This window comes from Clavelina lepadiformis, chromosome 5, assembly GCF_947623445.1.
Source record: "Clavelina lepadiformis chromosome 5, kaClaLepa1.1, whole genome shotgun sequence".
NCBI classification, from domain to species: Eukaryota; Metazoa; Chordata; class Ascidiacea; order Aplousobranchia; family Clavelinidae; genus Clavelina; species Clavelina lepadiformis.
Window position 1 is genome coordinate 9,594,983 of NC_135244.1, and position 66,438 is coordinate 9,661,420.

Below are 66,438 nucleotides of genomic sequence, written 5' to 3' on the forward strand. Positions count from 1 at the left end.
GAACAAACACGTTGTGGCGTTTTGCTTTATAACATGCTTCGAATTACATGCTCTGATTTGTGTAAGCAATAAATAACAAATTCTTTTTCGAAGTATTATAGAAAAAGGACGTGAAGCACGAAAGTTTCATATCAAACATACACTGTAACTGTATAGTATCGTATACTGTAAAAGTATATTAAGGATATTTTCGCTGTGTGTCACGTATATTATATGTTGCAAGTAAGGTTTTTATTCAATTTAAAAACGTCTTGCGTGGATTCTTGAATGCGAGTGCGTTCTGCATGACAGTAGGAAACAGCTTCAGACAACAAATAAGGAATAACCAACACTAAAGACAAACCAGCATTACGTGGACATTACACATTTTCGGACATTATGCTATTGCAAGAAAACGCTCGCGCTCTCGTTTGGTATAGTGATTAACTAAATATAATAACCGAACAATTGCTTAATGTCGTTATATATCAAACCGCGAGCAAGACCAACCCCTTTTGGAAGGTAAATATGGACAAAGGGCGACGCATATAGCACATGGTGCAAAAAGGTTGCCTGTACTATTTTCATATATGTTGCCACATGCCACTATTTTACAAAGAAAACTCGTTCGTTTAAAGCTGTTTTTCATGGTTTCTTGTTAACTTAACAGAAATATTACAACATAGTAACCTAAACCTAGCCTAAGTCTTCCTTCTAATCAGTATTGTAATGACTCAAGTCACTTTTTTAAATTACTTGACTTGACTCAAATCAATGCTTGAAATGACTTGACTTGACTCGAGTCTCGGAAACTTGACGCAAGTCATTACGCTAAATTTTAGTTGTGAATTTATTGACCAACTGAATTACAGACGTTTGATTTCGTTGCGAACCTTCGGTTAAACGTATAGCCAATGACATGACTTGATTTAACTTGCATTATATTTTAACTTAGCTTGACTTTACTTGATCCAATTAGTGACTCGACTTGACTTAAGTCAACTTCCCAAATGACTAGCCTCGAGTCTTAAAAAATGACTTGATTGCAGCACTGCTTCTAATGTAAATTTTTAACTTCAATTAAACCTTTATTAGCGTAAATCGACTTTTTTCGTACCAATTTTCCTCACCTATAACCATGCACCTATATCTTTAACAACAAGCTGCCTGACCTTTACTTACGCTGAAATAGTCACTTTGTATCCTACACACTATACAGTAACAGACCGAATAGTGTATCTCATTAAATTTTCTATACGTTAGCAATGCTGATTTAACACGTTTGCCAAATACTCTCAAAGATCCTGAAAAGATGTAATAAAAATAAATATGCTTTCAAAATTAAACACCAAGACAAAATAATTTTCATTTTGTAGCAACTTTTTCGTACTGCACACGTTGTTATCAATCAGTGGTAATGTGTATAATACCAACCAACCAACCAACCAACCAACCAACCAACCAACCAACCAACCAACCAACCAACCAACCAACCAACCAGCTGGATTTTTTTATTACTGCTTCATTCCAACACATCAGCTTGTATCCTGCGCGGGAACCAATCATGCAGTTGGTATTGAGTTGTCCAATAGGTTTAATTTCATGTTTGGAATGACAATCTTATTAGTGATTTTTACTTAAGTAAAATATTTATTTGTTTTTCTTCCTTTATTATTTGCTGCAGGAATAATACAAGTTGTAGAATTCTTTGCTGACAAAAACGTTTCACTTTTGTCATTAATGTACAGTATACAAGTGTATATATAATGCTTAAAAAGCTCTATATTTCATTTCACTATTGCGCTGTTGTGTAGGAATCAAAGAAATATTTCAAACTGTAATAATAATAATGTGTAGTTCAAAAAATAGTATGAATTTTACAACTTTCTAGACAGTTTGTGATCATACGTTTCAAATGGTTTTTCCCGAAGTTATTTTCCATTGTGTTTTAGACTGAATTAAGTCTTGGAAAAGGTCACTTTGGATTTGAGAAGTCATCTTTAACAGACATGTTTTGCACTGAATATAGTTAACCGCAGGCTGCGATAGCTAAAGTTAATGAGTGGGTAGTTGATATATAGTTAAGTGCACACGGTTTTCTTTGATGAATCATACTTTTGGATCATGAATGCAAACAGGTATGACTACCAGATTAATCTGGTTCGAATAGCCAGTGTATGATACAGTACTTCAAAAACTTTTAATTCAGTTTAATAAGAAAAGTTCTTATGAGTCTATACATGTTTTGATTACTGGACGCTATATATTGTAGGTCTATACATTTCCACTTTTCCTAACGTGAAGTGTATAACTTATTGAAATTAAGATCAGCCATTACATATAGCTCTACTCAAATTAAGGATACGCTTCAAAAGCGACTGTGAAAAAATAATAAAAGTTATATGTACAGCAATGTAATCAGGACCATAACGGAAAAACAAAAATTACTTTTACCTATAGAATTGCAATCATTATAGGCTTTCATGGAAAAAATGGTTACGTATACGTATAAACTGTGCTTTTAATTTCCTAAAAATGGCCTAGTTTTGTTTACATTTTTTGCATGTTGCGAATTTTGCTGCAATGTTTATTTTAATATATTTTTATAAATTCTCGAAAGCGCTTGAACTAGCTGGACATTTTTAAGAATTAACTTGTGCTTTTATTTTCCAAACTATGTGTCAAAGAAGTGGCGTCACGGCACGCAAAATGGCGGCTATTTTGGTAGGTTTGGTTGTACATCTTGAAAAATGCTGGTTATCGTCTATGACTCTATATGTTTCCTGGACTTTTATTAAAAGTTTTCACTGTTTACGTTGTTTTTTCAGTTGAGTATATTTCGACGCTGTAAATTACTTTTGTAGCGGATTTCTTTAAGGTTAAAGTTTATTCAAGTTATCCAGCTATAAAGAAAGATACGGTAGTCTATAAATGTTGTACAAGATTTTCATCCATACCAAAGCAATTTGCTGCAGTTTTTCACTTTTATTTGTTGGTACAAGTATAAGCCAATAGCAAGAAATATAGCATATGACACACTGATCAACAGTGCTGGATAAATACGATATTTCGTCATAGATACCACACTGTGGCCTTAAAACAGAAAAAAAACAAAAATGAAATAATTTCTCATCCATAATTTCGGGGCATTAATCAAAGAGCAGCAACTTTAAATTTACCACAGTTCTTTATAACGCAACGAGCAGCAGGTCACCACACATCAATATTACATATTTAATGTGCAGTCATTATAATGGAACGCTTAAAAATGAGCACAAAGAAAAGACGATAGTAGACTATACTGTATATAATAAAATGGAACTCATTACATTAACAAACCAAAAAATCTCAGCGAAAACAGTGGCACATATTATCATTAGCCTGAGATACATAACATCTATAACCATATTGCGATATCAACACAAGAACATTATTATAGTAGAACTCCTCTGTTTATTTGGTAAAACAATGGATATAGCAGGTTGAATCATTAACATATATAGAAATAGATAATTTAAAAAGTAGAATAAATCAACAACTTTTCGAATGCTCAAATTCACCTTGTGTATACTATTTTCAGTATTTTGTATTTTACATCTTTTAGTATTGAAAGCAGTGACTTGTCTGTCCTTCAGACATGGGGAAGTATGCATGGTGAGGAGTCAAAGTAGCAGTCTCATTGAGCATACCAGTCGGCATGTACGATGCTGTAATGTGATGAAGTCGCTCACTAGCTGTCCCGGCTTCGATTTTTGGACGAGGCAATTTCTTGGCTTGCGCATTGCTACCGACCTTTTTCACTTTAACCTTGTCGTGAATTTTCTTGTGACGTTTACACTCGTCGCTTCTGGCAAATTTTTTTGGGCAGATTGTGCAGGGGTAAGGCTTTTCCCCGGTGTGAGTCCTCATATGGGTTCGTAAGTGATCGCTTCGTGAAAATCGTCGTTGGCATTGCTTGCAAATGAATGGTTTTACCCCTGAAAAGATTAGCAATTTTTTTTACAAAAAGTTGTATTCGAAGGTTTTTCCCGTATTATTATAGACAGAAAGATGAGATGCTACAGAAATTACTATGTAAGTTGTATAGCCTATTTAAAAACGTGTTTAAAGCAAAAAACTTCAAGCTTACCAGTATGAATGCGTGTGTGACGGTTGAGCTCATCCGTTCGTGAAAACTTCTTCTCACAACCGGGTAATGGGCAAGCATACGGACGATCTTGTGCTGACTTTGCAGATTTTTTGCTCCCTGAAGAACTGGTTTTCTGGCTGCTAACTAGTGCACGTGACTTGCTGGATGTGGGTTGCCTTAATGCAAGATCATATGGATGCATCCGGTTTGATTTTTCAAGCATTGACGAATTTGCAGCAGCTGAAGTGTTAGTAGACGGCAGGTAGAAGTTTTCCATGGTTGATCCAAATGACGCGGTTTGTTCGGAGTAGTCATCGAAACGACCGTGATTGGAACCCGGGTAATAGGGCGGTGGTGGTCGACATGCTGTACCAGGAAGAATTGTGGTTTTTTGTGTAAAGCTTGTTTCTACCGTGAATACCGGCTCGGGCTGGAACTGGACATTGGTTTTAGAATCATAATCTTGGTTCATATGTGAAAACGGGTTTGCTGGAAAACGAAGACTGGCGTCATCTCCCATGGGGGCAGTTTCGTAGTGAATTCGGTCAGCGGTAGAGAACGGCGCAATGTATGGATAATTTTCTTGACTTGAAGGAATTACACCAGACGAAGAATGCTCCTGATACACATTTTCAGGGCTACTTTGCTGATAATTGCACAGAGGGCTGTGTTGGTAATGTGTGGCAAACTTGCGGTATTCAATCTCTGGCTGTGTTAATGCTTGGTTATTTTGAAGAACCGGTGAGTTGTGATTTAAGTAACTATGGCCTGAGGACACCGGACTGGTGCTGTGGTAATCTACGGGAATGTTTTGAGGGGGCGACATTGTTTCCGTCTTGATGCTTCTGAGTGGCGGCTGGAGATCAATTGTGTTGAAACTGCTAATTTGGTGCTGATTCGTCTGACTTTCAACAAAGTTAGTCGAATTGTCGTGAGGGTAGAAATTAAAGCTCCCCGAAGAAGACAAACATGTTGCGTTGTTAAGAGATTCTTCTGTACACGAAGAAGAAATAACATCCCTTTGAGGCGATGGACCGCTTTCAGTTGTTCGGATCGCTTGTGAGAAGGGCGACAATGAGCTCGGTCCTTCAAACTGGGTTGTCGAAAAAGAACGTGAAATAAAGCCATCATGTGTAGGGCTGGCCGATTCTTGTCTCCCTGTTGCGCTTGGTGCTGAGTAGGTCAGCTGCAGCCCAGTGTGTCCTCTCGGCGATTCCACGTTAATGTTTCCATTAGGACTGTTGACCGATGAATGAGGCGAAAGTTCATATCTCGCCGTTGAATAGTCAACCGTAGATGAATTGAAATTTTCTGGACTCGTTTGTAGTTGATCTTGCACGTGTACTAATCCAGACAATGTAGGAGAAGTCACCTCTATAATATTAGCGGCTGCAGTTAAGCCTTTGTCCGTAAGGGCAGGTGGGCCAAAAGTCTGGCTGGGAAACATATATTGTAAGGAGTGCATTTCTGAATCTGCAAAATAAAGAATAAAATGCGTTAAAATCTCTGTTAAGTGCAAAAGTAGATCAGATAAATTATTATCAACTCAGGCAGAAACACATCCTATATAAGACCCAACTCGCAACCATATTCACCTAGAACTGATGTTAGATTAGTATAAGGCCGCCTTCATATACAGTATGTTGAGCTCAGAAAAAAATGCCTAATTACGTTAAATATTTACCTTTAACAAAGTGTTCCAATAACCGAAGACACGCATCGAAAACTCTTAATTGCAAACTTAATGACAGATAATATTCCGATTATGACGCAGTGATTTCAATTAATAAAACTGAAGCTATAGACATTATGTCATTACTAAAGCGTCTTATGTATTTTTCACCTAATTTGGTGTTTTGCTCTATGATGAAATATGATACGAAATGGTCGCTCATAAGTTCCTTAGCTTTCTAAAGATTAAAAATTATATGCTTTGCTATTAAAAACTTTCCCCATCTCGGTACACCGCATAAGCGATAATTGTCACGTCGTGATATGATCCACTCCCGCAAACTCTTGTGCTAAATAATAATTAAACTTGTCGCATAATTAATTGTTTATTTACTACTATACGTGATCCGGTTGTTGGGTCCTATGTATATTTTTTATCAGACCAACTGGCGCTAACGACAATTAACATAAGTTATATCGAGAATTATTTTGATGGCCCATATGGAACATCGCGTATTAAATCTAATTTTAGCGCGGTAGCGTGTTCCTAAACAAATACTTTTAGTGCAAGTAAATCATATGCCATACGGCAATGACAACGCAAGAATGTTTATAAGCATTCCGCAAGTTGAAAACCCTTATTTTTTTTAAAAAAAATCTTCCTATCACATTAAACACCAGCATACCAGATAAGTTACTAACATTATCGAACATAACTTTAAGAGAACCAACCTGCCGATTGATTATTTTTGCTCTGCGGCTGCTTATGCTCGCCCTCTGCCGCCGAAATAACACCTCGTTCGGAAGAGCAAAAATGGCGGTGTCCGCTTGGAGACTTCAGTTGTTCCGATGTGCAATTCTCGTAAGCAGATGAAATGGACAATGGTTCACTGCTGCTTACAGAGGACCTTAGATGTCTTTGCCTGCAGATGCTTGAAAGTCCGTGGAAACTTACTGCCTTGGTTTTATCAGTGTTATTGCTTGAGTCCAATAAAGCGTCTAACGGTTCAGACGCAAAAGTTATCTCGTTGCAGTCAGTTTCCGTTTGAGTTATTCCAGTCTCTTGGAATAATGCGTCAGTCTGAGAAACGATTGAAGCAACTGTAGGTGGATGGTTTGAAGATAAAGATGTAAAAATATCCAGCCCACCTACGTTTTTATCTATTGCTATTTCGTATCTTGCTTCCGTATTTATTGAGAGCGGAGGCGTAGCAACATTTTGATTGGATATTTCTGCTGGATTCGAGTTAGTAAGCTTGGGTTTAACTTCTTGATTGCTTAGTGCTGCTTCTTCAAAGATGATGTCGACGTCTTGCCAACTTTCCAAGTTTTCAGATAACATTAAATTGTTATCGTTGGTTCGATCACACCTATTATCTGTTTTGCTTTCTATATTTGCTTCGTATTCAAAGGATGCTGTCGAGCTTGGTGAATAAGATTGGAAAACTTCCCAGGTTTTCCAGACATCCAACTCTGTAATCTTTGTCTGCCCTGCCAGCGTGTCTGCAATTTGTGCCAACATAAGGGAAGACAAGTGACTATAATACTCCGAGAAAAAATATGTCCTTGAATACTTTTTCACCTTTTGTGATGAGTCATCAAAATATCAACACTGATTCACTGTAACTCAAGTAGAATGATAACTACCTCAATGCTAACAAGTTTGCATCAGAATGGTTTAATCGTATTCAGAAACTATACCAATAGTAGTTGCTTTGGCGAAAGCGTATTGAGAATGAGTACCGAGATTACGCGAGATCGTCCTTATGAACAAGCGTCTGACGATTTTAGTCGCGGTTTGTGACGTCACGCTTACGCAAATCAACCAGTTTTCTTCAAAATTTAGTCATTTATGCAAAAGTAAATGTTAGAAATTTGATATGTATTGAAAGCTTAAGTAAAGATGCATTTGCTGGTATATACAATAATCTTCGAAAATCAGTAATTAAAGTATAATTTTTGAAAAATGCGATTTTGATAAAATTCTCCCAACCGGTACGTTAAATATAGATACCCATATTTGGCAAACTATAGTTACGTTTCGTCAATTCTCCTTCACTTACGTCGCTACGGCAAAGACTGTTTCAGGTCTCGGTTTACCTTATATGGATAGGCCTTATCTCCATAACGTTTTTACAGTGGTACAGATGTGTGCTTGATATTTCAGTTATGCTTTGTTGTTGAGAAGGGGTCCAAGCCGATGCCGAACAAAAGGCGGGACTTCCCAGCAACATTGGCCTACTTTTGATAAGAGGTGCTCGTTACGGTTGGTTGATCAAAGGAGCATTGCATTGCAAGTTTGAAGCATTTCCAATGAGTATTTTGAATATTAAATTTGATCATGGTGTGCATTCTCAGTTAAAGATTTTGATCGATCTTGTCAGAGTTTATATTATATATGACCTGGAATACAGGTGAAGTTATGTTAAACGGGATATTATAGTATTTTATTATATTACAGTATTATCAAAAATTCGCTTAGAATGTAAAACCGAGAAGTGAGTTAAGAAAGGAATAGCGAATACAAGGTGACCTCAAGCAAACAGCCTGTAGCTTATAGCAATGACAATGACTGGGTGACTACGATGTCCACACTCTTGCGCAATCCACGTGATAGTATGCTATACACGTGCTTCGTAGCTTAACTTAGTGCTCAGTGTTATTTTGTTGCTTTGGCAATGTTGATACAGTGGATATTTTTGCTTGTTTTATTGATACTGTTTTACTTAAAGACGATTTATCTGTATGTCAAGGGTAACATGGTCTACTGACCATTAATTTTTGTGTGTGTATGTATATAGCCTAGCATACATGCATGTGTGTAGGACGTAGGCAGTAGGAAAAAAGTGCATTATGTTGAATTCTATTTTTCTTACCATTACTCTGTATTTTGTTGTTCAACTTCAGCTGTAAATATTTTAATACGTTTTTTATTGTATTTAACATAATTTGTAGGCTAAGTTCTAATACATTTTACCTAAGTCTGAAAACTGTTTTTGTACACTATGGGTTGTCACTAGTCAACAAAAAAATAATACAAATCATCGTAAGAATGATTGAAGCAAAATCAACCTTTTGGCTATCCATTCGGGTCTAGTACAAAAGTGCTTAATCAAATGACGCCACAATTTGTGAAGCAGGGGTCTAGCATACAAATGCATCATGACAAATTGGAAAGTTTGCTGTTTTTGGAGGTGAAATCCTCCGCACATTTAGCAAACTTTCCAATCTGGGTATCACATGGTTTTGCGCTTCGTAACTAGACCCCTTTTACCAAATTTAGCTGCCTATATTTAACTATGGGCTACATGACCTACTTCTGGTGAAATAGTCATTTTCTATATTATTATTATTACCTTTTCAACACTACCTGGCTCGATTATGTTGCTGTTTCAAATAAGTATGCCAATAACTGAAATAATTAATAAATTAAATTAAGATAAATTTGAAGTGCTGACCTGAAAACCATGGAACAGAGGGTGCAGGAATCCCTGCAAAGGATTGATAATGAAGCAAGCAATATGCAAAGGGACATTGAAAAAAGCTATATAAGGAAGCTACAGGTAGCATAAATAATACTGCTTACCCTAATTTCGTTATAAAATTACTATAATATAATATACTATAATACATACGCTGTATAGTGGCAGCAGTCATATGTTTTCTAACAAACTCTAAGTTTAATTTTAGCATGTACACAGTACACCTATCGTTGTAATGTAAACGTTGTGTTGACTTAGGTTTTGAAACCACTTAGGATTAAAAATAAAAAACTACTTTCTATTAAGGGACAATCGATGCGCAAGGGAGCAGAATGTTGTGACAACATGGTAGCATCTGCAGAAGAAGTGCAGAACTGCATCAAACAAAGTCAGCAGCCTTCAGTGAAAGTCCAAGCACTTATGAAGCACGGTAAGTAGTACCATCATCTCAGAGCTGTCTATGTGGGTAATTGCTGGGGTTAATACATTTAAAAAAATGCAAACTGTTACCATCCCTTTGTTGAAAGAGTAGTATCTGCAATTCTTGTTTGTTCTCACTTCTAGATAAATGTCAGTATCAGAATAACATGACCAGTAGATTTATGTGGGATTGATCAATTATTCTATTCTTCGTCAAAAGTGCAATTGGGTCGAAAAATCAAGCTAGTTGTTATTAGCATGTGTTAGTGAACAGGAAAAAGTGAATAAAAACCAAAAAGGCTTAAAATGTGATTGTAAATAACTAAGATGCTAACTGCTAGTAACAACTAGCACAGCAAATAAACCCACAATTGGACAGAATCTGGCGTATTTGGCAATTTTATAAATAACTTCTTAGTACGATGATGCCCCAGCATTAGTACAGTTTATAACCATGTCTCTTCTAAGGTTAACCTCAAATTTGCAATTATTGTTTTAGAGACTTGACTTATGTTTGAGCAAAATTCCTAGCATTATGGACTACATACCACAATTTTGAACAAATTTAGATACAGTGTAGCTAAGACCATTGGAATATGAAAAAAATTTTATTGTCGGGTTTTTGTGAGAATACATAATGCAGTAGTTACAGTATTTTTTACATGTAAACTGCCAACGAAAAGTTTTAACAACCAAACCCATCCCTGTGTATGACAACGGTTTTGCTACTGAAATTTGATAGTTTACGTTTGTCCCATGTTGAAAGATGTTTTGTATGATATTGAATTCCCCATTAGAGCATCTTTTTCAAGTCCTAGCTATTAAATCACTGAGTTTACTCAGTATGTTTTGTTTGTCTTAAATGTAACTTCTGATCATATGTTTCGGCTATCAGTGTCTTCCTTTCACGCTCCGTTAGGCACAAAATGAATCATTCCACAAATCTACTTACTACTATCGGCACTTTGTAATGTGAACATGATACTGATTGCGTGAGAACACATTTAAGACTAGTACCAGCTTTGAGCCTACATTTTAATAGTAGGCTAAGAATTGTAAAAACTCTTCCTAAAAATAGTAACTGACATCATCATTTAAGTTAACCCACTACATTAGTTGTTTGTAAACGGGATGATGATTAATACAAGGTACTTGTCTGCAAGGGCGAAACTTGGGTTTCCCAAATCATCTCAAGTTTTAGGTCTGCTTATAGTGTACATCACTAAAGTGCTATTGTTTTCAAATAGTGTATCTCACTAAACCTTGATCTTTTACATACCCCTTTTTTTCCAACGCTAAGAATTAAATACAGGTATATTATTTCGAACCACTTGATTATTTGCACTTATATTTGGATGACTTTCAGAGTTGGAAGATTTTCAACAGAGGCTACATCGCTGCATGTTGTCATGCCAAGACAAAGCGAAAGATTCCATGACAACGTCGGGTTCAATGCAAATGGAGCCAAAAATTGAAAAGATGTTTGGAGACTGCATGTGCGCATGCGCCGATGAACACTTAAAACTGTTACCATTAATGAAGCAACGTTTGATTACATCTATGCCAAAAATTTGACCAATCTATGCATTACTTGGTTGAAATCCGTTTTGTTTTGATGTGACTACGCTTGAAAAAGGCATAATAAATTTCCACTGCAATGTATGCCTGCAAGATATGTTTTATTTCGTTAAAGCAATAATGAATGTGCTATGACTGCTTCAATTCATATTGCGCGAAGTTTCAATTTCTATGTAATCCAGTGCCTTTTGTTTGGCATCAGCGATGGTGGATTCGCTTCCATATTTCGATTCGAACTCCACGAAACGTTTAAAAAAAGACCTCATTTTCTTGCTGGAAAAATTGATGTTGATGATACGACCGAACACTTCCCTGAAATATACACAAAATAATAAATACAAAAGTAGAGATAAAATTAGATGATGCAGTTATTTCTGGCAGTTGCATAAAGCATTCGGTGGTGGTACAAGGGACCTATGACACTGCGACTGAGTTTCTATAACGGGATACTTGCCTTGTGTCTTCGAGACGTTTCGCTTTAATAAGAGTGTCAATATAAATTGACCAAACATCGGTGCGCTTTGGGTAACTACTCAGCGCATTCTCGAATATAGTTCGTCCGCGTTCTATCTCTCCCAAAGAAAACTCCATTTGTGCAAACTTGCATATGACCTCTAAATCTGAAAAATAAAAATAATATAGCAAGTTGAAACCAACCGTGAATTCGGCCATTGCCTCCTGAATTCTGACGTTGATGGAATTGGCATACTGAAAAAACTAAGTACAGTTAACTCTACCCACAGGTTAACGACCTTGATTTAACCGAGCAGGGAAGGCGTACTAGCACCAAATTCTAAATGTCATTTAAAGTATAATACGATTTTTACGCCCGGTCAAAGCCTATTTACAAGCCGCAAGATTCTAAAAGTAAAACATTTGATGCGGAAATTATGTATCGGCACCTATCTATATACATACAAGCTTAACGTGTTTTACGGACAGTGAAACACCTACGCTGTTTCTGTTCCAACATTTTTAGACTTCTCTTCATAACCTCATGCGCTTCTTGTGGTTTATTTTCCACCATCAAGTGCCGCATGTACGCCAGCCAAACCTCTTTCTTCCATCTATACTTTTTTATCAGGTTTTGGTGAATTTCTTGTGCTTTCTGTGTTAAAAATATATGTGAGTAACGTTAAACGATAAACAAAGTATCAAAGCCTTTGGGTCACGAATACAGTGACGTCCCATAACCACTACATGATTGTTTGAGCAGAAGTCACCGAATTATTTCATTCCACAATACTGCGTATATAAAAACTAAGTCCTTTTTAGAAAACGATCTAACGTAAAAAGCAATAAATACAGTACAATAAACCTCCACAACTTATCGGTAACGTCAATCGAAGTGTATTTTTAGTACAAAAAACAACGTTAGTTAATAAAGATTCTACAGCTAACAAAATGACGTTCAGTCACACATACATATACGATAAACGTGTTCCTGAAAATTGAAACAACGTATTACAGTTGCAAGGTACGTCAGATTACGGCATCTTTTCTCCCACATACCTCACGCTTGCCCGACGTAATGTAGATATTTATCAGGTGATTAAGCACTTTCAGTTGATCGTTTTGCTCAAGGGCACGCTCTAGTGTGCGTTCCAACGAAATGTCGGACCCGTACAAATTTTCAAGATTGAGAAGGGAAACCCAGATGTTCAGTTTTTCCTTTTCCTCCCTGTATAAAACAGAAATAAAAGACGAATAAGAAAAATACGCTGGATCGGACAAAGCTATGAGGAAGAACTTGCTTGAATAACGTTATTATACGGACTTACACACGTGCACAAAACCTGCTGATATTTACTACTTTAAAATTTTAATTTATAATGATCTAACTGTTTAAAGATCACTTGAGTGGACCGGCGGGATAACCGTGTAATTAATTTACTTTCTACAGGGTATTTGAGATTAGAAATTTCTATAAAGGAAACCCATTTGAAATGCGGTTATATCTTTGCGATTGTCGCAAGACCGCAAACTTTGTTTGACGTCATAAGTGACATAAATTCTATAGGGCTAACAGTTGCGGTTTACCTCAACCAACCTTGCAGAAAAGAAGTCTAATGAATGCGTTAATGTCTCACGGTAAGCGTTGCAATAATCCGTTATTCTATTTCGATTTAGCAAACGCCAATTTTACAGCTCGAAAGCACAGTACTTTGTTGTCAACAATACCTTCCTAAACACAGCAATAATGATAAACTTTGTTGGCACGTTTCAATATAGATAACGCACAAATGCAAATATGCAAAGATGTTTCCCTGGCATTTATTCATTATTTTCCAGAGGAGAGGTTACTGGTATACCTGTTGATACTTTGAAACTGGTCCACTTAAAATTCCAAGCAGTACATTTGAGGAAAAAATGGGCGATTACCCCATTATTTCGACTGTACTACATTAATTAAACTTGCGGAGTGCGTTCGCATACACTATAACTAAGTATAACGGTACAAACTAAAACGTCAATAGCAAATTGCAAAATACTGGTTAAAAGCAAACTGACACTTACCATAACCATCTATATCAAAAAAAATAATATGAAAAAGGCTTACCTAAAGTTAATTGTTTTTAAGGCTTTCTCGGCAACCGCCCTTGCTTTCTCAATTTCGGCAGCGTGGAGATGAAACGCCATGTATCTAACCCACATCTAAAACCATAAACTAAGACGTTACACTTTGCTACGAACACATTACAACTTATGAGGCTTACTTACATGCAACTGTACCAATACTTATTTTGTATTTTATTTCTATACAAAATAGGCGTAAACAAATATTAAAACAAGGATTACAACCACAGAAGTAAAATATTACTTTCACTTTCGTCACAGTGCTTTCACACCATGAAAATTAACTTGCTTCCAAGAGTCCAAGCCACACAAACATTTCGGCGGGATCGGGGTTTAGCATTGAACCACACAAATACCACCCGGAAAACAACGTAATGCAGTTCATGTATTGCGCGATCAACTACAACCGGACTAACCATTGAATTGTCAGAATTGGATGCCATCAGCCTCTCCCATTCATCGACACTATGAGGAAGTCTGGTTTCATCCATGAGCTCCAACTCCCTTTTTCTCAGGTCTTCTTCTTCCAGGACCAACATTTCTTCCTTCTGTTTTTTCGTCAGTTTTACAGAAATCTGGAAGCGGATTCAGATTGTCAGGTTGGTCAAAACGAAAATAAGCAAGTGATTAATTAAACAATTGCTGACAATCTTTTCCAGAAAGCACAACCATCATATTACCTGTTTGTCTTCGATCCCGCTATCTTCATCATCATCACCCTGGTTAGTGACATCATCATCAACTTTCATGTCATTCTCCCACACAAACCCAGGTTCTTCTGTGGCGTCATTTGTGATCTCAGCGTTGCTGACAGAAATGGAATTTACCTGGGAATTTAACAAAATTTTTAACTATTTTAAAATTATTTTTTGTACTATATTTAATTTATGCTGTTTTTTCATTATCTTTCCTCGGAAAAACTTGGAGAATACTCATAAAAAGTATTCATACACGGTAACATTTATAACGTGGGTGAAACTACAAAGCCGGTTTTAAATTAAAAAACATTGAATCAAAGTACGTTAATTTACACACTAATCAGGTTTTTCAGAAACCGCAAATATCCTTGTTGGAAATTGGCACTGAAGTATGTAAAATCCTACTGACTTTTATTTCAGTATCTATCTTTTTCACAGTGAAATAAAAAGATGATATTTTATCCTTCAAAATTTCATATATATTTTGCTAGCTTATTACATGTCAAAGTCAAACTGTCTTCGTTTTCCGCCAATTCACACTTATTAAAGTATTTTTAGAAAATAATAAAGGCAGGAAATTATTGAGCATCAATCCGCGTGAAGTAAGAATTCGAGAAACGACCCAATTGTCTGTTAGTAGGCTAACTTCTAAGGCTGGGGTTTGTTTATATGGAGCTATTTTTATTTTTTTGACGATTGTTTTCGTCGTTTGTCTCCCACGCGATGCTGCCGTTTGGCCAACAATGGATTATTTCAAATCGATTAAATATTCGCACAATCCCTGCATCGGCAAGCAGGATATGATCAGGTTAAAACAGAAATGACATTTGAGATATCTTAAAATCAAATTTCCTTCGTTTCTGATCGGAAAAAACTTTCTAAACGATTTTTTACAGATCTGCAGATGTATCAAATATCTATCCCAATACAATAGCGCAAGGCGTTGCAAAAACTAAAACTATGTGATTAATTGAGCATGCGCAGAGTTTTCAGGGATGATAGGGTTACAGAGTAGCGCTGATTCGCACGAAAACCTCATTAAGAAACGATACGACCAAATACGACAACAGATTGAGGATAAACAACAGTCAGCCGAACAACAACAAAGCTCTTTCGAACGCACCGTAAATTACACTGATTTCCGTGTAATTGAAAGTCTGCGGGGAATGATGGATCGATTTCGATTCTGTATTTAAATTAGGTGTTATACTTAACGACCGAACGAGTCGTTTGAAAACATAAGCGACTCGGATGAACTCAATTATTTGTTACGTATAGAATGGTGTTTATATCAGTAACACAGCCGTGAATCTCGGATGTTTACAAATAACTTAGCAGTGAAATATTTGTGGCCATACAATATTTTGTGATGTGAAAGTTTACCACGTGTTGCGTAACTGCATAAGAGCACGATGTGCTTGCAACTATACCTCGATTGTATTTTTGATTATGCTTTCTTTGATTAGTTTCTTGACAGCCGCTTTGCTTTCGCGTTTTGCTTTTCGCATTTTCTTCTTCCTGGAAAAATAGAAAAAGTTTAGGTACAATTTGTTTTCCAACTGCTATTAACTCGTCGTTAAAGGCAGATTATAACTGATGCATAGGACAGCAGTGCGTGAACCCGATTAAGCCGATTAACGATCTCAGAACAACTAGTAGTAAAACATGTTGTTACAATCAAAGCAGGCAACATACTGAACAGGCGATGATTCGTCTTTTTCGCTTATCTTTCGCTTGCGTAGTGGCAAGCCGAGTGATTGTGGAATTAAATCTTTTTCGCCAACATCGTCTTCTAATAAAGACAATTCGATCTTGCCATCTAGCGATGATAAGCTGAAAAACAAAGAATCAAGACACAAATCACAATTTTCATTTTTAAAACTTGATAGCTCATATGCAGTGGTGGCAAATCTGTATTTCCTTAACTTATAAAAATATAAGTTGAAACTGAAAATAAACACTAACATGGATGCCGAGACCCTTCAGTTGCCGCTTTTTAAGACATATACACCGTATAGAATAGTTAATCTCCGGTGTTACAGAAGTATTTTCTAGAATCTAGATCAACCCATAATTTTGTTATATATTTAGTTCACACACTATATTGTGCATTTCAACGCTCTAATCACTTCGTTTCTGCACTAAATGCTATACAGTCGAAACGTTTGCAACCAAAAAGTCTCATTGGGACTGTGGTATAGGCTAAAGTCGCGCTACCATGCGTAGCTCACTTTTATATGTATTTTCCGTAAGCAAAAATGGATATGCGAATCTTTGTAAATCAAACTAAGCGATGGTGCTCAATAATCGAAAAATAAACGTTTAAAATTAACATTTTTAAGTGAGTGACAGACACGTACTTAATAAAAGTACGGTAGTATAATGCTTTGGTACCAGAAATATTGTCAGATCGCGTTCATAACTTATAAGTAGAAAGCTGCTACAGCTAAAGTATAACTAAGTATATTTCTGTAATCATATTTCTATGAGATGTTTTTTAGCGGGGTCGCAAAAGAGTAAATGCAAGCCTACTTACTAGACTTGGAGAGAAAGACGGTGCCAAACGATAATAATCAAATACAACGCATTTAAAGTTTTACAAAAAACTACTTAAATAAAACATTTGCTACAATCGCCCATTAAGCGATTTCAAGACAGAGTAGTATTAATAAGCTTTCCAAACCGATGTAAGAAAAGAAGTGTAATAAACAAACGTTAGCAATATCTTACACAAGTTGCCATAACGTGCAACTGTATGGCGACAGTTGCAATTGTTGCCTTGGACGATATGGTTATAAATTAATTAATTGCACTGCAACATATAGAATTTTATAATAGACGGAAGACAGAGTTTCGAAAACAGCAAAACAAAAAAAATTCTACTTTCTAAACTGGCCAGGGTGAAGAAGAAATACTTGGACGCATTTACAATAAAGCAATTCGAAGATTATCTCAGAGAATCGATTTGAAATAGTGAAGTCGAGCATAAAATCCAGATTGAAAGCAGGGAGAAATGGTCATGTGACATCACGAACTATTTTTAACTTTACGTATTTTGTCGTTAAGCTAATCTCCTAGCTTCACTCACATAGTTCGCGTTGAACCTTGACATGCCGCGAATTTCTAAAGATCCAACTTACCTCAAAATGCAGCATTTCACTAATCTTCCCGGGCGAAATACGTCACTCGCGGTCGTTTCGTCACAAAAATATTTTGACGCATGATCAAAAGTTACTCGACCGTGAAGTTGGCGGGAAAGAGCCACAAAAATGCCAGCCTGAAAAAAGGTCTACGTTAAACAGAAAAACAAGAAATTGCACAAAGCGCCTGTTGGCTACAACGAGCAATTCATCAAGCAATAGTAGCTAATTCCCAGTAATGGCGATTCACACACAGCTATCCCCGGTCAAATGCAACTGGATAAGCATTAGCTTAAGAACCACGTTTAAAAACACGTGAAATTTGGTAGACTGAAGGTAATCCGTAACCTATCCTATCCTATTTGAAAGGATGAAGGTTGAGGTAGAAAGTTGGGCAAAAGCTAATGAAATATACCAAATTTTGAATTGGTGTAAAATGTCACTAAAATATTCTAAAAAGATTGTAACTATTGATAACTATTTGTAGAAAACCAAAATTCACCTTGCAACAAGATTTCACGTATCCCTGCATAACTTGATTCGGTTTTAAATCCGCTATTTGCCTCGGTAGCGAAAGATGATCACGTGACTGTTGATCGTTCGTTAAAACGTCACGCACAAGCGAGTTGCAAAGTGACAATATCATCTGATCTCGACGCCGGCATTCCAACACACGACACCTGACATGTAGATTATAGAGCATGTCGTGTGATATTTAAAACTTTTATGTGGCTGACTGCCTAGCTGGCTTGAATAAAAAACCCTACTACGTCATTACGACAAAAATGATTTGCTTTAAATCTATGAACGAGATAAATGTAGAAACAAAAAACTTGCTTTAGTCGAAACTAAATAGAATAAAGTTCCTACTTTCATATAGCTTCTAACTTTTTACACAATACACTTAGCAACAGTAACCTGACGATATCTCCTTCTCTGTATTGTTGCAAAGGTTGGTCAATGAAATCATCGAACAAGTCGGTGATGAAAGCTTTTCCTTGAGCTTGAAGTCCAGTTCTAATGAGCAATCCATTTTCTACAATCTTCCTTACCTCTCCGTTCAAAATACATCCTTCTGATACATCGATTACGTCATTTCCGTCGTTTGTCAACGCGCCTGTTAACAATAATCACTTGTAGATAACAACCGGCAAGCAAAGCATGCGACGTTGTATAAAATTTGTGCCAAAATTTCGTTTTGTTAGCTGTACCTTTAGCACTCAGGACCAATTTGTGGCCTTCAAGTCGCACAAGTGTGCAATGAAGCGCTTTGCCAGGACGAAATTTTGAAACGTATTTTTCAACTGATTCCGGATCACCTGAAACCAACAGCCTTGGAATATAACCAGCTATGCCTGGCTCCAACTCCACGTTGAGGCTGCGATGTTTCTTGTCCAACTTTATAAGAATATTTACAGGTTAGAAAAAGTAGCTGCAAAGTACATTTTTGCATATTCTTACAAAACATAAACATATTTTTTTAACAAATTGAACAATTTTATCGATACTTATGCAATCGTACAATCAACAAAATTATAAACACTCTAGGCCAACTACTGTATCTTCCAAGTACATATAACCGATGGTCATTCCATACTCACCGATTTGACGTAAGCTACGACAGCTTTGCCAACAGGAAATCTATCGCCAAATTCGTCGTCGTTACTTCCGCGTCCAGGGGCGTCACGACATATGCTAAGCTCCAGCACGCCCCTGGTGGCTTTTCTGTTCGTGATTTCGAGAAATTTGTGAGTTCTCACATCACGACAGCCGATCACACGACACGTAATGCTTTCGCCAACTTTTATTCTAAAAACCAACAATAAATTTAACAGAGGATGACGTTGGATTTTTGAAATGTAAAACGAAAAATAGTTAAACACACTGTAACATAACATATAAAATAGATGACACTACCCACTTGCGCAAGGGAACAGTGTTGTGCGCGACATCATCCTTCACTTCAGACGCATGAAGTCTGCCCACGAGAGGGCGACCGTCAGCACCCGAGCGTTCGCTTATGTTGACAATGGCACAAGTTGCACGAATCGAGCGAACAGTTCCTTGAAGCTGTGGACAATAAACCCTTTTTACGTGTGAAGCAATTATCGATGACGAGGCGCTACGAAATTGTTAAAGATGTGAAGATCACTGACGAGGCGTCAGAAATTTCACAATTTCGCAGGGAAATTTCAAACTGCTTAATTAATGAACAGCTTTAACCTTAGTCGAAAAAGTCAGCTTACCTCTTCGCCCACTTTGACGTCGCTAACATTTTGCGCAAAGTCCCCGACCGATGAATCTGACATTTCCGAATCCTGTCGAATTCTCTTTGTCAAATCGTGCTTCAGTTTCAATGCACCAAGTAAAATGCCGTTCGAACACCTTTATTCAATTGAAAACAGTTATTGAACACATTTGTTTTGGATTACTTTCCTGAGAGTCCAATTGAAAAATATAATTAGTAAAATTGGACACGTGTGGAAGAACTGAAGAAAGCTCAACGTGAAACGGCTTGTTGCCTTTACCACATTTTTCTTGAATCCGCCTAAAATATTCCCATGAAACATTCATACACTTGATGCACTATGAGTAGTTAATGTGCTACTTAATGCCCCACAAATACCTAGGGTTGTCAATAGGACAATTTCTGACCCAACCCATGAGAGTTTTATGTTTTATTAAATCTAAGTACATAGCTTTTTGTCTCACGTCAAGTCTTAAGGTCAAACAACAACATTTACGGGCCTATGACGATTTAAAATTCAGAATATTGCTCAACTTTTTTTTACCTAACACTAAGAGTCAGGTAATTTTTCATGGGACTATAATACTAACCATTCTTACATGTGAAGCAAAAAAATGAAATAATCATAACAAAAATTTCTATTTAAAATTTTCTATATATCTAACTTTTATAATCTTATCAGAAGCTAAAAAAACACAGTCCAAGAGACGTGGGCAAATTTAATGTCCATTTTTTAACCGTATCACATCACATGTGAGTAACCCCGATCCCATTCCTATCGTTAACCCTACAAATACTCAATGTGCAAATACGGTAATGTGCATAGTTCATAAGCAATTGGGCATATACTATTATTATTATTCAGTAAAAGCGAAATATTCGCACAAATTTCTGCACTCACCGTTTAATGACGCGGGCTTGAAGCATTTGACCAACCTTGTGTAGATGCATGGCTGGGTCAGAGCTATCGTTCCAATGCGTTTTACTTGTGATAAAGATTAAGCAACCTCGCGATGAACCGTGACTGGTTACATAAGCAACCGTGACGTCAACGTTGACGTATAACGCATGACAGTAGACCGGGGTGTTGGGAGATATCTTTAGGTAAAGATTGCGTGAATCATAAGTCACATCGAGCAATAAAAATGTGGGATTATGGTGAACTCGTTCGTGTGTTGTAAGAAAACATCTTCTATTAATGAAGTTTACCTCATCTGACTTAACAGCGGTGTAAAATTTAACAACAGTCTTCTGATTAGAAAGATGAACGAGATGATGCACAAAATCGACATGCATGACCACTGCTTGGCACGGAATGTTAGAAGGATCTAAACAACATAAAATGCAGAAGCATGTTTTGTCCCGACAAAGCGAAATTATGACGTTGCATAGCTGATTTTCAAACAGTAATGTCCGCAGGATAACAGTCTCATGGCGTTTTCATTTCTATGTGACAGTTAAACATGAAAAATTACCATTGTCGTCTACAAAGACACACGTGAACGAATCATTGTCAGCTTCATCCAAAATAAATTTTCCCGAGGAAGCACCGTCCGATGTAGACCTGTTCACTCGGACCACATCACCAGACTTGATAGAAAGACCAAGTAAAGTAGCAGCTGAAATTACATCCTTTTATTATTTTTAAAAACAAAACATTTAGTGTTGGCTGTTGAAATTAAACCACGTGAAGTAACACGTTTTCAGAAATGAACGTTTCATAATTCGCACATGAAGAGTGTTTTCATATTGGTATGTTTCGTAGCAAGTACTACACCTTAAACTCCTTATAATGTAAATTTACATATATATTTTGTGCTGTATAAAATTCCGTGACAAAAATTCAAAGTTTCACCTCGTGCTTGAAGATCGCAGGCTTCCTGATAATATCGAGATATTCTATTTTCCGATTCATCAATCTTTGCTTCAGAAGGGCGTAAACTTACTGAAAAGCTAAACAATTTGGATATTTACACATTCTTACTTAGGACAAAGTGAGGTTTAACATCATTAACGCATGTAACAATTCAGCCGAGAAGCTCGCACAAGATGATCTAGAAGTGAAGCGTCATATATTTAAAATGCGACAAAGCGCTTTCATAAACTTTTCAACAAAATCTCACACAAACAATTGGTTATGAAACAAGCATACCGCTTTTTTTCTTCATCAACGCTGGTCACGTTGGCGACAACAGACTGGCCAAGAAAGAAGTGGTCATCGGAGGAGGCGAGGTAATGGTCAGCCATTGCCTACAAGCAATGACAATAATACATTAACGCAGAACAAATGTTTCTGTCGTTTTAATTTTCCTGCTGTTCAGTTAATTGTATACAGAAGTTTTATAACGTGATATGCGGAAAGAAATCTGTGTTAATAATGCGCGTGCCAATTGAAATGACTTCATTACGTTTACGTCATTGAAGGAAATCGATGAAGCTAATTGATTAATTAACGCTTGTACATCACGACAACCGTTAAGATAGAAGTTCTTCTCCGACTTTAGTAATACTCAGCAGAGCTTTGTTTACTGTGACTTGCATTGTTTGGTGTTGGCTGAACAAATTTCGTCACAAATTCCATGTTGAGAAAAACATGGTCTTGGTTGGCCTTTTGAAAAAATGCAAGACGCAGCGCTTTTCTCGAGGACTCAAGTCCTGGTGGTGACGGGTCATCGTAGCAAAACCGCACACGCAGTACAAAAAGGGCGCGGGTGCCAACATGCACGCGCGAGCATGACTCACACCCAAGCCAACAATAATTTGAATGATTAATTGCCGCTAAACGTATTGGCTGTCTGTTTTTTCATCTGTGTGCTGCAGAAGTATACAGTATAATATAGTGATATTCGAGAGAACTAAAATAAAGTTTTGAATCTCATTTTATACGTAAAACCTCCTAGAAAATAAGGAACTGACTGGATTTGCATTAGATTTAGTGTTTAAGCGACCAGAAGTAATTAAATCTCAGAACTGTCAAACGACTTCCCGAGTCCATAGCCAGGTCGAAGTACAATAGTTTACGAATTACAGGAAATAATAGAACATTTGAATCAGGGAGGTTCAACGAGAAAGCTTGTGCAAGCGTCCAAAGAATTAGCGCCAAGAAAAACAATGAATGACTAACACACTATAGGCCCTTTCATTCTTTGGCTTGAAAGTTGAAGTTGGACAGAGTGTACCAAGCAGCACAAAGCTATCCGCAAATCTGGCGGCCTAGCATAAGGAAGTTAGCGTTTCACAAAGTCAGTTTTGTTCGTTTTTAGTTAGTTTAGTTGTTAACTGAGACAGTTAAATCTTTTTTAAATATCATGAAGTAGCAATGGATAAAACATGTTTATTTACATGATTGCTAACTAGTTTGAGAAAATATTCAAATAATTGTTCTTCAGAGCGAAGGTCAAAATAATGAAAGTAAATTTGTCAAGTCTAAAGAACTGCGCCGTTTACGTGATGCAATTCAAAACGTTTGTGTGTTTTTTTCCACGTACTGTGTATATATTCAGGACCTAGCAGACTGAGTTGTTCGTTTAAACTTTTGCTACAAAAATGAAAATTGGAAACGGAACTAGATTCACCAGCGATGGTAAAGACGAAGTATCAGCGCCTGTACTTATCGTATGTGGATTCGTGGGCGGGATCTTGATCACGATATTCTTGTTTTGTCTCATGTTTTTCAAGTTGAAGCTACACAGAATAGTGCAAGCTAAGCCAAGCCCAAGTACATCTGCCGAACCGAATGAAAAAGAAGAAACACACCAGCCAAAACGAAGTATCTGTTACACGCGGAGCAACGTATCCGAACTGCAGGTCGACATTGGAAAATGGCGGGCAGGGTACGGCTGTAGGGGTGGTGCAGTTAAAGATACGGACGCCGCCACCTCTATTAGCGATGACATGTCAGATCAACTCACCAACGCGTTACCGATTGCAGGAAGCACAATTTTATTGTCTCCAGTGAAAGGGAACGTACCTAACAAGTCTGCAGCTTTGATTCAAACAGGAAATAAAGCTGAAACAGAGACGGAGCAATTAAACAAAGCAGGCGCTCAATCGACTTGCAACAACGATACGAACAAAGACCAGATTACTGCTTCACGTAGCGTTAGTACAAGCAAACGTAACTTGTTTGCTTCGGCCTTCCACACAATCAAAAACAACATTACCAGCAAAAAAGTTAAAAAAGAATCGGATGATTCGGCGTACGCTTTCATGAAATCACTTTCAGTTGGCAACAATCTTTCAGAATTTAACGAACAGAATAAGATTCAAACACTGCCGGGAAATTTTCGAATAAGATCTGAAAATTCGAATCTTAAAGTGAAAATGCGCCGTGACGAGGCACCAACAAACTCTTCAGCCTACGTCCCACTGAGCCAACAATCTTCCTTATCATCTTGTACGAGGTCAACGCTCTCGATGGAGAACTCTCAATCCCAGGAATATGAAGACATGAAACAAGTTAATTTGGGGAACTGTAGGGATTTCTATTCGGCGGATGAAGATATAAATAGGAGCGAAAACAAAGAGAATGAAGACGTCGATATCTACACAGAGCGGGTATGTCCGGCAAGACACTCAATGAGTATCCTGGAAACTTCTAACTGGAACCACAACACCATCTACACGGATGAGGTGGGCTATTTACAACGAAGGATGGCGGTACCTTCCAGTGATAACCCCGAAGTGAATCAAACTGCAAAATATTATGAAATTGACGAAACTGGGCGCCAAAGAGAGGAAAGAACACTCCACGAAAAAGACAACGATGCCGACAGCGTCGTGTATGGGGAGATTATAGGCACCTTCACCGACGACCAACTCACAACGTTTAAAGAGAAATGTGATAACGGTGTTGTCTACAGTACTGTCACGAAACCAAACGCTTAGATCTTGTAGGTCTTCATCTGTTTGAGTTATAAATATTGGTTAAATAAATTTTATCACATTAAAAAGGCTTCCAACAATAATGCTATATAGTGTTTGTCATGTCATAGGGGTGCGTTCCGATTTTGTCATTATGGGTAACATACCTATAATTGATGCCTGTTAGGTTGCCACGTATGCTGTAGGCTACGCTTTCACCAACAAACATGCCAGTATTGGCAAAACCAGAATGAAAGATGAATCAGCACATGAATGAAACGTCTTTCGTTGCAAATAGGAAATAAACACAAATAGCTCAGACACATGGCTTTATATAATATTGCTATTTACTACGAAGTGACGCACTTTTGGTTATTTACAGTGCATGTTTAACATGTGCGCATAAGTAACTGTACAAAGTTTGCACTGCATGTGTAACATACTGTACTTATTTTAAGCGCAAGTCTCACACTAACAACAAAGTAGCAATTGTTTGACTAAGTGCCGCCACAAAGTCCCCATATATAAAAAGATATCTTTCAAGGAACAAGAAGCAAAATTCCAAATACGCGATGCGAAAGAGCAAATTTAGAACTAACACCGGCACACACACAACAGTCTGCATCGTTGCAGCTAGTCTAGTCTACAATAATGCTCGACTTCGTACGGTTTTCGAAGAAAATGCATCCACAAGCTTAAATTATTTATTCAACTTAATCAATGTTGGGCACATTTTTCGAAAGAACTACATAAACAATTCTTGGAATAAAGCTAAGCCATAGATGCGAAACCTACCGATTTTGGACAAAGACCAACAAGACCATTTGGTAGACCAACAAACACGCCGTAATCCACGACATTGTGCACATACGCAGGTAAAATGAGACCACCTTGGAGATCAGCAAATACAAGAGGAGACTCTTCGTTCTTCTTCACGTATTCTATTAAGGACCTCTTCATGGTAACTGCAGCAAGTAAAATCTTTATGATATGAAGCCAACGCTTGATAAGCAAGTATTGAATAATGTAATTAACGAAAACGCAAATGCGTGTGCAAACAGTTACTGGTTTTTAAGAAACTTGACAAGGACCGATTTCGGGCTTAGGGCGCTAAATCGGTGAATTAATTATTATTATCATTTGTTGTTTTTTAATGTCACGGAGGAAATGACAACGTGTTGTGAGGTATTCTACGCACAGTTGCCTGCTGCTTACTCTAAAAACGTGCAAAAATAAAAATTCGAAAAGAACGTGAAGCAATTGACATTTATTTCAGTAACACGGCGCAAAACGTCTAAGGTACAATTGTGTCGGATAAAGCCCTTCTGGCGGAATGCGTAAGTCCGATGTAAAAATACACTAAAAGCCATAGAAAAAACCCTAACTACAAAAGTGTTGCATTTTTAGTATTTTATATAATACTAAGCCCCAAACTCTCAAATTATAAAAACATTGTCGGAATACGTTCGGTGTACTTTAGTTTTAGTGTTGTTATCTCTCGCGTAGTGCGGGATTATTCAGGTGTAGATATGTTTATGTGTTCTAGGCAGCTTCATCACGGTTCGTGCCATGTGTAAGCAACTGATATCCTGGAACTGTATTTCCAGAAGTGAAAAACAACTTACAAACGTAGACAAGACAAAAGTCCCACATATCTAGGCCATTTACCTTTCAGTGGCTTCGTCGAGATTACAAGGCAATTATTTAAAATTGACCCCACACGCAGCTCTGTAAATCTATTATCCGATATAGTCTTAAAATCGGATAGGTGCATGGCATGCAGATGTCCTATCACTGGCTTGTCCTTGGAAGTCTTTTGATGGATAACCTCGATCTCGACGGAGTTATCGTTCTTTTTAGTAACTTTTCCATCAATCACCTGTAACATAGAAACAACAGACCGGCTACTTATGAATAAACCGTGGTTTAATGCGAAGTGATGGGCTGTTGCCTGAGAGCTTCGATTACTATGAAATCAGGGTTATCGAAACAGAAATCGCATTGTGTATACCAAATGACGGATTGCTGTGGATATAGACGCAGCAATATAGCCTATATCTAGCTTAAACGTACATACTTGGCCCAGTTTCAGCTGTGTGTCGTTACTTTTTAAATTTTCTTTATCTCGAGACAGAATCCGGAATGAAAGTCTCAGTTGTTGACATTGTGGGTCGACACTTATAACTCTGGAGCGCACGACCTACGCATAACGGAAATTTTCTGGTTCATGAAAAGCTTAAGCGGTACAGAGTTCAGGACAAGGTATACTTGACTAAAACATACAAGCATATCCACGACGAAACGACGTAAACGTAAATGTTAAAGCTTACTTGGCCAATGTAGAACTCTTTATCGAGTGCTTGGATCGGTTCCATTGATAGTTCGCTTCTTGGCACCACTCCTTTGACGTTGTTGTAGAGAAGGACTATAACACTGACGGAAACAGAAATTGCATTGTTAACCTCAGACCCACATATTCCTGATCGCCAGTGAACACATTGTGACAAGGATTTTGTAAAACCGACAACAAAGATCAACAGTAAATGGCTAATTCTTTAAGAATTTAATATTAGTGAAGTTCGTAGATACCAGTACGTTCTAAGCAGTAGAATATATAACCTACCCATAATCTTTTATGGAAATTATAAAAGGATGAACAATAGCTCCAACACGAAGTTGTTCGTAGCTTGTCACAGGCTGTTCTTTCGAGTTCACCAAACTTGATTTAATAGTTAAATGCAAATGACGCTGTTTTGGGTTTACAGTAAGCACCTTCAAAAATACAAGGTATATGCTATTAGTATTATTCATTTATACAATATATTATTTTGCTTACATGTTAGTACTGCACAAATTTGATATAATTCATAGGTACAAAAAAATTGTATTTGCAATTGACTTGTTTGCATTTTGTAGTATTGTGCGCATAAAAAAACAGCCATACCAGCATGTATGAATACCATAATGAAAAGTACGCCTATTACAGTAAAATTGCAAGATGGGGCCGAAAAACCGCTGTAAACATTCTGAGTAAGCCAAGCGGTAATGCATGCTGCAAGTTGGCAAGTTTGTCTGGTGCCACTGTCGATAAAAATAACTTTATGCAAATTGAACATTCCATTTCACTGGAGACAACAGAACTTACACGGCAAGTTAAGACATCGCCCTTGCTAAACTTTTTTTCAGGATGTTGCAAAACGATGTCGGACATCTGAATGGAGGGAACAAACCCTTGGAGCGTTCTACATTCTTTGAATTCTTTGTCTGGCAAGAAAAATGTTAAAGGAAAATGTTGTAGATCAAATCAATAAAGAAGATTTAGTTGAAAGTTATTGTTTATATATGCAGCAGCATACCTTTCATGGAACCAAGAACAACTTTCAAGCCTTTTGCCTCAATTGAACTGATTTTTGCCTTCACCAATTGACCGGGGGCAACGTCTTCATATCGCAAGTATGCAGCATCAAGTGTGCTCCTAGAAGAGTTAATACAATATGATAGAACATTGACATAAAACAATAACAGCAAATATAACTAAGAAACATTTTTTCAAATAATAAACAAAAGATGGTAACAAATTACTTAAGTAGGTTAAATTGAAAAAAACCAAGGTGTTTTATTATCAAAACAGACATCACATACTGTTTTAAGCTAAACTCTAGCACACCATCCAGTGATATATTTTCAACGACACGCGCTTTAAAGTTCTTCTTGTCGGTGAAGTTACTAAAATCTGTTTCAATCTTATTGTCAGATAAATTCTTCATATACACCATCCCCATTGGTCCGTTTTTCTCTGCCTGATAATAATATTTATTGCATTGCTTGTATATAAGTAAGGTAGGTGATACAGTATAAAATATTTCTCCTAGAAAAAAACTCTGTTTTGTAAAAGTATCACTAGGGCCGACTTAATATACCACACACATAACAAAACCTACTTGACAAACAATTCCAATCCCTTTGATTTTTGTCACTATCGTTATTCTACATTTTTGTCCAATAGAATACTTTTTCTGAAAAATAAAAACAAAAACATAAACTCAATTGCCACTGAAACATTACTATCATATTGGTATGATTAAGAAAAAAAACTTTGAAAGTAAATTAAGATGAAATGAAATCTTTTACAATTGAATACAATCAATTCTGACCTCAAATGAAAAAAAGTTGTCCAACCTATCCTGCTTTCTCCATACTTTTGGGTTTGCACATAATGCCACTTGTTTAGAAGGTGTAACATATAAAACACAAGCAACCTGCTCGTTTTTAATTTTGTTTTTCTTTGTTTCATGATCCGCTGCCTCCATAAGATCAACGTTGTTGTCTTAGATAAAAGACACAAAGTGTAAATGTTGTGGATTTTTGAGTTAATAACCGAGTACAGAAAAATATTTCCAGTACTAATTACTTTTTTGTTTTTTCTTGGGTTTAGTATTGAATTCAGGTTCATCACCATCACTTGCATTGCCTTCAGCTTCATCAATCAGATCCTCTTTATTTTTAATTTCTTTCGGATTAACTTGTGACAGTTGGTTAGAAAAACTGACAGTAGTGATACTTCCTTTAAAATTGAGGAAAGTTCCAAGACTACCTTCACTTAAAACCTACAGTCATAGCAAGGTAAAAAAGAATTTGGCCAACACGTTTTGAGCAAATTTCAAAAATCATTTTCAGCTGCAGAGTATATCTGTTACAATCATAATATAAACAATAAAGTACAAATAATTATTTATAAGTGAGCATGTATTATATCAAAGTTAATACATTTGTATATATATTATTATTATATTTGTATATATTTGTATAATACATTTAATATTTAATATGTTAATATATTTTTGGCATGATTGCTATAAAAATTACCTAAGGCAGATGAGCAATGCATGCCAAAATTAAATATTGTGACATAAATGGAGTATTGGTCGTCACAACCAAAATTAAACAATTCTAGTAAGAAAAACAATTCATTGAAGTGTTACATGACAACGCCTTTCTACTTTTAAAAGCTGTACAACTTTTTGTAAAAAGTAACGAAAAATTATGGCAGCATACCATAAGTACACCATAAGGGTCCTTCAGTTCAAAATCATAACCCACTCAAGCTGGCACAAGAATACCGCCAAACATAGTTCATAAAAGGCAGACTAAGTTAATGACGCAAATTTCTAAAAAACAATAGGTACTTCCAATCAGCAACCACGAAGTTTTTTGATGTCACAAAAAAGGAATAAAACAGAGCAGAAAAAAATACAAACAGAAAAATAGGAAAAAAGTAAAATGCCACATAAGCTGTAAATTGAAGTGGCCAAGAACAGATAAACAGTATACTTACAGATGATGGAGAAAATTTCACCATTGTTCCAGGATAAAGGGTGTCCAGAGTTATTTCGTGCTCAGCTTTAGCCTGAAAATAAGGTTAGTAAATTTTTAAAATTAATGTATGTTGTCTAGATCTATTTATAACGCTATTTATCGATTTTTAGATTTTGTAAATGCATGTGGCACAGTAAAAAATCCTTAAGTAGTATATCATTTAAATATTATGCTTTGTTAGTCAAGAATCACGAAATAAAAAGCACAAATTCTACCCAATAAAACATGGGAAGTTCAGTCAGCTCAAAACAAGTTGCAACCAACAACACAGTAGACCCAGAAAGAAAACAAATCCTACTTGAACGAAAAGTCACAGTTGATATTCTGGAGAAGTTAGCCAGAGCATTACCGTCAATAAATAACCCATTAAGCACTACGCTGAAGTAAGTCACTGCAAATTAAAATCTTGTAAAAAAATAATTGCAAATGCAAACAAGGTAGCAAGATTATATGGAATTTTTAATATGAACTTTGGTAGACTTGACAAAGAACTTGTACAAACCTTGGCATGGAAAGAAAACCTGACATACTTGGAGGAATGGAAAAAAATTAAAAAAGATGATGCAACAATTGGCAATCTAATAGACCTCCTTAAACTTGCTGGACACAAGTAATACTGCATTAAATTTATTTATTAGAATTTGAGGTCCTCATTCATACGTTGTTTTCCATCATATATTTTTGTAAGCTCTGCTGATTGTTTGACAAAAAATTTTCATTTAAAATAAAGCATCTGTAATTCATTGTACTGTGTTATGTAGTTACTCTTTTTGTAGATAAAACTTTGGGAGAAAGTTACTAGTTTCGGCTACATTTTTTTAACTTTGCACAAAATGCTTCGGATAAAAATCTTGTGTTACAAAATCATATGGCACAAGTTCCCAGGTTTTTAAGAAAGCGAAAACTCGTAGCACGTACTTGAAAATGCTGCAAGGCACACGAGTGTGTCACGTGGCAGTCAACATGTTAAATAACGTGCGAATAAACCAACCTATACTTATTTATTGTCTCAAAATGTTCCATTCATACTTTATCTAAACACCAGCAGCATTCGCATAGAATTCACATTGACATCATATCTGCTACAACGTATATCATAACTAGGGCTACATTTGCATTTTACGACATATTTTCAGCAATAATTGTTTAACTATAAGTAATATTAAAAAAGTCTTTCTCTGGTATGCTTACTGACAACTTTTCTTTAATTCAACTTATTTTAGCATTTCCCCTCACTTTAACTTTAGCGATGAAGCCATTGGAAGGTTTTTTTATAAACATTTTTTATGAAAAACACTTGTTTTCTAAACAATGTTTAAAAACAAAAAACGGTAGTAGGTAGCAATATTAGTTAAAGGTATGAAATTTTTGAAACCAATTCTAAACTATTTCTAAACAGACAAGAAGATTACGAGTGCTTATTCAACATAAGCAGAGAGCCAAGAAATGCTTCAACTGCAACAGATAATAAATTTGAAGAATCTATTCACGGCACTCCATACCATGCTACAGAAACCTGTAAGACCAATGCTGTTTCCACTTTGAGCTTTCCTTATTTTCTTGTGACAAAATTATATTATAAATTGAGTTGTAACTATCTCGTAAAGTAAAAAACAGAAAACAATCTATAATCATAAACATAAAAAAAAATTTGGAAAGGAGTATCAAATTGTTACTCTGCAGACTACAGTGCTGCAGCAGGGAATAAACCAATCATAAAATTATAATGGAGGTATTATTTTACAGCAATAACAACTTCTGAATCTAATGGAAGAATTACTCATCTAATGGTTGGCCCACCCCCTTGATATCTACGCTGCAACAAATCCTTGTAAGTGGCAAGAATTCACTATTGCATGCAAAACGCTAACAGAATTCATCCCAATATAAATATAGTGAAACAATGCCTAACTGTGGTGCAAACCACACCTTGACTACTTAACATAACCACTTAACCTACTGTCACCTATCATCCAGAAAATGAACCTATAGTAAAAACTTGCAAGGATTTGTTCAGCACCATTACAACAATATAATATAACATTAGTAGCCAGATGGACAAGTGCATGTTCTAATTTTGTAGCAATTATCTATTGCAGCTTCTTCATTAGCAGTAAGATCCCAGTCAAAAATCATGAGGCAAGGATTTTCCATAGAAACAATATTACTACCGTATGACCATCAACCGAACGCAGACGAATATGATCGATATAGTATCGCTTTAAGCAGTAAAAGTAACATGATGATGAAAACTGATTACTTTTCTACTGTGGATACAGCAGGATCTGGTACAGTTATTCCTTAACTTATAATTTTATTGAGAACAGTTACCTAAAATCATAGTTTTTTGTAACCAGTAATAGCCAAGTAACATATCAGACATATTCATGATAATTTTGAACATGCACAAGTAAGTCATGCAAAAACACTAAACAACTTTTTTGCCAAAAGTTCAGCTTTCCAATAAATTTATTCTTTGCTTTGCAGACATAACTTATCAAGAAACTACAGGAGAAACAACAGACAAGCAGCTAGTTTCATCAGAAGAAACATGTAGGTAAGAAAAATTTTCTAATACCAAGCTAGATAGCTTAATACAGTCTCAAAGTAAAAAATTAATATATATGATTCACAAAAAAGTTGTAAAACAGTTTTGTGCAATGCAGTTGTTCAATTTAGCATAATAAATGATGAACAACCAACAAATGAAAACCATCACGTCTGGACAGACTTCCGAGAATGGGGAAGTTTTAAGCAAACAAATCTTTTTCTGAAAACTGATGACATGTCTGTTGAGGTTGGTGAATATCTGCCTGGAATAACTACGCTTCCTGAGGTACAAGAGTGTAAAAATAAAATGTTAATTAAACCATGAATTGTATTCTGTATTTACTATTTTATCTGTATTGAACAGAGGGTAGTTGTAAGTGATACAACAAAGAAATGTATTCATTTCTTTGATGCAACTGGATTTCTTCTGAAGTCAGTACCAACAAATTACATACCAGGTATAGTTGTCATCATTTATCTTGAGTTAAGCATGTAGTAAAAAAAATGTAAAAAGATGTTTCAAACAAACAAAACATGTTTCCTGTAAAACAATTCATTAGGAGCAAACTGTAGCATGATGTCAAACTTGGTGGCAGTTAGTTGTGGAAAAATTGTTTCTTTGTGGGGACCAAATGGTGAGTACAAAGGAGATTTTGGCCGAGGACTCTTTGGCTGGTGTAGAGGAGTATGCGTAAATCAAGAAGACAGGTATGTAGAAGCAGAACATTTTGCAATATCCAAATTTCCACCAAAACGTCAATGAAAAATATATTTATGTTCAGTATTCACAAAAACATTTGAAAAAATTTGAATATAACTGATGTAACTATTAACTAAACAACAGGTTAATAGTATCAGATATAGAAAAAAACAAGGTGACCATCCATACAGCAGAAGGCCAGCTTATAACCAGTCTCCAAGAAACAAATGGCGGTCAAATTAACCGACCATATTACACAGCAGTCAATCACAAAAACCAGGTTAAAAAGCATTAAAGGCTAAAGAACTATGAAGCTCACTAAAGCAAATAACATAATTAAATCTTTTTGTAATTTTAATGCAGATTCTTGTATGTGACAGTCGAAATAGCTGCATAAAACTTTACGACAAAAATGGATTTTACTTAAACAAGTTTGGAAAATTTGGCACAGGAAATGGCCAACTCAAAGCTCCACTTGGTATAACTACTGACTGTTGTGGAAACATTATGGTTTGTGACTATGGAAACAGCAGGTACCTTAAAGTAGCAAAACTTAAAGTAACTTTATCTACAACCAATATAATACTATATTATAAATATTTAAAAAATGATACAGCATAATAACATCAATATTCACAGAATTTCAATGTTCAACCATGAAGGCTGGTTTCTAAAGAACATTCTTCTCAATTTTCACCTAAACAGCCAACCAATTATGACACAACCCCTCCATGGGCAACAACACAAAATCTTTGTTAGTGTCAAAGGCGATAACCCTTTAAGAATATTTGAATTTGAATAAGTCAATTCAAATTGTCATTAACATCATTGGGAATAAACACCTTTATGTATGTTCAATGATCACCCTTCTAACTGACTTCATCAGAAATAAAGTTTAGTTTCTGATAATGTTCCCAAGTACAGAATTGATGATTGACCACTTTTGGAAATGTTACAGTCATGACATGGCATGTTTACTTCAAGTTACTGTTGATCACTGACAATTTTTGCAAATATGACCATGATATAACTAGCTATGAGTAAGTGTACAATGCCATATTGATGGTATTTGTTATGTGTCCATGTACAATTAGTTCTTTATTTTTCATGTGCATAAGTTTATTGTTTAAGAAGTGTGCTATGCAATGTTGATGAATAAAAATAAACTATCTGTTGGTTTGATTTGACAAAATAAAACGAACTGCTTTCTTTTAAAAAAGGCTATTAGCAAGCATGTCACACGACTGATTGAATGTGAATTCTTAATATGCCAACAGTCACTTTTGAGGAGGTTGACAAACATATCTTGACTCATGATGTAGGGTAAATACAATAGCCTACATTCTAAGTATGGTACTAATAAACATAAAATACTATTGTGCAATGCAAAAGATAAACCAGTTTTACAAACTAACTTGAATCTTACATAATGTCACAAGTCAACAAATTGTTTTTACCATAGACTTATTCATTTTCTTTTCTGCATTTGAAAGCATTAAAATTTTTCCTTCACCTTTCACACCAGTGATTACACAACGAATAACTTGAAGAGGCTTTAGAGACACATCTGGATCTAAAAAAACAATGAGACTTCTATTAAAATTTAAACTTTTTTTAACCAAATAAAATCTATATAGTCCTGCAATCTGTGATAGTTACTTAAAATCACACAATGATTCTCACCAGACTGTTTGGTTGATATAAAAGCATTTACTTCTTTCTTCCCCACATCCACGACATATCCATGGTCTTCAATGGATCTCACCGAACAACTAATCATCATGCCTGACTTTAGTTTAGTGAGTGAAAGATCTGACAAATTAAAACAAGACAAACATTTCTGTATATATAATAAAAATTTGAATTTAGTTATTGCTTTGTGTTAAGTTTTAAGATAACTGGGCTATATTCAACTATAAACTGCCCTCAAATAGAAGTATACCGAAAGGGAAAGGTAAATGAAGGCATTTGGCAATACTAAATGAATTATGGTAACAAACTACCACAAAATATTGCTGCATTTCTTACAATAGCAAACAGCGTCAAAATCTGTATTGGCAGAAGTATGCACTCTCTGAGTTTTACCTAATGGAGTGAGAAATAAATTTACTCAACTTACAAGTATTAACCACTTGTGGATCTATGGTTAGCTGGATGCTTTTTGTTATTGGATTGAGTCCACAAACGGAACAAACCACAAGCTGACCAACTTCAAACAAACTAGAAAGACTTGGTGCAGTCTAAAAAGAAGTAATCATATTGTTTACATTATTCACCAAAAGTGTTTTTAAAGATGCATCACAGTCAGAACAACACTTGCAGAAAACAATAGTGCTACATACCTAAACATAATAAATTGCGCACAATAGCCACAAATTGTTGCTCACCCTAAATTGACATGTAACTGACATCTTTTGTACGAGCAGGGCGATTCACTTAATTCAACTAATAAATACTTTCCTAAACATTTTTAAAAATGTTTCGTGCAGTTACTTTAATGGATATATACCCTTTAAAACTTTAATTGGTTTTGCAACAAATTTAAACAACAAGTCCTATTGGTAACTACTGAACTACAGAGAGATAAACTTCTACAATGAATCATTTGAAAAACTACCTCATTTGAATGCAACTGCTGATGGAGTACAGAAGTGTAAAGTCCAGATATCTTAGTAGCTTTCACATAGCCGACAAGGAAATTAGGTAAACTAATCACCAATTCCAGTTCATGAACTTCTTTCACAGAACCCAACAAAAGCATGCCTTCATGAAGTTTCTAATAAAAATTACAAATCTGATAGCTAAACCTGTAAAACTAATGATAATTAAATTTCATTCAGTATGAGAAACCAAAGGTTCATATTTTCACTGGATAATTACGGAATTAACACTGGAGCATGACTGAGATAGATTGACAACAATAACACATAATATTTTCTGTCACTCTGTTGGGGCAGACTACTCCATCATACCATAAGATATGGATAAAACACTGCTAGACAAATCCACCTTCAATATTTATGACCAACAGATTATCCAATAAATGTACTCAGATAAAATTATTGTTTCCATTAAACATAACTGCTCATTTGGGGTGAGAAAGTTATGGCAATATTAAGTAACATTGTTACATTACCGTTTGTTTGTAATATTTATACTTACGTGTCTCTCATCAGTGGTCTATTTTATCTTTTTCAGTTACTTACAAATTTTGGCTCATATTTTTCTACTAAACTACTTTTTCTGTGTTAAGGTATTTCCTAAAATCTCTGTTGTATATACTGCGCTTCCAAAGTGCCAGTAAAATTACACAATTTGCTAACTGTGCAAAGAGTGCACATTAAGCACAGTACATTCGTGACATACAGTAAGTCACTGAAGATATTAACTGATGGCCAAGAGCAACACACATGGAATATTCAGGGCAAAATACTAAACAGTCTTTATGTAATTATTGTATATCATCCAAAATCAACATTTTGTGAATACCACTAGATAGGATAGGGTCATAAATTTTGTTGCAAATATATTTTTATACTGTACATAAGGCTACAATCTTAAAGGTTTCAAAGAGGTTACAAATTTCCATAATGTTAAGCTTTTTGTCAATGACAAACAGTAACAATCTGTTAATTTTGGTTTAGAAACCAGAACTGTCAATTTTAAAAATAGAACATCTTACTTTGAATTGAAGGTAGTCAACAATTGCCACCTTCTCTTCACTTTCAAAATCTTCTTGTTTTAAATTAGGCCAGTTAGGAGCTTCAATGTCAGTCTTTCTTTTGACTGATTTTTTTCCTCTGTCACCTTTTTCATTCTTCATCCACTTGGTCTGTAATAACATTAACATCTTATTCACAAATCACAATCACAGTTCAGTAAAATCACAATTTTTGACTAAAATTTTGCCACGCAAAATGGTTTCAGATATATGTCAATTTTGAGGCTTGCATCTTGCATATGGGATTAAATTGCAGTATTTAAGTATATTTAAGTAAATTATAGACGAACAAAAATACAGGAATAATAAACTAACTCATTACCAGAAAAAAATAGGCTGAAGGCTCTTAAGTGAGGGGCAAGTCCAAAAACAAGTTGGCCTTAAACCAAAGAGTAGTTTTCAATAAATATAAAGTACTAGTGAAAGGATTTTTAACAGTATGTAGTGGTTAACCAGTTATTGCCAAAATTGTATCACAAATTTGGACTAAGACGAAGATGACAGTGATTATGACATCACAATTTAAAAACAATATGCCTGATGACTGAGTGATTGCTTGAAATGACTTGACTTGACTCGAGTCTCAGGAAAGTAACTTGACGCAAGTTATTAAATCTTAGTTGTTAATTAATTGACCAACTGAATTACAAACATTTGATTTCTTTGCGAACGATTGGTTAAATGTATAAATTAAGAATAAGAAGTAAGAATAAAGAGTTGTTTAATGACGCGCTTGATCATTGTGTTTTTAATCGTAATCTAGTTTGATGATGCGTTTTGTCACTGTTGAGTAAAGTTTCAGAAGCTTATCTGAAGTTGAGCGGAGTCATTACTGTTAAATCTTCTTCTCTCCTGTTCTCTTCTCTTCTCTTACTGTTAGATCTCCCGTTATACACTTAAGTATGCTATAATTATACCTATTACTCTTTACTTGTCGGCCACAGGAAACATTTGATTCATACTTGATACAAATAGCTAAGCCAGGGGTGTCAAACTCAATCACACCAAGGGCCAAAACTCATAACTTATTTAACGCTGTGGGCCGTAAGGATAAAACGTGATTAAACGTTTTGTGACATGAGTACAAGAATTGGAAAAGGAAGCGAAACAACACCAAATTTTTGATAGTTTTGACCATTTTTGACTGGGCTATTTTTGATTATTCTTCTCTTACATCATTATGTTTCATTCATCTCCTTGCAAAAAGCATTAACAAACAAAAAAGAAAAAAGCAGCCCAGATTACAAGTGTTAGAATAAATCACTTTATTCTATCGTATGATGGGGCAACTGTTGTGCTGCTGTATTGTGCGATTTGTAATAATCTTGTTTCTTGCTTGAAAAAAGTAAGTTATACTGTATAATGATCTCGCGGGCCGGAAATAGTTCAATGTTTAAAATAGCATTGCGGGCCAAGTTTTATTGTAAAGCGGGCCGGGAGTTTGACACGTATGAGCTAAGCGATCACTATTGTTTCTTTTAATGTGACATAATAAGTACCGCCATCCTTATCATAATTAAACATCACAATTAAATTTAGGTTTTTGCTACTTATTTATGGCAATAACTGCTTAACCACTACATACTAAGGATGGGCCGATACAAACCCAAACCCAAATAGATTCGCCGAATATCGTCTTTGTGGAAGATTTGGGCAAACACAAATAGTAACAATGACGAAACTGACTACAATATTACTTATAAATTTATTGACTTTGGGAGAAAGTGATGATCTGGTTTCCCGGTGAAGCTAAAATAGAGTCAGCAGTTCTTACAACGAAAGTCATTTTCCTCACGTTTTTGCTTTTGCAATCGTTTTTTTTTTAAACATTATTTTTTGAAACAAAGCGATTTGTTTAACAATTACATCACGTTACAAACAAGACTTGATAACTTTTGGATAAAATTTTATTGTTTGGTTCTAATACGAATATATTCGGGATTCGTTCATGTCGACCTACATGATATTCGGGTTTGCAAACCCGAATAATCTTCCTCGCGGTATATCCCTACTACATACTAGTAAAAGTTCTTTCACCAGTATAATAAATGACAATTACTCTTTCATTAAAGGCCAAGTTGTTTTCCGATTTCCCCCTCACTTTAATCAAATTTGCAAGTAGAGTATTGTCAAAAATGTTATTTCAACTGTGTTTTGCTAATTTTTTGCAAAAATATGCTACACTTCAAAAATACTATTAAGATTTAAACTTCAATGTTCTAAAATCTGTTCAGGACTGTTCGGTTCTTGCAAGGTGGATTGGAAAGGTTGTTTGCAATGTTAACCCTGGAGAAGAATGGACAGTTGTTGGTTGCTACCACTGAGCAGCTGATAGATTGATTCATTTGTCAACACAGAAACATTAGCAGAAAAACAAAGTTTATGGCAAGTGAAATAGCAGGCTTGGGTGGACAAAAAATCAAAATAAATCTATTAGGCGAGTCGGTCCCACTGTTGTTGAAAATAATTGACCATCAATGTGATTAATGTTCTTTTGGAAAATATTTAACTTATTTATAAATACATATTTGCAAAAACTATATAAACAAACTTTTGACATAAACTATGATACAGCCTCAGCTAAATGTTCTCAGAGATTCTGGCAGTAAATATAATACATTTAGATATTTGTAATGCACATCAATCCATACGTATGCTACCTGAAATAGGTTTTCATTTTTCTCAAATGCAGGTTTTTTCTTAGTAGTTGTTATTGTCTTGATAGGAAAACCTCGTGGAAAACATTCATCATCATCCATTTTCAATTTTTATACTCTGTTAAAATACTACAAAGACGCTTAAAAAAATTATCAAAAAATTCAAATGTATGTTCTAAACATCTAAGTTTGCAAAATATTCCCATAGTCTTATTCCTATGTGACATATCAACAGCTCTTTATTTAAACCTGAAACTTGCAATGTATTTTTGGACATAATCCTGTTAACTTCAATCATAATTATAGTAATAAGAATCTGAAAGGCGAGAGTTTGGGTTTAAGGGAATAAGTTTTAAATTAATCTATAGTTTAAAAAAATTATCAGAGTTGGCCCATGTTATTTTACAATGAAAATAAGAATTATTTTCTCAATTCACAGGTAATAACCTGTAGTAACTTGAACCTGGTCATAACCAGCCAAAAAAATCACACTTTTCAACAAAATCTTGATGATGCAGTATGGCTAGAATCAGCAGCTATGACTAGATGCAAGACGGCTAAAATCAGGCCAAACCCGCCATAACATGTACAAAACGGTGTGGCAAAGTTATGGCGCTTTTCTCGGCGACTGTAACCCGTTGTTAAAAATAGCTTGTGAAGTTATAGAAAAATGGCGATACAAAAAAAGGTAATTTTAGTTATTTAACTTAGTCTAATTGAAGTTAAACTAAGATTAAGAAGCAGTACGATTTTTCCAGTGAAACAGGGGAAACCAGTTAATTTTAGATTAATTAGTAAATACTAATCTGCAGAAATAACAAACTTTACTAATCTACAAAAGCGTGGAAATAATAAATTGCGGAAGTGATGAAGTAAATCAAAAATACAAAAGTGCTTTTTATTATTTTTATCTGACTCCCTGGAATATAGAGAAATTAAGTTTGGAGGGTAATTCAGTCATGAAAGGTTAGACTCGGAGGACTAGTTTTAGATTAATTTAGGGTTGGTGAAAATATTATGGCATTTCCAACCTGTATTTTATGACAGGATTTGCGAGATCCGGGTGTGCATACCTACTAACTCAGGTGTGCAATGGCTCGCATATTTAATACTTAGGCCATTTCTTACAAATAAGAACAATAATATTTTCTAAGATACAGTCCCTGAAAATAAGGACAAACCTTAGAAATAAGGATGGTATGGAAATCCTGATTATAGATGAAACCAACCTTGCTTATTCATTCCAGTGTTTTGCGCAAAACATTTTTTGATAAAGATAATCTTGAAGGTAAGAATAGCTGATGAAGTTTCATGTATATAAACATGGAAATATATAAATGGAAAATTAAAATAAACATGGAAATATATATAATTTCTTTTGAGAGGATAAGTTTAGACTATTAAGCGGCTTTTTATTTGGTCCCCAAAGGCTTATAATAAAGTCTTTCAAATTTGACTCAAAAGTGTCTTTGAAATTTATCTTGGTTATGCAGCTGTCAAGAAATACAAACCAGTGACATTTGAAGTTAAAAATTGGCAAATATTTTAATTCGTAAGCTACCGTATTTGTTCTTTAAATTGGTATTGTAACTTCTTCACTTTGGCAGATCAATGTTGTTATTTCCAGAGATTATAGCCTAAGTGTTCAACGACTAACTAAAACGACATTGAAAAAATTACCATGTCATTTTAAGTTGAAAACTAACATATAATTCAACGCTAACATCAATATTGCTGCACTCTGTATGATCAAACGTCCTAAATCAGGCGCACACAGATTTGTCCCTAATAGTGTGCACCGGTAATTATAAAAAACAAAAAAAAAAAAATTATCGCCTTTTATGTCCTTTTGTTGATCTATCTTTCATCTAACTACATACTAGCTTAAAAAAACATAAGCTCAATGCATGTGGTCTGACCTTCTCATCTTAACATATTTTGTCAGGCTATTGACTTTAGGCCAATAACATGTTTCGCATTGGCTGTCTGAACTTTGTTGTGGCACGTTCTACGCTGGTAACTGCGAAAATTTTTTATGCCATTTGCTAATAGAGGGTCTTTATAGTCTTCGATCATAGGTAAAACATTTTTAAATCTTTCGCAGAGTTAGAAGCAATGACATGCGCTTGAATTTGATACACATTTTATGGTTGACCCATTGAAAAACGCAGCCAGTAGACAATGACGGGAAAAAGCAGCAAAGCCCAAAGGCTTAAAACGTGTAAGAATGATGTTAACACATGATAAAGACAATCAATGGTTAGCACGGCCACAAAACCCAACGTGCAAATAACACGATTCAACTAAGATCAGGCTGAAATTAATTCTATCTCGCATTGAGAATAAGTATAGTTATTACATGAAACGCCTACAATAAAATATTAGCATCTACTCTGAGTCTTAGACTCTGTTATTGTTGCTTGGAACAGCAAACCACGTGCATAAAGGCTGATAACTTCTGTTCCAATAGACTGGGTTTTCAGGAAAGGGGAATTTTCGTGCTGTTAGGTGCAGCTATAGATATCTTATATATTATATATTATTTATAAGATATCTATCGGTGCAGCTATTGTGAGTTGGCCTGGTACGAGTGAATTTTATATTTGTTTCGGGTATGGCGATTGTAATAGTAAATTGTAATAATTTAGATAATGACGTTTTTAAGTAAGCAATTTTTTGTTCTCTGGCTAGGAAAAATGTGTTATTTAAAAATACGCGTGTTGTGTTCGGTGGCTATACAAATCCGTGTGGTATAGACTAGCCTACTTTTCAAGTCTTGTAGTAGGCTACACGTTGAGTGTTACAAATTTAAACGTGTTCTTGTGACATAGTTCTGTGATGTAAATAGTGTTATCAAATTGTTACTGGTTAGAAAGGATAAATAGAAATGATCTTGGTTTAATCGTACTTCTGACAAAAAGCTCTCTTTTGAAAAATCTGGTTTTATGAAAGGTCTATCTAAAAAGTGTAGCCTATTTGTGGAAATGACATGATAATTTCTTCCTATGTAATTGCAACTACATTTCGGGATATGAGAATTTGGACTTTATAAACGTTGTGCTGAATTAAGGAAACAAAAAGGGATGGCATAAGTAACAAAGTCAAAAGTAAAGTAGACAAAAGGAATTATAAACAAACAATTAAAGCTTTTGGCTTTATGTCATCCAAAAAAAACATTAATATAGCCCCGCTATCGCCATACGTGTAACCCACTTTCTCTTCATCAAGTGGGCTAGCGAGCTGGCGAAGTTAAACAATCGTAAAATTCACTGGCGAAAAATCTTGTGTAGATCCAGCTCTATTTCTCCAAGGACGTATGTTTTTTTTTCAGCAAGCGTTGCTACCAATAGAGCGGTTCCAGACTGCCAGTGTGGTGCGCTCAACTACGTTGAAGTGACAAACTATTGCGAGTCAGCAAACTATTATTTCGCATAATGAATTTAGTCAACTTGATGAAACGAATGAGCGAATAATTTAGAAATAAAATAGAACGAAAATATATTGATTTTGTTTTAAATACAGATTTATAAAAAGTTTATTTAAGACGTTGGATTCATAATGATAATAATAATAATTAAGAATTATAACAACAAATGATGAAAAAAAATTCAATTGAGTATACTTTTTTGAAACTCAACAATAGACTCAATCCAACAAGCTCAGTGATGCTATTGCTTGCCATACATGATATCATGATATTCGTACTATATTGGTTATGGTAAGTAGGTCTCTAACTGCACAGAAATGATATTGTTCAACAGGTGATGTTGGACAACGTGCTCATTTCTCAGGTTGCAAAATGTTATTAAACTGAAACCGTCCACAGGTTGTTCCAAGAAATATGTCATTAGCTTTACAACAATGAGGTCATAATGTAGTAGTAATAAACATCTCTGTAGTAATAAACTTAATTTCGAGTGCAAAATTCTTGTGGAATTCCATTTGATTTATTAAAAGCGTAAAATGTTGGAGTGGACTCTCAAATGCAACTTTACAATGTTTACCTTTACACATTTCAATAACAATTTGCAGTGTTTTACCTGCATATTCACCAATAATAAAAGTTTCACTTACAGTTTTCCACCATGTGACGTATTTCCAGCTTTTTTTCTTTGTGATAATCTTTTAACTGAAATAAAGATGAATCATTATATTGGATGCCTTCATGGAAAATATATAATCAAATTGCTGAAAACAGTTGTTTATGTTTTCGTCAAAACCCATTCTCCCATATTGTCTTGAAAATCACTTATTTTTATGTCGGTAACGCCACTATTTATCATGACTAAACGTTTGTCTTCTGGTCAACTTCATGCTTAATTACAAAATAAAGAAAAACAACAAATTGTCACAGCTTGACATTAGATGACTTTTTAAGCATTTTCTTAAGTTTTAATAATATTTTATTGTACTATAACTATGTGGCGGCTAGTACCCTTTCAACGACACGACATTGGACAATTACCTTAAATTTCTTTGTTTTACTGAATTCTTTACATTCCATAGTTAATTCCGCGTTGATTGCTTTGCCTTATTCCGTTCATCGTTTACCAAGTCATTCAGTTTTTGAATTTTTTCTTAAGCTATAGGTTCAATAAAGTTTTATTTTCTTATACGTGTTGGCCGATCGATCCCTGTGATTGTGCTGCCGTGAAAGACACACAACTTCATAATGAGAAGAGATGAGTTGCGCTCTCGAAACGGAACGACGGCCACGAAAGCTCTGTCAGCCGTCGTCCAAGTTGGCTGTTCGACAGAAGCTCGTCCCGAGAGACTCATTAGTCATTACTCATTACTCATCGGCAGGGACAGCCAAAACTATAACGATTAGTATCGTAACTTTCGCTTCACACAGTTAATGACGAAAAATAAACACTACAATTATAAAAACATCGTCATAGATAAGGTTAGTTTGGATATCAATAATATTTATTATCCGGATATTTGTGTTTTAGTTAACCGGATAATAAACGGTAAACACAAAGCAACCTTTTGTCCTAATTTCTAGTAAAACATAATGTGTCGATTGTAAAAACGTTTAAAGTGTGACGTGGTTTTTCATGAAAAAACAGACATATGTCCAAAATTTCACAAATTCTTAATGTATATTTAGTATTTTTGTTTTATTATAATTTATTTTTAAACTTAGTAAATTCAGAAGCGTGCAATCGATCTCAAACAGCTTTCTTTAGAAAACCGCCCAGTTCTCACCTTACAGTGCATCTATTAAAGCGTTAATGCCTTGAGGATATGTATAAAAACATGGTAATTTTAGATTCAGCTTTTACAAACTTTTGAACTCCACTCCCCTCAACGCAATCCTAAATACGCCAATGCTTGTTCCATACCAGCAATGTCAAAACTCTTCCAAACAAATGCAGATGTGGCCAAAGTGTAGCCAATTAACGTTCTTATCCTTGTGTGGAATTTCTGTTTTCAGGAATTCAATGGAGTTTATTTGTGATACAGCCTACTTTTGATAATTAATAATTTTGTTACAGGCCTACACACATGTAGCCTACATTCCATAATATTTACATGTAGTTTTCGTAGCCGTACAGTATGTGAATGTGCAGCCATCACGAAAAATTGTGTACCCTATTAATTTTTTGTTGAAGATCGGATGTTCTTTCCATAAACAATAATGGTTCAACTTTCTTTTATTTTGGAAAAATAAACCAAAAAACTGTAAACCTACCTTTGTATGTACAATTAAACAGAATTTAGGCCAACTGAATCCAACTATCGTCTTACAAAACTATTTGCAAACATTGCTTGGCCATTGCCTCATCTTGCCCTAATATGATATGTAGCTGTAGGAAATGTTTATTTTGCAATTTAAAAAAAACTTATGCTTAAATAAAACATTTGTGATTAGGCTTACTGTGTAATAAAGCAAGCTACAGTATGTTAGATTCAACAATACACACTTCCGCTATTTTGGTAAAAAGAATTTAATGATTGTTAAATCCAAACCAGTCATATTTGAGTTAAAAGGTATATCGCTATAGTTATTACCTATAGCCTACCTATTGCATTTTTACGACGATATATCCTAACTGTATTTATCCACTTATTTCCCTCGTTTTCATAACTTATAAGCTTAGGAGATATGTCATTTGCGTTTTCGGGGTTCTGTAGTTTTCACGCGCTCTAAATATAGCTTGTTTTATTTGTATTTGAAAATTTATTTCAATATTATACGTAAATATAGAAAGTATTTTAAAGATTAATACAATAAACCTTAAATATTGTTTACATCACACTATTTACATATAAAACAGGGGATGATAAGCGAAAACCAGCAAACGGTAACTTTTGCAACTAACTTAATCATAAATGGCAGTTGCAGCTCGCTGCAGTTTTATTCAATAACTGACTGACATTGCAACCGAATTGCAAAAAGTTTAAAACCAGCTCCTTAATTTGGCAATGAGCAATTGGATGACGCACTACCATAATATTTGTTTTTCCCGCGAAATGATGGACTATTTTCTGCATGGTAATTTGCAGTCTTTTCCTGTCTGAATATTTCGCTCGAAAGCAGTGGAGTAACCTCTTCAAAGTTTTCCACAGGTTCGTTGGTGATGATTTGATAACGTGCGGTAGTATTGCTTGGTACGTAAAACTTAATATACAGCACCTATACATAGAATAGCAAAATACAGAAGTTAGAATACTAGTGCTTTCGAAAACTTGTCTCTACCAACAAATCTTATTAATAAGTAACTTACCTAAAAACACTGACATTTCATATACCGAAATGTATTATGAGCCTACCAGTGTAGGCCTATAAGGCCGTTGTATAGAAAGTTTTTTGAAAATTACCATGCTGATATTTACCATTTCACCATCAAAAAATAAAAAGACTTACGTCGAAAATAACCAGACCGACAAATACCAGATAGAAGTAACCATGTATGGCCTGTAGTATATACGGTGTAGACCACACAATAGCAGAAGCCATGGTATTCCAGACTATTCCACCAATCCACATGGCAGATGGTCGAATCAACTGTGTTGTGACTTCTGTGGCGAAGCCCATAAAACACATCATGGGCCCAAAAGAGACGAAACAAGAATAAAGGATTAAAGCAGTTAAACTGACTTTTGTCATTACATCTGGGCAAAAGGATCTGGTCTTCAAAGAAACGGTTAAGAGCACCAAAGAAAAGGCTGCACCAGTTAGACCAACGAGTATCATTTTTCTAGCACCATACTGCACTAGTAAGGGTGAACTTGCAAATAAGACCAAAGCCATTAATACGAACATACCTAAAAATTAAAAGTATTTGTGTAAATCTTAAGATGATTGACATGAATAATTAAATATACAATCCCACAAAACTTGGGTAAACTAGCTGCATGCTTAATCGGTTGGTTACCCGACGTACCGATTGTATAATATGTAGCCTGATTTTTTGGGATTCCAGTTTCTTCAAAAATGGTGTCGGTATATAAAGTGACAGCCTGGACGCCTGTACTTTGAAGAGTAGTGAGAATAACTATCGCTCCAAACAGTTGACGTCTGCTGTTTTCCCCCATCAAAACATTCCAGAAAGAAGTTTGCGATGAACGCAGTGAAGCACTTAATTCCATTTTCATGTCAATATACTCGTTTTGAACTGTCGACAAGTTTCCGGCACGCAATTTTTTCAGTAAATTAAACGATGGTCTTGCGAATTGATTTTCGACGCAAACTTCAACATTCTCCTCTTCCAGAATTTTGTAAGTGATTGTTTCAGGTAGCATGGGGGAAGCAATCAGATAGACAATTGAAAAAAAACCAGGCATGGCCAGAAAAAATGGCCAAGTTTGTTCTCCACCTAGGACCCATGGGAGCCCGAGGAAATTGGAAATCGCGCTTCCGAGCTGAAGAATGGCTAACGTAGGTGCCTGGTACAGAGCTATGGTTTTTCTGCTGGTTGTTTCTGCAATCATGAGAGGCACGAGGGTAAATCCACAGCCTCGGCTAAATCCGCATAAAAAGCGACCAACGATCAGCGCCTCGTACGACATTCCGAACTTTGTGGCAACACTCATCAGCAAAGATGACACAACGAATATGACGTGAAGCAAGGTTAAGTTTTGTTGTCGACTGAAACAATGATTAAGAATAAGTCTACTAAAAAGCTTTTTTTCTGAAGAGTAGTCGGAAAATTACGAATTAGCCTATAGCAAATCTCAAGTGAAAAAAAATCATATAGATTCAAACCTGAGGATCTGCAACATAAACTTTATTGTAAATGCACCAACCAGACCTCCAACCAATATCATGGATTTTGCCATGCTCATGATAAAACCAACTTCTTCATTGTCACCGGTGCGATTCCATCTATGCTAAAAAAATAACAAAATCATAATTATCATTTTTCACAAAATACAGCAAAAGTTTGTATATCCCCCTTGTTGCGTTTACCTTGTTTATTGTTTACCGGTATAGCTTTAATTTCAAATGTGGATTTCAAGAAAAAACTTGAATTTATTTTAACAGCCTCACTTATCCTATTTTAATTCCTTACAAACTACAGCATACTGGTTTACGGAGACTTTAAGTAGGTTTTCGGAAAGTGTGTTGAAAGACACAAAAAAGAAAACTCCCATTATAAATATCTAGCCTATACTTTCTGAATTACCTGGAAACTTGCATTTACAAACTGAGAAATTGTTGCGTCGGTTGGATTCAAAGCAACCACATTAACTGCCACTGGTAAGAAAAACGTGAGTTGCGTAAACAAAGTAACAAAAACGCAATAATTCGAATTTATTCTTGGCATTGCTAAACTCTTTACAAATTTCCGTTTGATAAACGTTTAATATATTGCAGCCTGGAAAATATTTTTACCTATATCAATTCAAAAATATTAGCCTAAAATTATTGAAAATTTTAATATTTCTGGCTTTAGCCTAGTATATGTTGCTAATTCTGCTGCTGCCTCTGAATATACGACTAGATCATCTCCAATTTTCGCCAGGCACGATTTAATATTACAAAAAGAGGAAGGGTTACTGGAGTTACATTTTTTACATTCCAACGAAGTTTCGAATGTAGGCTATAGTTTCCTCATAAGTTACATGTGATAGCCTACACTTCGCTTGTCATACGGAAAATGATAAAAGCAAAACAATAGACAATGGATAATACCGTTCTAAGGTTATCAAGGAAGTGTTTTCCCACAAATAGTCACGTTTCAAACCAATGTGCGGTAAAGTCCCTGCATTAAAGTATTGTTTGGGAAATTACAAACTTTCCAAAACAAAGGCAAATTTAACCCTAAAGTTCCTAGTTCGAAAATATTCTGTGGTGAATTCCCCTACTTTAAGTGTGAGAAAAATGAAATACCAAACGTTACGCAACATATAATGAATTGACGGTCCTGTTACGAAGGAAGTGACTTGTAATCTGCCTCATATATGGGCTCGTCTACTGTGCGTAATTACATGCTGAACGAAACATTTTGTAAAATTCGCCTTTGCAAGTTTTAAGGAAAATAACTACTAAACTTAAAGATGCTAGGGGTAGGCTAATTGTACAGAAACAACTTTACCTTGTATGAAAGACATAGTTAACCCCAGAAAGGTAAAGCAATTTTTCGTTTACTGTATAGTAGGTAACCTGTGGTACGACATATCCTAAACAGCAAAGGTGATAAAAACTGTGCTTTTCTCGTTATGTCAGCAAATGCTTCCACATGCAATAAATGCAAAGTACTGACTATATTGCCACTCATCCTGACATAAAACGGCGATCTTTGACTGACAAATATATATTTAACACATATTTGAACAAAAACTTTTACGTTTCCCCTCAGACAACTGGTAACTAAAAGGCCAATTTCCTTGGTCAACCACAATAGACCAAGGCTAGGACATTTGGTAAAGGAAATGACAAAAGCAGAAAATAAAAGAAACATTTTCTTGCATTCAAAAGGTCATAATCCAGAACCCAACGCAGTAGGTAAGCTTAATTGGTGCGACGTACGAGATACCTCAATTACTCTATCGAGCAAGCTGAAAGGTTGTTAACCCTTTCCTTCCCAGCGATGCCATTCGGCAACATCAACTTTTGTGATGCTTTTCTCCCTTATCCGCTGCCATTCAGCAACAATGGGAAGATTAGGTCATAAATATAATCTTATCAGACTGCTCTGAGACTTTTGTTTCGCTTGACTAATTTTTAGTTTTCTTGGTTTGCTTTGACTAACACTCGTGCTCAGAGAGCTGGTAGAAACTGCTAAAAGTGCAACATGTTTAGTGAGAGTTTATAAGGGATAGACAGATTATATTCCTCAATTTTGTTTGAGAACATGTTGGTTAGGAATGGCACAGCTTATAACCAGAAGGTCAGACTTCCATTTCAAGTACTTCGCTTTTCAGAATTTTTTAATTTTCGTTGTTGCCAATCGGCAACAATGGTAAGTTAGGCGAGTGAGTGTAAGTGATTTGGTGTGATTTGAAGGATTGATTTTAGCTTTGATTATTGCTGCTTATCTGTTAAAAATTACTGTTTATAGTTCCTTGTGTTCCTGTTATATAAGATGGCTAAGAGATTTGGAGTTGATGACGTGATTAAGTATATTTTTCTGCCGGATGGAATTGAGTCAGATCTAGAGGATGGCGATGACGATGAAGAGAAAATGTATGTTGATGATGATCTCGTTGATCCAGATTATACTCCAGCTCAAGATATAAATGCTGGGCCATTAGAAATTGAAGTGGAGGAAAGTGGCTCAATCGACGAGGAAGAAGATCAAGTATTGTTAAGTTGCATCTCTTCTGAAACGGACGCGGGGGAGGACCAAACTAATACACAGCAGAAAAAAAAGTACAGATGGAGGAAAAAGGCATACACATTTCCAGACGTTTCTTTTAAAGGTGAATTTTCAACTCCACCAGATGAAATCCCGACACCATTGCAGTATTTTAAATTATTTTTAAACGATGATTGCATGGCGTACATAGCAGAGCAAACGAACTGTTATGCTCTGGCTAAAGATGGAAAAGTTGTTGGTACATCGGCAAAGGAAATAGAACAGTTCTTTGGAATATTGCTATTTACAGGAATTTTTCCCTGCAGAGCATATACCACATACTGGTCCAATTTTTCTCGCTTTCCTTTGATAGCGGACATAATGTCAAGAAATCGCTTTCAAGATCATCTCAGATATATTCACTTCAATAATAATGCCGAAATGAAGGCCCGTGACCACCCAGACTACGATCCACTTTTTAAAGTGTCCCCTCTTTTGAAAAGACTGCGTGATGCCATGTCACAGCTTGAGCCTGAAGAGCGCCACTCTGTTGATGAACAGATGATCCCTTTCAAAGGGCGTTCTGGGATCAAACAATATATAAAAAATAAGCCTCATCGTTGGGGCTTCAAGGTATTTGCAAGAGCAGGCATGTCTGGTATGATTTACGATTTCATGGTTTATACTGGCAAAGCTATGAAGTTGCCTGGAAACCTAGGCGTTGCTGGAAATGTTGTCATGAGACTTGTAAACAATCTTCCAGAAGACAAGAACTTCAAAGTGTATTTTGATAACTGGTTCAGTTCGGTTGATCTTGTATGTCTACTCAAACAGCAAAATATATGGTCAGTTGGCACCATCCGATCAAACAGGCTGAAAGGATGCACACTAAAGACTGATAAAGAACTGAAACAGCACGGACGTGGAAGCCTGGACTACAAATGTGAAGATACTGAAGGAGTTAGCATTGTGAAGTGGTGCGACAACAAAGCTGTCCACTTGATTTCGACGTACTGCAGCATTGATCCAGCAGACAAGTGCAAGCGCTGGAGTGTTGCTGAGAAGAAAAGGATCGATGTGGAGAGGCCATACGTTGTGAAAGAATATAACCAACACATGGGAGGAGTAGGCCTGTGCGACATGATGCTGGAATTATATCGCACAGACATCCGGAGCAAAAAATGGTACATGCGCATTGTGTATTATTGTTTAGATGTAGCAGTGCTAAATGCGTGGCTGTTATATCGTAGACATTTGGCTCAGAACAACCAGCCAAGGTATCTTCCATTAAAAGATTTCCGTAGCAGTATCGCTTCTGCTCTAACTTTGGCAGGAAAGCAAAAGATAAAGAAACGTGGTAGACCATCTCTGAATGATGAAAGTAGATGCTCTTCAAAAAAGACCAAGAAAGCCCTGCCAGTTACAGATGTGCGGTATGATGGTTTGCACCACTGGCCTCATCATATTGCAAAAAGAATGCGTTGCAGATATTGCCCATCTGGCTACACCCGGGTGCAATGCAGCAAATGCCTCGTAGGACTATGCTTGAATGAACGCAACAACTGCTTTATGGCCTTTCACACCAAGTGATTTTGGCCAGCAGAGAGTACGTTTTGAAAGGCAATAACTTGTTCTTTTCTGTTTTATGACAGCCAATTTGCGGCGCCAGTTATATGTATTTTGGTTTTTTTAACATGTACTAAACGATAACATTACAATTGTGTTAAGAAATTATGAAGTGTTTTGTGAAAGATTACAGATATCCATACCATTTCTTACCAATGTTGCCATTTAGCAACATTACGCTGTTGCCAAGGCAACCAAAATTTTCGAATTTTTTCTTTAGTTTTGGTACAAGGAAGACAAAAGTAACCCATGGCCTAAATTTCAGAATTTTTGAAGTAAGGGAAAATAATTCGGGAAGGAAAGGGTTAAGGAAATGATAACCCAGTTCCCATGAGGCACTTCACAAGTCAGAAAGGTAAAAAGAAAAAGAAGAGATCGTTTGGCCTTAATTTCATATATAAATAAATTGAAACCAAAATATGGTGGGGTATGAGATATCTCAGGTTGCCTTACTAGGGTTTATATTTAACTTAGCGAAAGAATTTTGAAAAAACGTTCCCTTATTGGGTAAAGTTTGGTAGCTGTCTTCCTTTAAATTTGTATTACAAAATATTTTGCTTAATGTGCAAATGTAGAGTGTAGATAAGCCCATATGTTAGGTACGTTACCAGTCATTTCCTCCTCAACTACTTCAGTCTAAGTTGCGCAAGGTTTGGTATTTCAATTTTTGAAAAGAAAGGGTTTACTATTCACCACAAAATATTTTGATTAAATAAATTCATTCTTTTTTAATTAGGTTATATAACTAAGAACTTTGTTCAAATTCCTTTCACCAGTATCAGCAGTGTTTTTGACTTAAGATAGGCCAAAATAAACGATCACGTTAAAGCTACCACTTAACAATCACGAGGTTGATGTCTAAGCAGAAATTGAAGGCTATATATATACTTTCTCTCAACGTCCTTACATCTTTGCTGCCGTTCGATTATGAATGCAAACCAAATGCAACACAATGTGCCCTAAGACTGTTATTTTGGCAGACGTCGCAATCCCCCAGCTTGGTCTTGTAACATGGCAACATGACGTAATCAGTGTACGGAAAACAACTTTGACTCAACATCCTCGTCTAGTTTTGCTTGTATGTTTTGCGAAATCCTGCTTCTTGTTTCTGACATAGGCCACTGTCCAATGACAATGTTGGCGTAATTTTGCAGCTTTTTGGACAGTTCAGGCGTGCAAGTCAGCTCAGATATGGCAGTATTACATGCAGATACGCAACTTATCACGAGCAAAGTTTAGTCTCACCTTTCTTGCAAATTTCGGCCGTTCGTTGACCTAATAAGAAATAACATGGCAAGAAAATGTTGTGCTAATTGTCATAATTAGCCCTTATTCCTACGGAATTCTTGTGTAGACCTGATGATATTATAATGCCATTAGTGTTCTTTTTTGTGTATTTGACAGAAAAGGATGTGCTATATTTTGGCCGTGTTTAGTATACGTGGCCTGTTTCTACTACTTCCGAATTACATCAACCGTTATCACAGCGCCCAATGCGCCTTTCTCAATGTTCGGTTTTAGTTTTGCAGTGCTATTGAATGGACATCTGTTTTGTGCTCTGAAAGCAGTAAACGTTTCGTTGTTAATCAATAAATTTAACCATTTTTAAGAACTCTGTCAGTTTGGTTATTGTACTGTGATGCTCAACTAGTCCATCAGTGGATAACGAACACGCATATCGACAGCGTCAGATAAACAAATAATTAATAATTATTACAACCAAGAATCCTAGTGGGCACAATGTCACAGCCTTATATTTGCCAGTAAGGGATGAAAGTGTGCTCTAAGATTTGCGAAGAGACACGTCTGCCAATGACCTTAGGTCTATTGCCTCACTCCTTCATAAAGGGTCAATCAGCACATGATAAAGGTTTTAAAGCATTTATTACATTTCAAAAAAGAAATTTTCTAAAATGTTAAACATTATTGCAAAAAAAAACAAACACTTGGATTATTTTGAAACGCAAACGTGTAGAAGCCATAGATTCACCATTTTTTGTTTCAGGTAACGCACAGGTATACATTCGTAATTTGTATTAGGCTAATAACTTTTTACATCTTTATCAGTTTTACAAATCGTTCTCTGTCCAAAAAATCTTTCTCTACTTTATCCAAGTAAAAATTTGAGTTAAAATTTTTCAACAATTTTGGGTGACTTGCATCAACTTCCATCCAAATCCAGCTGTAAAGTTAAATATCTTCCCAAGTCATGAAATGTTTTTATCTTAGAGTTAGACAAAAGCAAACAGTTTACAACATATACAGCTGTTCTTGTGGTGGTACTACACAATATAAAATTGAAAAATATAGCACTACATGATACGAATTAAAACAAAGAAACGCGCATAACGTGATTCATGATAGTTCCTGATATATAATTTACATAAAAGCTAAACTTTCATTAGAATTTTATTTAATTATCAGAGTTGCTTGACTCGACTACTACTCGGGAACCATTTTTGTTGTACTGGAGTACTAACTTCTCAGTACTTTGGTGTACTTGATTATTTTTAGAATACTGGAATTGGTACTTGTTTATGAATTTTTATAGTTAATTTGTTATTGCATATTAATCTTTCTCAAATAGGTTCATCAAGCTAAAATCTTAAGCTGAGACAGTACACTATGACCGGTATTCTATCCAATTTTTTTATACTACTACCTTTTTGCTCATTACTAGCCAACTATGTTTAAGAATGAAGGAATTAAAGAACAATTTCATAAGTTTTATATTACAACAAAGTACTTGAGCACTTATGTTGAGTACTTGGTACTTGCTATCTGGTCTGGTACTTGTACTTGAATGTTTTTTAATTTAACTCTTGTACTCGAGTAGTAAAATTAGTACTTGCATACAGCTCTGTAAATTAATAGCAGCGAGCATTTTTCTTAAGGCACCCACTTCAAAACCAATAAAGAAAAAGAAAATTATGATACAAAACCAATACATCATATTTGCTTATTGCAATGCACTATGCGATTTTATCTTACAGAATACATGAAATATAAATTATTAACTTAAAACATTAACTCACCCCCCTGTTTTAAGCAGATGTTTTGCAGCATCTAAAATTTCTTTTATAACATCAAGACCTTCGGTTCCACCATGTAAAGAAATTTCTGACTCATAACTAAACACTAAATATGATTAAACAATATTCATCTAAGGACCGCTAACACTGACAAACTAAACTTTCAACAACAAAAAATTTACAATTACAACATCTATAGCCTGGAAACTGCAAACTTGCTTATTAATAAACATAAGTGTATGATAATTATAGTTTTTCCCTTGCATACAAGGAAATCTCGGGCTGCAAACTTTTCATGTCATTGGTTGGAATGTAAGGTGGATTGCTAACAAGGCCATCATATTTGCATTGTTTTGTCTCTGAGAAACACCTGATGTCACTGGTAAAAACTTTCAGCTAAAAAAATTTAAATACTTGTAAATAACCAGTTAGATCAATTGACTACTTTCAGCATACAGCTCTAAGTATTGTTTAGTCATTTTTTACTCTAAATCTGAAAATTCTTAGTTACATTGTAGCTATTTAGCTTGGTATGATCCGCATTTTCTTCCATCAGCCTAACTGCTTTCTCATCCTTATCAATAGCAGTTATGAAAAGATTTTTGTGTATTTGTTTATGTTTTAGAGAATGAAGAACTGCTAAAGAAATAGCACCACTTCCACAACCAACCTCCAATAAACTGAACCGGCTTGTTGGAGACAAGTTTATATCATCACAAACCAGCTTCACTAACTCCTGTAAAAGATTAAAAATATTTTTGCTTGAGCAATTTGTCCTGCTGTAAAGTAAAAATCCATTCACAAGCCTTGGGTATTTATTTTAAAACTTTTTATATTGGTTTTGTACCAAATACAACAAAATTTAATTAAATATTAATCAATTAATATATCCAAGCAATACTAACTTCCGTCTCAGGTCGTGGAATAAACACAGGTGGTTTTATTTTCAATGTTAATTTACTGAAGTCCCATTCTTCAATTACATACTGAATGGGTAGTTTTGTGAGCCTTTTCTTACATAAATTATCTATCTCAGTTATCTCAACAACATCAAGCACTCTTCTACGATCAGCATGAGATATTTGACCATACTAAAAATAATTTGAAAAAAAAATGTAACACCGTACGTACATGTATGTTACTGGTATGTCAAGATGGTTCAATTTAAACATAAAATTATAAAGTAGAGATAAACCTGCAACATATTTCTTCACTAATACTAATAACAACAATTAATAGGATAACTTTCATTGGATATTTTGCTTCTATAATATGTAAAGGTTAATTTGAATAACTTTATGTAGTTTTTAAGAGTATCGCATAAATGAAAATCGAGATGATTTCATAACAAGTTTCATAAAATAGTTTCTAGCTATATACGGGTATGTATGTATATAGCTATAAAACGCCATCATTGCTACAAAGTTAGGATTTTACCAAACAAATTAAATTTATTTAAAAAAAAATTAGTATTTTATTCATTTTTCTTACCGTTTTCTTCCCTAAAACGTGTGAAATTATAAATTCTGCTGAAGGCTGTGGTTCAGATATATTGTGTTCCTCAAATAATCGCTTCCATTCCTGCAACTTGGTTGTTACAGTAGGAGGCTTTGCTCTGAAAGCAACTTCTGATAAAAATCTTCTCATTAATTTCAAATTAACTGAAATCTACGGACATTCACATTAATATCTACTAAAAAGTTGGGCATTATAAGAAACCTGAAGAAAAAAACAATGCTTTGTTACAAAAATTTTTTTAGGCATTGTTCACATTATTTCAGAAAAAATGCCTAAGTATATACAACTACACAACAAAACACTAACAACTGTAAAGATATTGAAAACCCCTGCATTCAATGATACACTATAACGGGGGTGTTCAAATGGCGGATCTCGATCCGGATCTTTTCAACTTTTTGTGTGGATCATTTTTCTCACTGAAACAATCTTGCAGCTGTAGCACACTTCACTTTTGACTTTTACAAAGTTATTAATATGTTGTAGGTCCTACAATGTAGGGTACATTTACATAAATAAAGCACCATAAAAATTAAAGCATGTCCAATATGTTTACTACTCGTATTTAGTGGATCATCATGTTGTCAGGTTTGGCTGTGGCGGATCATGGCAGAAATCATTTGAACACCCCTGCACTATAAAGTTTAGCAAACACAAATAAGTTTTATCAACAAGAACTTCAATATTGTCAAAATATCAAATAACTCATATTATAGCAAACTTAAAAGATTGACGTTGATTAGGCACTAAAGGTATGCATGCGAATCCAAATAATGTTACAGTAAATAATGATAAAATGTTATTGTCAAGAATTTAAATTTTAAAACAACTTAAACATTGAAATACTTCTGTTCAAATCAGTTTATGTGAAGTAAATTCACCAATTATGCTACAAGCTTTGTCCACACTTGTTAAAACATTTCCAAACAACAGCCTTTTCTGCTTCTTGTGTTGAATTTTTTCTTGTATGAATATGCACCAAGAAAGCTTCCAGCCCCGTTTTATTCAAAACTTGCATCAATCAGGGTTTAGAATCTTTCTACCACAGACAAATTGGTCTATTGGAATTTCACGAATTGCTGAATTACTCCATTCTTTAAGTTCATCTGTAACAAGCAATCAAAAACGTCCATTGCAAGTTACAGCATAATACTGTTTGCAACACACTGCTATTAATGTTAACCTAAGTATAAGCTCCCACTGTCATCATCGCTTGATAAGAAAATATCATACATTGGTTCATCATGTTGCATGAAAATCCCAGCCGGTGTCTCTTGTTTGATTGGATTAAATTTATGAAATACCACTCTGTGAAGTAAATATAGAAGTAAACCAGCATGTCTTGAAAGGTAGGTTATGGTTCCTTTCAAGTAAAGACAAAGTTTCAAACTGGTTAGGGAATGATAAATTCAAACTTAATTTATCTACGCACTCCATAATTATTGAGCACAAACACGAATGGATAAATTAACTTTATAGGGCCTAAGAAATCTAGTTGTGGGCAAGAAGTACTTCGGCACTCTACTTGCACTTTAAAGGGTGATTGCAACTCTCATGGTAATATGATGTAAAATATTTCTAATACGAGACATGTTAGCAGATCATTATTTGTAAAATATGTTTATAACTTCAATATGTTTCTGGTTTGTAGCTACGGTGCTTGACTGCAAAGTATACTAGTTATTTGTATTAACTAAATGCATGGTTACAAACTAAATACACTAGAAAAAGTGCATCTAAAACATAGGTTTTTTGATGATTCAGCGTAGTGTATAAATAATAAGAAATCGCAGATACAAGACTGCTTAAGAACAATATTGCAAGGAGGCATGTAGGCTACTGGTCATTTTCGAAGAGAAATACTAAGAAAAGTTAGGTTACCTAACACAACTCTACGCCCACTGGCCCAATGACATGGCAAATAGTAGGTTGCAAGCCATTTTGCTCTGGGTCATAAGAAACCTTTCAAACTTGTGCAGCATGACTGTTGAATACAACACTAAATACAACATTGCCTAAGATAGATATATCGAAATCGATGAAAAATCACAATTTATCTTGGTGTCTCAATTTAAAAAGGTTAGCATTCCTTTTAATTACGTCATTTGTCATACCGCTTTAGTGTCTCAATCACAAGTAAAATAGGGTGCCATGTCAAAAACCAAACTGGCCAACAGATTGATGACATTTTATGGTGCTGATGAAAACAGATTTGGGATTTCTATGCATCTACCTGCCAAATATTCGTTTCCTCAATAACTAAAGTAATTTTTTCACTGTGCACCCTTACAATTTATATCGATTTCCATTTTTCTTGAGTTAGCTATGCTAATCATGTTCACAAGACGTGTTGCGAGACTGTAAGGATTTTTTTAGTGGGCTGGACCAAAAAAGTATTCGCTGACACTTGGAATTGAACATTAAAATGCGCAGTGTTGTCTTTGAAAACCTATGTGATAATCAAGAAAATAAAAAAAAATTGTAGCACCAGAGAAATAAGGTAAACACCAGCAAATAAAGTGGTGACTGGGCACCAATGTTGAGTGTTGTCAATTTTAACTTGTAAAACTTGCTAAAACCTTAAAAGCTTTATTATAACATTAACAAGTTACGATTTTGAATTTGGGCAAATAAATAAAATGCTACTTGCCAACACCATATTTCCATATAACCTTCTAATAAATGTGTGATCTTTTCTGTAATTTGCAATGTCATTGCAAGAAAATTTTATTAACTAAATATCTGTTACAAGCAAAATCTTGAAAGACCTTTAAACAATTAACAATTTTGATTTCTGTGAAAATGTGACTTCAAATCAAGCAATAAAAATCTTCAAAGCATTAATACTAGAGTGAGATTCCAAGTAATTTTTGAGATTCATATAAGATTTTGATTGATTTAGTAATAAGTGATAACAGTAACCTATGCATCTGACTGCATTATTCTATTACATGTGTATAAGCACCGTTCACAATAATTACTTAAAATGATGCTTTAAACTGCTAATCTGTTATTATAGTATCGTCATAAAGTATTTCAACAAATTTCAAACTTATATACACTTTACTTGCTATTCTTCTTTTCGAAACTGTCTATGTTGTAACTCAGAATATTCTTATAAATTGCAAACTTTGTATGAAGAACTGTAGATTCCAAAGGTTTTACCTCATCATTTTCCTGTAAAAGCAAATTATATGAAATACCACAAAAACGGTATTGTATGAAAAAGTAAAATCTATTTAATACTATGATTCCTCTACATTTTGCATTTACATGACATTAATAACTGATAACGATTCCAAACCCCAAGTGCAAACCAATTAATATTCTTTATAACAATAAAACAACTAGCTGACATTTCGGATACGGAAATATTAACAATCAAATAAAACTTGAAACAAATAACTTTGTTTTTACTTTATGGCCATTAAAACTATCTTGTGGATTTCCTGTTGCACAAAGAAATTCTTCCTCACTTTCTGACTAGAAACAAACAAAATACATTTACTAATAAATTTAATTTATGGGAGGTAACATAAATGATATGATTAATAAGTAGTATACCATTTTCCAGCTTGGGGTGTCGGGCTATAGGTAGTAATTTATAGAATACAAATTTTATATTAGTACAAAAAGCAAAACTAATATACATACAGTAAATATGTTAAAACAATTTCTTCAATATTTTTAACTCATTTCACGGTATTATTCAACTGTTTATGTTTCGTTGCTCATGTTCAGTAATTCTTGTATTTACCGTATTCAGTAATTGTATGAAATTCCATTAATGGTCTTGAATAACAATAACGTTATTTTTAAATAACGTACATAATGGCAGTTTTATAGATAAAAATGGTTGCATTTTTGCAGTATACCATATATATATATATATATATACTGATATCTAATTTACAATATGTTGCTTGAGCACTTACAGCTTCAATTTCATATATTGCATCACAAACAAGCAGGTAATTTCTTGGAAATTACTTACTTACCATATGTCAACAAACACTTTGGAGGTACCCTTACTTTTTTGGCAAATGAGCTGCTTAATAAACATGTCACAAATAATTGATTACTACAGTAAGAGCTTTTACACGGTATGCTTAACATAGGCTATTTAATATTTTAAATATTTTCAAAGTTTACTTTGAAATCCTTAAGCAGGGGCAGGTCCAGTGGAAATTGATATTGGATCATATAGAAATTTTTTTCTGAATATTACCTGGACATATCATTTTTTGCAATCTCTCTAGGTTTAGTCTCACATTTTTGCTTTGTTTTGATATCGCCGTGGGACGATGCAGTGAATGTATACAATATTTATCGCTACACAACATTTTTTTGAGAATAGTTTCATATCAGTGTTAGGCAAAAATTGGTTAATGCAAACTAATGAATAACTATGATCAATTACAATATTCAAAATGAAGGGAAGGCAATATAAGAACGGTTTATGAATTCTGAAAAATGCCAATGTACTGATAATACACTTGTAGTTTCTGAAAATAAAATAGAATTAACTCACCAGACCATTTAATGTGAAAATAGGGCAGTTGCTAAAAGTTTAAGTTATATAACTACTAACTCTAGCAATTTGGATGCTTCATTAACGTAAGAACATCATTATTCTAACAGATGTCATTAATTCACCAATTTGTTGAAAGCAGTCATCATAAACTTGATTTTGTGCTGTGAACATGCAGTAGCTTATGTTACACTTCCTTTCCATTCAAAAATAAGAATTTCAAATAGAAATTGTCCACCCTTTTGGATTAATTTATAAATTACAAGCGTTTTGGGCAGTGGATTGCGAAGATATCGCTCAGATGAGTAGCATATGAATCCCTTTAAATTTTGAAAATATGTTGTCTAGTTCTTATTTTGGTTTGAACCCTACGTACTGAACTTGTTCGATACGAAGTCATGTTACAATGTTACATAGTCAGTGACGTAAAATGTGTAAGAGTTTGTGTGGTATCTGCATGGTGTTTCAATAAAATAACTCGCATGCTTCGCTGACCATGTATCTAGATGTCATATCGAACAAGTCCAGTGCGTAGAATTCAAACAAAATAGGAAAAATATTTTCAAAATTTTGTTTTATTACTTAAAGGTATTCATATGATACACCTGAGCGAAATCTTTACAGTTCTAGATCTTTACAAGTGGGTTGACAATTTCCATTGTTAAGTATAGGCAATCGAAAAAATCTTGCCATCCTTAAAAATGGCTGTGGTAACTCTGAAAGTGTCTATTGCTTGACACGAAACTACAAAACCTTGACATTTCATTAGAAAACGTTTTTGATGAAAACTGTTGCTAGTCTATTGCATGGCTTCTCAATCGGGAGCCACAAGCAGATGTATCACTAGCTAGCTATAGTGCTGTAGTAGGGGAAGACGAGGCAAAGCGGGATACAAGTTTCTCACATATGTTTAGTAATCAACAATATACATTTTTTATGTAGATGTATGTAAACGCAGATAAGCAAATGAGTCTTAATTGTTTACCTCGGGTTTATAATCTTTGTCTTCATCATCATCAGAAGAATCACCATAAACTGAAGAAGTAGAGTTTTCTTCATCACTGTTGTATTTTGATTTTTCCTCCATTTCATTAAAAATTTTATTGCAATTTCTAAGGGATGAATTTCTCTTCATCTGCATGAAAGTACGGTAAATAGTAAAAAGCAAAGTGTCACTGAGAGAGAATTTCCTTTGTTTTATTTCATTAAGTTTCAAAGTTATTTGCAATCATATCAATGTTCCATCAGAAATTATATATTGCTTACTTTTCATCAAAATATGTCAAAAAATGTATAGGTTTTATTGCAGTTGTAACAAATTACATTACATTACCATTATAATTACATTACGATGCTCGTATTTGGTTGCAAATGTTAGTACTATTTTCCCTTGGGCAAGTCGACTTTAAAACTGGTTTTACTATGTCTTTTTTGCTATAAACACAATTACTTCGGCGTATTTAAAAAGGACAGTATCTCTGTCTCAGGCACACTTATTTAGCAGTTAACTCAGGATGTAGTACTCGCATTGACCACGCAAATGTCGGGCTATTAGCTCAGACGGTCGAACTAGGCTAATAAAACAAGTGGAAATTAATATGCGATAATCTGACCATCTCCAAGTCAATCCTAGGACAACTACTAATCTGCAATAAAATTCAGTGGTTACGCCTTGCAATGAGATTCGTTGGTATCGAGGAATAACCGTAAATGCCATCAAAATTCACTGTTCATCTCACTCGACTACAGGAATGACAGAAGTCGGCATGTAACATAGAAGAATTTTATTGTAATGCGTCCAATAGGGCAGTACACATCCCAATACAGAGTAATTAGATCAGGGCTCCGCAAATAGTGGGTCTCGAAACCTTCCAGTCTGGGTCGCGAAATATTTTAACTAATATTTATTTAATATTTATTGTTTTCAACACAAAGCTAATAGTTCTCATTAGGTAGAATAAATGCATTCATTTACTTACTGTTTTATGTGCTCAGTTTCACACAATTTTGTGCAAGAAAATAGCTACTGTCGATAGTAGTCTTAACATCGATATTTAATTACATAGTATTTTCCACAAAATGCTTCGGTTGCGAGAATTTAGAACTATTTTTTACGGGTCGCGCCAAACAGTATTTGTGGACCCCTGAATTAGATCATGGCATGTCGTTAAGACGGATCACTGTACGGGAATTCCCGTATTCAATCCTCCTAAGTCTTTGACATCGTGGTTTGGTCAAGATAGAACCAGTTTAACTATAAGAAATATCCTTGTTTCTTTGAACAGTATTTGTTAATTATTAGGCCATTGCATGGTATACTTGGTATGTTTAGGCACCTGAAAAGGATATTCTATAAAATGTTTTTCCTCTGATACATGTTACTGTTTTTTTTAAAAAGACTATGAATGGAATGGAATTTTTTTAGTTCAAAAGCGAGTGTTTTCGGATGTCTATGGCCTCAATTAACGTTTCTTTAATCAGCACACAGAGGAGAAGTTGGTATGGAGTTTATATACTATATAACTAGTTAACTACTATATACTATTTCTGTCTACTCTATACTATAGAGTCTATACTGTATAGACTATAGTAGTAGTAGTACAGAAATACTCATACAATGGGCCTAGTAGTTTTAACAGACTAGTCTACTATAGCGCGGCAGAGTGGTAGGCTAGTATCATAATAACAGGTGTTATTGTTGTACAGCACACTAACAGCAGCCTACTGTATTCAATTTTTTTAAATACGTGACAATAGCACGGTCCGCTCTTTTTGGTTACGACCCTCCACCCTTTTCATGCCACCATTTTGATTCTCTGCTGGCTGTTACCTAATAATGTAAGTTCAAGTGGCAAAATGAGATTTCAATATTTTTTGAAACCTACTGCAAAAATTTTGAATTAAATTATCAAATGCAGAATAATAAGTATGAAATTGAAATCCACCTTGAAATCCTGTTTTTGAAGAAATTATGAGGTATATAATAGAAAAGAAATTATGATGTAATAATTCCTCAATGCTCCAGCCTGATATGGGAGTGCAAAAGTGAAACAGACCCGATCCATCAATGTAGGCCTACATGCCGAACTTTTTTATTTTCATACCAATTTATAATAAACAAACAAAGAAACAAAGGCTTCAGTGCACACTAAAATTTGCAGTTTTGTCAAAGATTATACACACTTTTATAACATTGTGATAATAACCAAAATTACTATACAGATTATGTAAGATTTACAATTCCCGTACTTATGTGTCGTTTTAGCAAAGCGTAACACGAGACACAATCATTTCCTGTACCATTGTTGTGACGTAATATTTTTGCCTTTCTTGCATGCGTTCAGTTTGCCGAAAATAAGTTTGTTAGCGTATGGCAGTACGAATTAACAAGTTTGGGAATAATCAGCAATTTAATGCAGTTGAATATAGCTAAGCCAAAATGCTATTACATTGACTGTTGAATGAAGTACTGTTGATGTGCCAATGTTCTGTCAATTTGTAATCGTATAAAGAAGAAACAATATAACCAGTTTATACAATCAACAAATTTGTGCAAATTACTGAACAGTACAACTTAAGATAAGCTCAGTGTTAAGTCAGACAATTTTGCTTGTCGGCTTCACAAGACAATCAGCTTCTAGCTGAACAATCGAGTCTAGGATTGATTAAGCAAACAACGACCTTGAGGCTCATTATATCGAAGACAATAAACATTCAGACAATCAAAGATTGTATTGGAGTGACTGGTACAGTCAAGTTCAACAACAATAACCAATCATTCCATTACAACATAATATGAAGCACGACATTTCTTTTAGGCTGTAACCATTTCACTAGAAAAAAACTTTTTTTCGAGGCTATTTTTACCATTTCTTGTTAACCTAACTTAAATGTAAGTCTGTTTATCTGAATCTAACTTTCATTAAACCCAAAATCCAAACTGAACCCCACGTTTTGCATATGTATTTATGTAGCGTATAATCGCCTATCTCTAAGGTGAGGGCAAGTCCAAAAACAGTTTGGCCTTAAATCAAATAGTAGCTGTCTGTAAACATATTTGTTAAAGGATTTGTAGACTAATATGTAGTGGTTAAGCAGTTATTGCCATAAATAAGTAGGAAGAAAACACATTTATCACTTAATTATGATGAGGATTGTTCAATTACGTCACAATAAAAGAAACAATCGTGATGACACAGGTATTTGGTTCAAGTATGAAAAGAATGTTTTCTGTAGCAGATAAGTAAAGAGTAACAGACATAATTAAATTATAGCGTGATAAGTGTATAAAAGGAAAATTTTGTGTTAAATAAGCCTAAACTAGCTTACCATTGGTGTATTTGTACTGGTTAATGTAAATGGTAACCTACAGTACAGTTATGGCTGTTGGCTCTAGCCTAGTCCGGTACTGGTAACTGCAGTAAAAAACAAGAATGCTATTTTAATTTATGTTCTGTCTTCTGTGACAGTTCTATGCTGAAAATAAATGTTACTTGCTACTAATCCTCTACACCTACTAGATTCTATCCAAAACGCGTTAGCTAGTCTACCATACCTACAAACCCCAGTCATCAAGCATATTGTTTTTACATTGTGACATCATAATGACTGCAATCTTTGTCTTTGTAGGAGTCCAAATTTGTGATACAATTTCAGCAATAATCGCTTAACCACTACATACTGTTAAAAATCCTTTCACTAGTACTTTATAGGGATGTGCCGCGAGGAAGATTATTCGGGTTCGCACGAACCCGAATATCATGAAGGTTGACACGACCGAATCCCAAATCTATTTGTATTAGAACCAAATAATAAAATTTCCTCCAAAAGTTGTCAAGTCTTGCTTCTAATATAACGTAATCGATAAACAAATCGCTTTCTTTCGAAAAATAGTGTTTAAAAAACGATTGAAAAAGCAAAATCATTAGGAAAACGACCTTCATTGTAAGTACTGCTGACTCTAGTATAGCTCTGTCGAGAAACTAGATCATCATTTTTTACGAAAGTCAGTAAATTTATAAGTAATATTGTATTCGGGTTCGCCATTGTTGGTATTCGTGTTCGCCCGAATCATCCATAAAGGCGATATTCGGCAAATCTATTTGGGTTTGGGTTCGTTTCGGCCCATCCCTAGTACTTTATGTTTATTGACAACTACTCTTTGATTTAAGGCAAATTTGTGTTTGGACTT

The 66,438-nt window shown here is 35.0% G+C and overlaps 7 protein-coding genes across 11 annotated transcripts; 2 read left to right on the plus strand and 5 right to left on the minus strand.

The window, feature by feature from the left end:
• Positions 1-3,568: 3,568 nt before the first annotated feature.
• On the minus strand, positions 3,569-7,528 carry LOC143461200 (uncharacterized). The gene is made up of 3 exons (XM_076959029.1): positions 6,512-7,528; positions 4,109-5,581; positions 3,569-3,956 (listed from the first exon to the last, which is right to left on the minus strand). Exons 1-3 carry the CDS (start codon positions 7,299-7,301, stop codon positions 3,580-3,582), a joined length of 2,640 nt encoding a protein of 879 aa, XP_076815144.1. The 5' UTR covers positions 7,302-7,528; the 3' UTR covers positions 3,569-3,579.
• Positions 7,529-8,943: 1,415 nt separating this feature from the next.
• On the plus strand, positions 8,944-11,343 carry LOC143461203 (protein FAM136A-like). The gene is made up of 3 exons (XM_076959031.1): positions 8,944-9,342; positions 9,568-9,691; positions 11,048-11,343. The coding sequence occupies exons 1-3, from the start codon at positions 9,247-9,249 to the stop codon at positions 11,254-11,256; spliced, it is 429 nt and encodes a 142-aa protein (XP_076815146.1). The 5' UTR covers positions 8,944-9,246; the 3' UTR covers positions 11,257-11,343.
• A 4-nt stretch (positions 11,344-11,347) lies between these two features.
• On the minus strand, positions 11,348-39,972 carry LOC143461199 (protein RRP5 homolog). Its single transcript, XM_076959028.1, has 39 exons — positions 39,793-39,972; positions 37,094-37,243; positions 36,029-36,187; positions 35,531-35,651; positions 35,095-35,223; positions 34,869-34,984; positions 30,121-30,192; positions 29,197-29,392; positions 28,940-29,112; positions 28,727-28,801; positions 28,428-28,585; positions 28,142-28,260; positions 27,931-28,049; positions 27,409-27,557; positions 27,116-27,218; positions 26,863-26,985; positions 26,454-26,664; positions 25,581-25,750; positions 22,075-22,172; positions 21,778-21,875; positions 21,398-21,541; positions 21,132-21,250; positions 20,824-21,020; positions 19,921-20,059; positions 19,596-19,744; positions 19,276-19,483; positions 18,886-19,072; positions 18,593-18,791; positions 18,177-18,354; positions 17,675-17,811; positions 16,230-16,367; positions 15,965-16,052; positions 14,517-14,663; positions 14,253-14,411; positions 13,820-13,914; positions 12,772-12,940; positions 12,214-12,367; positions 11,714-11,879; positions 11,348-11,571 (listed from the first exon to the last, which is right to left on the minus strand). Exons 1-39 carry the CDS (start codon positions 39,889-39,891, stop codon positions 11,400-11,402), a joined length of 5,583 nt encoding a protein of 1,860 aa, XP_076815143.1. The 5' UTR covers positions 39,892-39,972; the 3' UTR covers positions 11,348-11,399.
• On the plus strand, positions 29,941-34,586 carry LOC143461202 (uncharacterized). Its single transcript, XM_076959030.1, has 12 exons — positions 29,941-30,203; positions 30,343-30,544; positions 30,640-30,771; positions 31,561-31,679; positions 32,261-32,449; positions 32,649-32,718; positions 32,841-32,997; positions 33,076-33,169; positions 33,272-33,419; positions 33,556-33,691; positions 33,775-33,944; positions 34,051-34,586. The coding sequence occupies exons 2-12, from the start codon at positions 30,387-30,389 to the stop codon at positions 34,211-34,213; spliced, it is 1,536 nt and encodes a 511-aa protein (XP_076815145.1). The 5' UTR covers positions 29,941-30,203; positions 30,343-30,386; the 3' UTR covers positions 34,214-34,586.
• Positions 39,973-45,943: 5,971 nt separating the features above from the next.
• On the minus strand, positions 45,944-49,421 carry LOC143460314 (solute carrier family 2, facilitated glucose transporter member 7-like). Of its 3 annotated transcripts, none has more exons than XM_076957774.1 (5): positions 49,338-49,421; positions 48,005-48,129; positions 47,184-47,887; positions 46,664-47,064; positions 45,944-46,432 (listed from the first exon to the last, which is right to left on the minus strand). In XM_076957774.1, the coding sequence occupies exons 2-5, from the start codon at positions 48,082-48,084 to the stop codon at positions 46,211-46,213; spliced, it is 1,407 nt and encodes a 468-aa protein (XP_076813889.1). In that variant the 5' UTR covers positions 48,085-48,129; positions 49,338-49,421; the 3' UTR covers positions 45,944-46,210. The 3 variants fall into 3 exon arrangements, with proteins under 3 accessions (XP_076813889.1, XP_076813888.1, XP_076813887.1); XM_076957773.1 differs by lacking the exon at positions 49,338-49,421 and adding an exon at positions 48,426-49,275 and having other exon boundaries at positions 48,005-48,124; XM_076957772.1 differs by lacking the exon at positions 49,338-49,421 and adding an exon at positions 48,426-49,274.
• A 4,612-nt stretch (positions 49,422-54,033) lies between these two features.
• Positions 54,034-56,845, minus strand: LOC143460316 (MTRF1L release factor glutamine methyltransferase-like). 2 transcript variants are annotated; one of them, XM_076957777.1, is made up of 6 exons: positions 56,690-56,845; positions 56,104-56,289; positions 55,869-55,934; positions 55,467-55,594; positions 55,202-55,297; positions 54,034-54,348 (listed from the first exon to the last, which is right to left on the minus strand). In XM_076957777.1, the coding sequence occupies exons 1-6, from the start codon at positions 56,843-56,845 to the stop codon at positions 54,219-54,221; spliced, it is 762 nt and encodes a 253-aa protein (XP_076813892.1). In that variant the 3' UTR covers positions 54,034-54,218. The 2 variants fall into 2 exon arrangements, with proteins under 2 accessions (XP_076813892.1, XP_076813891.1); XM_076957776.1 differs by having other exon boundaries at positions 55,710-55,934.
• Positions 56,846-56,917: 72 nt separating this feature from the next.
• LOC143460319 (uncharacterized) lies at positions 56,918-63,413 on the minus strand. Of its 2 annotated transcripts, none has more exons than XM_076957779.1 (6): positions 63,227-63,413; positions 62,233-62,382; positions 60,134-60,199; positions 59,784-59,893; positions 57,900-58,024; positions 56,918-57,822 (listed from the first exon to the last, which is right to left on the minus strand). In XM_076957779.1, the coding sequence occupies exons 2-6, from the start codon at positions 62,380-62,382 to the stop codon at positions 57,734-57,736; spliced, it is 540 nt and encodes a 179-aa protein (XP_076813894.1). In that variant the 5' UTR covers positions 63,227-63,413; the 3' UTR covers positions 56,918-57,733. The 2 variants fall into 2 exon arrangements, with proteins under 2 accessions (XP_076813894.1, XP_076813895.1); XM_076957780.1 differs by having other exon boundaries at positions 57,918-58,024; positions 63,227-63,411.
• Positions 63,414-66,438: the final 3,025 nt, after the last annotated feature.

Bases quoted from the DNA above. Each gene is read 5' to 3' on its own strand.
- LOC143460319 (XM_076957779.1), bottom strand. From the start codon at position 62,382: ATGAAGAGAAATTCATCCCTTAGAAATTGCAATAAAATTTTTAATGAA. The intron at 60,200-62,232 runs GTAAACAATTAA...GTTTGTTTCTAG, and splicing joins ACAAAGATTATAAACCCGAG to TCAGAAAGTGAGGAAGAATT. The intron at 57,823-57,899 runs GTTAACATTAAT...TGCTTGTTACAG, and splicing joins CAGTGGGAGCTTATACTTAG to ATGAACTTAAAGAATGGAGT.
- LOC143460314 (XM_076957772.1), bottom strand. From the start codon at position 48,566: ATGCCAAGAATAAATTCGAATTATTGCGTTTTTGTTACTTTGTTTACG. The intron at 47,065-47,183 runs GTACGTCGGGTA...TTTAATTTTTAG, and splicing joins GGCTACATATTATACAATCG to GTATGTTCGTATTAATGGCT. The intron at 46,433-46,663 runs GTAAGTCTTTTT...TTCTATGTATAG, and splicing joins TCGGTCTGGTTATTTTCGAC to GTGCTGTATATTAAGTTTTA.
- LOC143461200 (XM_076959029.1), bottom strand. From the start codon at position 7,301: ATGTTGGCACAAATTGCAGACACGCTGGCAGGGCAGACAAAGATTACA. The intron at 5,582-6,511 runs GTTGGTTCTCTT...TTTATTTTGCAG, and splicing joins CAAAAATAATCAATCGGCAG to ATTCAGAAATGCACTCCTTA. The intron at 3,957-4,108 runs GTAAGCTTGAAG...TAATCTTTTCAG, and splicing joins TCACACACGCATTCATACTG to GGGTAAAACCATTCATTTGC.
- LOC143461202 (XM_076959030.1), top strand. From the start codon at position 30,387: ATGGGAAGTTCAGTCAGCTCAAAACAAGTTGCAACCAACAACACAGTA. The intron at 32,450-32,648 runs GTACAGTTATTC...TTTGCTTTGCAG, and splicing joins TGTGGATACAGCAGGATCTG to ACATAACTTATCAAGAAACT. The intron at 32,998-33,075 runs GTACAAGAGTGT...TGTATTGAACAG, and splicing joins GAATAACTACGCTTCCTGAG to AGGGTAGTTGTAAGTGATAC.
- LOC143460316 (XM_076957776.1), bottom strand. From the start codon at position 56,845: ATGAGAAGATTTTTATCAGAAGTTGCTTTCAGAGCAAAGCCTCCTACT. The intron at 55,935-56,103 runs GTTAGTATTGCT...AATCTTTTACAG, and splicing joins TTCCACGACCTGAGACGGAA to GAGTTAGTGAAGCTGGTTTG. The intron at 55,595-55,709 runs GTAACTAAGAAT...AAATTTTTTTAG, and splicing joins CCAAGCTAAATAGCTACAAT to CTGAAAGTTTTTACCAGTGA.
- LOC143461203 (XM_076959031.1), top strand. From the start codon at position 9,247: ATGGAACAGAGGGTGCAGGAATCCCTGCAAAGGATTGATAATGAAGCA. The intron at 9,343-9,567 runs GTAGCATAAATA...CTTTCTATTAAG, and splicing joins GCTATATAAGGAAGCTACAG to GGACAATCGATGCGCAAGGG. The intron at 9,692-11,047 runs GTAAGTAGTACC...GATGACTTTCAG, and splicing joins CCAAGCACTTATGAAGCACG to AGTTGGAAGATTTTCAACAG.
- LOC143461199 (XM_076959028.1), bottom strand. From the start codon at position 39,891: ATGGATGATGATGAATGTTTTCCACGAGGTTTTCCTATCAAGACAATA. The intron at 36,188-37,093 runs GTAAGATGTTCT...AATTTTTATTAG, and splicing joins TTGACTACCTTCAATTCAAA to AAACTTCATGAAGGCATGCT. The intron at 29,393-30,120 runs GTAAGTATACTG...CTATGACTGTAG, and splicing joins TGAAATTTTCTCCATCATCT to GTTTTAAGTGAAGGTAGTCT.